The sequence below is a fragment of the Coturnix japonica genome, chromosome 2 (assembly GCF_054131305.1).
Source record: "Coturnix japonica strain WE chromosome 2, WE-NBRP24, whole genome shotgun sequence".
NCBI classification, from domain to species: domain Eukaryota; kingdom Metazoa; phylum Chordata; class Aves; order Galliformes; family Phasianidae; genus Coturnix; species Coturnix japonica.
This window is the reverse complement of record NC_140664.1, coordinates 51,561,111-51,633,199: the sequence shown is the minus strand read 5'-3', so window position 1 is coordinate 51,633,199 and position 72,089 is coordinate 51,561,111.

Here is a 72,089-nt window from a genome sequence, read left to right as displayed (position 1 = left end):
GTAGTATGATTTCAGTATTTTAAAAGCCCTCCTTCCCTGTTCTCCTCCCCCAGCCAGTTAGCACTTAATGCAGTTTTCATGGATAAACAACAAAAAAATTTATTAACTCAGTGGATTAACATTAAATCCATTCTGGAATCAGGATTATCAGGATTTTATGTTCTCTCTTGTTTTGTGGTTGTTTGTGTTTTGTTGTTGTTTGTTTGTTTATTTGTTTAATTTGTTTTGTTTTTGTTTTTTTTCTCCCTTTGGACAATGAGTAGATGCTGACCATAGGTAGACAAACTCTCTGGAGAGGGCAGATGAGAATTGTGATGGTTTCTAGTTTTAAATCACCATATTTTCTTTGTAAGGACTCCCATGGACTCTCCTGACGTGGAGGCTCTCAAGGCCTAGAGTCCACAAGAATCTAGGCCAGGAAACAGGGCAGGCTTCCTGTAACTTCTGTGCTTCATGTTAGACCTTATTTAAATGTGACTTCTCTAGTAGGGAAAACCTACTGGTTTTGCTTGGTAAACTGTCCAGGACAGAGGGACTAACCAGAGAATCAGAAATCCTGGTACAACACCAGTTGTTCAACCTGGCTATTTGGAGATGAATTTAGTAGGCTACTCTTAGAGTAATGTCTCCTATTTAATTCCTTGAAGACTGCAATAGATAGAAATAGCAGAGTAACACTGTTTGATAGAGCAAATTCTCAGCTATGGTCACCAACATTAGCGAAGATTTTTTGTGAGCTTCTTTACTAGGAGAGTGGTGAGGTACTGGAATAGTCTGCCCAAGGGTGCTGTGGATGCCCTATCCCTGGAGGTGTTCAGTGTTGGATGGGGCCCTGGGCAACCTGATCTAGTAAACATGGATGTTTGGTGGCCCTGCCAGGCAGAGAGGGTTGGAGCTTTATGATCCTTGAGGTCCCTTCCAACTCGGGTCATTCTATGATTCTGTGATTCAGTGAACAAGAGTTTGAGTGTTGTGGCATACAAGCCACAATCATCAAAATCTTTACCAGTTTACCAGTTTTATCAGACTGCCCCTCTGCTGTCACCTGTTCCATGACAACAAAGTGTAATGGAAGCTTGATTGGAAGGTTCAGTCTATATTGCTGTACCACTAACATCTACCTCTGACATAGTGGGCCAACATAATGAAATAAGAGGCATTACTTTTAGAGCAGCCCTTATGTTTCCTTCTTATGATTTTCAAGAATGAGGTGTGGAACAATGGTCAAGTAATCTAGGAATTTTAAGAGTGCAGGAAGGACGATCAAACTGAAAGACAAGTCCTGAAAAAGGTTTCATATTTTGTCCCTCTCCGTGACTGACAGAGAAAATGAGACGGTTTTTAAATCAAGTGTCTTTCATTTACTGTTTACAGACCCTTCTTTATACAGTTTATTCCTTATTAAGAAATACAGAGCTTTATTCAGATAGTAAATAATGTATCTTTTATTTCACATAGCTATCCATACAAGTCTTTTTTTAAAGTACTACAACATTTATTAGTATCATTAGAGGCCAAAAACAAATTTGCCTTTTATTTGAGTACCTTTTTCTTTCTAAGAAGCTTTTCTTTCTTCAAAGAGAACAGTAAAATAATTTAAAACTTTAAAACACTGTAAGACGTATTTCACTCCTTTACTGATGCTAGAGTCAAACCAAACAGCATCAGCCTACACTGAATTCCAATAAAATCTTAATTTACATAACAGAAGCGTTTCTCTTGTGTACATCATAAATACATAAACACTTTCATTGCTGAAGTTTATGCATGCTATTTTTTCTTGTAATAAATCAATCACATTTTTCTTTCCTTATTCAAGTTATTTCAAATGTTTCATTTTTCTACACCACTGTGATTTTGGATTTTTAAAGTGAATTCCTCTGGAATACTTATTTTCTATACTTCTAACCTTTTAATAAAATAAACATGCAGCTAGATGTCTAACTCAGCTAGCAAATAATGCAGATAATTGCATTATCCTTTGAATGTGGCATAGCTTTATTAATTCCTTACCTGTAAAATCATTTTGAAGTATTCTTTTCCATCTAAGGATATTAAAATGCATCCAAACCTTTTCTGGTATCTTTTGTAGATGTTTTATAAACTGAAAATGGTCAGTGGCTTTTCCAGGAGATTGAAATGAGCAGCATTCAGAAATAGAATAGAGGAAATTAAAAACATTAAAATGCCCACCTTTTAGTATATTGTACAAGCTCTTTATGAAGGTTACATGACAGGACTCATAATTTTGATTTCCAGCACAGCTTCATAGATAATATCTTCCTGTTAATTAGCTTTAAAGTACTCTGGTCATAGGGAAGAAATGCGGTGCTTCTTATTTTGCCCTAATGGAATCAGGACTGGAATCAGCCAGTTAGCACCCCAGACTGGAGAGAGATGTTGGTAATGAGAAGTCATGTTACAAGACTACTATGTCATAGAGATGAATTCCCTCTGCAGATGTCTTAAGAAAAAATAAAAAAGTAGTGCTGTTCTGAATGGTAGTTATATTTTATGCTGGTAATAAATTGCTTTCTTTCTTTATCTTTTTTTTTTTTTTTTTTTTTTTTTCTTTTCCTATTGCTGTGGTCAAACATCTGTCTTGTAGCCATTTATATAACAAGATCTTAGGTAGTGAAGTCTGCAAAAATATCATCTCCATTCAAGTATGTTTAGAAATTTGCAAAAGCATTTTGCAACTCAGTTTTTCCTTATCTGTTATTTTATTCATGTCACTTGTTATTTTCAAACCAAGATTTTTACTGGATGTAGAAGAGCTGCTCTGAAAATAATGGCTCCTATTTTATTACACTGTCCTACAATGTCAGGGGAAGATGTTGGTTATATGTCAGTAGAGGCTGAACCTTCCCACTGATATTCCATTACATTTTGTGCCATGCAACAGATGGCAGCAGAGGGGCAATCTGACAAAATGGTATCTGACATGAAAGTGCGTATGAAGCAAAGGGCTGTAACTGATGTAACTGACTTCCCTCACAAAGAGAAAATGGTACACATAGGCATTCATCAAAGCTTATTGAATGTTTATGGAGTCCAAACAGTGGATGAGAGCAGAGTGAGGCAGTGGGTGGTATATTTCAGCGGTATATTTCAGCGGTGACAATAACAGCAGTGAATCACCTCTGCAGATGCAGATTGTTACAAGTGCAGAATGCAGGCTCTTGTCCATCACTGAAAATGCAGAGCTGCTGGTGGTGACAATGTTGGAAAGCAGCATTATGTAGCTGAGGATTTGCTCTATCAGGTAATGTTATTGTGCTCTTTGTATCTTGCAGGCATTGCTTTCAGAGCAAACTTCATATTATTTAAGTTTAGCTGCAACAATACTTATCCAGTAACAGTACTTTGAGCACTGGAACAGGCTGCCCAGGGAGGTGGTGGAGTCTTCATCTCTGGAGATATTCAAGACCTGCCTGGACTCCTACCTGTGTGACGTGGTGTAGGGAGTCTGCTTTGGCAGGGGGGTTGGACTCGGTGATCTCTAGAGGTCCCTTCCAACACCTACAATTCTGTGATTCTGCGTTCCCCTTCTAATTCTGCATAAGTATATTGCTACATTTTAAGTACTTTCCTCTAATTCTATCCTGAAATTAGAAGAAAAATAGATTTTTTTTTTCCTTATATTGGTGAATCTGTTTATGTCTCTTAAAATTTCACTGAAATTAAGTTTGTTACAGGTAAAAATGTAATTGCATACTATCAGCTTATTTAATCAATATTTTTTTTGTTTTGTTTTTGTTGTTGCTTCAGTATAATGAAAATCACTGTATCAGAATACACAAGTGAATAGTTCTGATGCAGAAAACAACTAATAGTAAGCAAAAGGAGAAGCAAGCATCCTGTTCCTTTCCTTCCCATGCTTTTAATAGTTTCATTCAGTATCTATAATGTTGGGCATGTGTGAGGAGGTTATGCATCCTTCACTTCTGTAGATAAAGGAGTATCCTTTTGACTCTAAAATTGTGCATTTCCAATTAGCTGATGCTTTTGGATGAGAGCTGAGTGGCTCTTGATTCCATTCAAGCACGAGATGAAGAATTAAATGAACAGTTTAATGTTGTCTTAACCAAAAATTTTTAAATAAAGAAAGTCTTCAAGAAGATTCTAAATAATTATGCAGCCAATTATAAAATAAGCAGAGCTTTTGACTGCTTCGCTATAGATTTCATTGTCCTCTTTTTTATTTCCAATCTTATACTCTCATATTTTTCAAGAATGCTGATAACAGTTCTTCCCTATAGGGTAATCTTGCTTTATAGGTGATAACCTATTTTACAAGAATACTTCTTTCCCAGTCCCTGTTCTACATGTGTGGGTTGGGTTAACTGCTATGTCTGGGAACACGCTGTGGTATATTTAACACTGTTTCCTTGCGTTTAATTGAACTCATTTTTGTTGATGTGTGCACATTTCACCCTCATCCCAAAACTACCCTGTGTTATCTATAACAAATTTTACCTGTTCTGTTATGGAAATATATCTTGAATCATCACAGGGTTCTGATGGAAGCAACAACTCTGTATCCTTGGCAAACATTTCATAGACTGAATTTCTAATTCTTGTTGGAGTTCTCTGCCTGTGGTAAGGCAGCTTTAAACTAAGACAGTGCAGGTGTTATTTATGGAATTTAAAGAAGTTGTCTTCTCATATATATCTATAAATATAGACTCATACATCTGTTCTTGCAAAACAATTATTGAGCAAAAAATCATCACAGAAACAATAGCCTGGGTGGGCCTGTGTTTCGAACTTGTGATGAGAGCAGTGTTGACATACTGATTTGTTGAACAAAGTCATCCTGGTTTCATCTGGGAAAGAGCTGATTCCTATCACGGTGTCTGGTATGACGTGTTTTGTGTTTAGGAGGAAAACTGTCAATAAAAGACCAATGTCTCAGCTGCTGAACATTGCTTTATGGAGTGAAAGGCATTTCAGCTCCTCCTGTCTAACTAGTGAGGCAACTAAGGAATCACAAGGAGCTGGGAAGGAATACAACCAGGATAGATAACCTAAACTGACCGTATAACATAGTGTTCAGCAACAAAAACTGAGTGAGAGAAATTCAGAATTACGTCATGTCTTCCCAAATAACTGTTATGCTTGGTGGAACTTTGCTTTCCTGGAAATAACTGAACATCTGCTAGCTAATGGAAAGCAGTGAATTAATTCCTTATTTTGCTTTGCTTGTGTAGGCACCTTTTGCTTTATCAACTGCCTTTAACTAAAGCCATGAATTTTCTCACTTTTGCCATTCAAATTCTCTTCCCTCATCCAACTGCACAGTGGGAACAGTAAATAAGTAGGTGAGTGCTGGTCAACTGCCTACTGGAGTTAACCCATAGTGTAAGGAAAAAGGGAGGATTGTACAGCGAGTTATTGATAAATGAGAAGTTACATAGAATGGAGAGTTTCTACTCATACATCTAGGCAGTAATAATGTGATATGCATTAAACATTTAGAAATAAGTTAACCCCCTTGTGCCAGTTCTCTGAAGCATCTCTCAGTAGTATATTTTTAAAAAGATTATATAAATCACAGTGGTGCGCATTGTGTGTAATTTTGTCACTTTAAACAAATATGACAAAAGTGGTGTGTGACAAGGAGATTCCCAACTGAGTCTGCTCTACTCTGATTATGTCTAAGAGTTTGATGAACTCTTCTTCTCAAATGTGTTTGTTAAGAGAAAACAGAATATTTGAAGGAATACATAAAGATATGTATTGCCTCCACTCTGTATCCCTGTGCATTGTTCAGGCCTAAAAGATAAATCCATCAGTTCTGTTAGAAGAGTGACAGTCTTGTAAGTAAGTCTATAAACCAGCAGAGCAGAGGAATGACATCCCTGGAGAAGTCTTTGTAGTTTTGCTTATTCCATCTTCCTCTGAGACACTGTTTCTTTTCCCATGTCTTGGATATGTATCAGGGGTAGGAAGCAGGCAGAGGACAAACAAAAATGAGATTATTTACTTTAAGGTCTGCTTCTAGGTTTTCATGTTCCCGAGGCTTAAAAAATCACCCAGAAACTGAAAAACAAGAAAATAAATAAATAAATAAATAAATAAATAAATAAATAAAATAAAAATGGTAGCACCACAGCTGGTGTTTTTGGAAACAGTTTAATTCACAGTGCAATGAGTGCTGACCAGAGACTATTTGCTAATACATTTATAATTTTGATCATAAATAAATGCTTTTAGTAAAAAGATAAAAGCAGATTTTCAACACAACAAAACATTGTGCTCTGCGACTAAGATGACTCAAAATGAAGAGGAAGCTGTTGTAGTGGGAACAAAATTGCACTGTCCATTTTGAGTAATGAGAGTAATGATACTTTTTTTTTTTTCTCTGGACAGTAATGCTAGTAGTTTACTCTTCTTGTTTAAGTGCCATGACTTCATACAGCAGTTTTACAGTAGCCTCTCTCTGTTATGTCATCTTGTTTCATGCAAACAATAGTTTTTTTGTTGTTTTTTTTTTTTTTTGGGGGGGGGGGGGGGGGGGGGGGGGCGGGGTTGTTATTTTTTGCATCCACTGAGGGGAAAAATAAATGTGTCAAACAAATATCAGTTGTTTGATGCCAAGCTTGCAATAGTGAGCTCATATATGAAGCAAAAACTCCACAATGGGAGATCTCTCCTGCCTTCCCCTCAACTAAAATTCTTAAGTATCTGTGTGATCTTTCTAATGGCCCATTAAAATCTAGGAACACTGAAAAACTTAAAGCAGACAAAACTATACCCTGAAATTCCAAGGAAGCTGGTGTCCATCTAAGATTATTGTCAGAGTTTTAAGCACACATGGAGGTGTGCTCTGCCTTCAGGTGTCTGAAGGATATATAGCAGGATAGGTTGCAAAGATGGAAAAATATATTACAGAGTCTTGAAAATTTGGGATAGTTCTGTCTTAAAATGAAGTTTCTGACTCTGTGGTTGATCCAGTGCTGGATGAAAATAATTTTGTATCTGCTTTACAGACATTTGTTAGTATGAAAACTACCCCAGTCTCAAATATCTTAAGTGTGCACATTAACATGTGGATGTAACGTATTGTTTGATGAATGATTTCTGTCTTTGATCTCATTTCTTATTTTTCTTTCCTTTTCAGCTGTATGCACATACCCTTGTAATAATAGCTGAAGTGGAGCTTTTGAACCTGTGACTGACTGGCTTAACATTCCTTCTCTCAGAGAGCAGGAAGAGTATTTACTGGGATAAGTATTAAGCTTGAGCTCATGTCTGCAGTGTTTGAGTCAGCTCAGCTGAAGAGCTGTGATATTACCTTGCCCTTAGAACAGATAACATGCTAATGTTAATTAGAGCTGTTGGTCTGTTTGATCAATTGAGGCAATGAAGTTATACAAAGTATTGAGCTCTGAGTTTATTTAACGTGCAGTGCAAATGTGCATTAAGAAAGAAGATGTAGTTTAACACTGACAAGTTTGTCCTCAAAATCAATGTAATTGATCAGATTTTCTTGAGGGAAAAAAAATGCACACATGCTTTAGATGTTTAGGTTATCTGTGTGCAAAATTAAATGATAATGACTGATAATTTAAGCTATATTATTTTATGGACTTTCCAGGGAAGTCCACAAAAACCATATATGAAGCCTGTCATTTCCAGTACAGCGGCAATAAACCTCTCTTAATTGCTCTAAATATTATCTACAGCAGTAAATGCTTCCTTTCCTTCATCTGTGGCCTTCTTATCCTTTGTTTATTCCCCCACAAAACTGCTTCCTACAGTAAAGACTAGACATCAAGTTTTTCCATGTTTCCTGTTACTGATATGAACTGCATTCTTGCTACTAAACTTCTGCATGAAAATATTTTAGCTGCTGGTGAAGAAATTGTATAAAAGGTGAGTAGAGAGTGTTATCATAGAGCTTTGTTCGTGCTTTACAATAATATATTGAATTTGAAAAAAAAAAAAAAACAAAATTGGTTGAGATTCAACATTTAATGATAATAGATCCTTCAGTTCAAAAATTTTTATGCAAAATTACATTTTAAATAAGGTAATTTTTTCATTAATTAATCTCTCCCACCATCTCACCAAGTGATTCAGTCCAATGCCTTCCTCACAAATGTGTATTCTGTATGACATGATTAGCGTTAAATACTTCAGTTTTTGAAAAGTGGAACAAGAAGCATCCAGACAGAGTCCAAAAACAGGAGGGGCCTTAAGAATGTGCAGTTTATTGGTGGAGGTTAGCAGTAGCAGCTTTGCAGTGTTGTGGTTGTTTGTTTGCTGACGGGGAGCATATATTTGGTGAACAGAGAACCATCAATGTCAGTCTGAAGGTTTACAAGAACAGAAATTTACTTATATAGGAAAGCTCCTTGGTTGAGTATTTTCTTTCTTTTATTTCCTTGCAATGAATTCTGTGTTTGAATTCCTTTGCTATTTACTAAAAATATTTAGAACCTCAGGGCTAAACAAATAACATGCATCCAGAATGCCCAACTTCTCAGATAAAATACATGAGAAATACTTTTCTGGCATCAGAAGTGGTAATACGTTTTCTATGGAATTAGTGTACACATAAATACACAGCAAGTCAGAAAGGATGATTATTGCAATCTTCCTCTCCTTTAGTATTCTGAATAAGTCCATAAATTCTATAAAAGACAGCTGACATTGCTTGCAAATAATGAAAGTGAGCAGTGCGTTTCCATCCTGGAGATAACACAAAAATGGCAATTTAGCTCTGTTTTTTCTTTTTTTTTTTTCTTCCTTCCTTCCTTCCTTCCTTCCTTCCTTCCTTCCTTCCTTCCTTCCTTCCTTCCTTCCTTCCTTCCTTCCTTCCTTCCTTCCTTCCTTCCTTCCTTCCTTCCTTCCTTCCTTCCTTCCTTCCTTCCTTCCTTCCTTCCTTCCTTCCTTCCTTCCTTCCTTCCTTCCTTCCTTCCTTCCTTCCTTCCTTCCTTCCTTCCTTCCTTCCTTCCTTCCTTCCTTCCTTCCTTCCTTCCTTCCTTCCTTCCTTCCTTCCTTCCTTCCTTCCTTCCTTCCTTCCTTCCTTCCTTCCTTCCTTCCTTCCTTCCTTCCTTCCTTCCTTCCTTCCTTCCTTCCTTCCTTCCTTCCTTCCTTCCTTCCTTCCTTTCCTTCCTTCCTTCCTTCCTTCCTTTCCTTCCTTCCTTCCTTCCTTCCTTCCTTCCTTCCTTCCTTCCTTCCTTCCTTTTCTTTTTCTTTTTCTTTTTCTTTTTCTTTTTCTTTTTCTTTTACTTTTTCTTTTTCTTTTTCTTTTTCTTTTTCTTTTTCTTTTTCTTTTTCTTTTTCTTTTTCTTTTTTTTCTTTTTTTAACATGGCTACAGAAAGGAAAGTAGTTATATCAACCTTATGACACGGATGATCTTCATAAATCCTGAGTATTTGCATCTCCCACTGATATTAAAAGCAATTTAGCTTGAGTAGGAAATAAATGGAAACAGACATAAGAAAGAGATCTAACTTTCTAACAGCAGACAGAACAAAGAAGTCCCATGTGATCCAAACTTTAAGATACTTTTCTGTGTCAATAATAAGGTTATTGAAAGGCATTCTCTATACTTACTGGTGCTGGGACAGGGAAATCTGGGAGTAAGATTTATACCCACTAGATTTTTTTTGTTTGTTCTGTAGATAATGCCTCTACACAATTTCTCGTGGATGGCTTCCTGATACTCAATAATCCTTTGCAATCAACTTATAGGCATATTATATTTGATTCAGTAAGCATTTTTTTCTGCACTGAAGTGTGTATCATCATATGAACATACTGCATACGATAATGTTGATATAACTGCATAAAATTTCCTTAGGTGCAGTTTTTTTTAACTTGGCCTATCTCTCTTCATGATCAAGGCAGGTAGCTCTGAAGGCAGCAGACTCCTGGGGAGAGTAAAGTGGCCTTGGTCCTGCTGCCTGTTTTTCTTACATCAGAGGACCAGGAAAAACCAAAAGACTTGATGCAGACAGGCAGGTGTCGCTGGGACTGGTAAGGGATCCAACCTCAGTATCACCACTCCTTTCCCTCATAATCCTAGTAGATGCAGAGGGACTTACTCTCTGGAGACTTCCACATCTGGCTGCCTTCCTTCTTTCTTTTCAGGTCTTGAGATCTCCTTCACTTCTACTCATTGTTTCCTTGCAGCAACAGCCAACCATTTCCTCAGCATACAATTCAAATGTGCATCTTCTGCAACAGTTGTTGAATGAGCAGTGTGGTGGACTCTACAGTAATGCTGTCAGACCTGCCTACATTGAACAATCAGATCTGATGCTTCTTGATAGCTTTCCTCTTAATCATTATGGTGGATAGCCCCTGCGATAACCAGTTAAACACTGGATGGAGACTCGGGTGCTTTCATTCCTTTCCTGGCTCTGGCACAGGTCTCCTTCACAGTTTTGGTTGTGTTGATTACCTCTGCTGTACTTAAGTTCTGCCAGTAGAATGGTGATTTCTACTTTCCAGCTCTGCTCGGTCTGTCAGACCTGCCTACATTGAACAATCAGATCTGATGCTTCTTGATAGCTTTCCTCTTAATCATTATGGTGGATAGCCCCTGCGATAACCAGTTAAACACTGGATGGAGACTCGGGTGCTTTCATTCCTTTCCTGGCTCTGGCACAGGTCTCCTTCACAGTTTTGGTTGTGTTGATTACCTCTGCTGTACTTAAGTTCTGCCAGTAGAATGGTGATTTCTACTTTCCAGCTCTGCTCGGTCATTGAAAATATGGCGGATATACTCCTTGATATATGCAAAGTAAAATAATGTAGAAATCTAGACTCTAAAAATCCTAAGCACTGAAGAAACACAGTTTCTCATTAGATATCTCTGTTTACTTAGATAACGCATATGGTAGTGAAAAAAAATGGTGGTAGAATGGAGTATAAAAGTGTAACACAATAAAGATACTCAATACTCAAACTAACAATAGCTTACACAGCACCTCTGGTTGCATGAATTTAAATCATTTTTCAAAAATAATTAGCTCAGCTTCTTAAGCTGCTAAAAAGTACATCTTATGAGTCCTTAATTTGTATTTTATATTGGAAACAAATGAGGTTCTGAGGTTTTTTGTTGTTGTTTGTTTGTTTGTTTGTTTTTCCTTAGGTTCATGAAGTATTTGGTAATTCAGGACAGGACTCCTACAAAACCTGGATTCTTCTCTTCCATTCTTAACTACTCCTGTTTCTATACATGCTGAAAAGCTACTACATAGAGAAAATACCCAGAGAGGAAAAAATCCTGTTTTCCCTTCCTATCCCAATGATAAAAGGAAATCATACCCATGGACTGAATATGAAGTGAGATTTACAGAATTATTTACTCTGCAGTAGAGCAAGAATTAGTTTCCGTGGCAACCACTGCACCTTCTGAAATACAGAACACCTAAATATAAACACTTTAATAGACCCAAAAAAACCTTTTACATATAGTGCATTGTTTTCAATAAGAAAGAGTTTATATTGCATATATACATATATTAAGTGATATTTAACGACATTTTTCATTGCTAAATTCTGAAATGTTCAAATTTTTACAATGGAAACAACATTTGGACCTGACATGTTGTCCCTGAGAGGATACTGAAGGACATCAGTGGCTTGAGAATCATGTTGATATATAAGACATACAAAGCTAGCAGGCCATAGTAGCTATCTCATTTATGTTTTATGATCTGTATAGCTTACAGTTCTAACAAGGTGGAAAGATTTAAATGAAGAATAATGTTTTTAGTATTGATCAAAGTTTAATGATAGTTTTGTTTTAAGTGGAATATTGGACTCAAGCAGGATCCAAAGATCCATTTCTGTATGAATGAATTAACACTACTTTTCATGTCTTATGTCTTGTAAAGGTTGTTTTTCCTTAAACTATGTAAATTTACATTTAAAAGATTATGAAATTTGCCAAGCAAATGACCAGATACATTGTACTTGACAAAGGGCTGACGGAAGAAGTGAAAACAATGTATTCCAGTAAAAACTCCTTTAGAAACAGGGAAGATTTGCTTTACCTCCACCTTATCTACTTTGCAAAGTGAAAAGTACTTTCTGTTCTAATTAAAGCTTTCTAACAGCATGCACTCAAGTATCCATGATTTCACAATAGTCAGGGAGAAGTCTGTCAGGAGAGGAATTCTTAGGGTTTTGGAGATCTGTGATTTCAGAAAAGCCATGGGGCTACACCAGTATTAATGTTCCATGGATTTTCCTGTACAGAGAATTTCAATGAGATTATTTTTCATCCTGGTCCCAAGTATATTTGAATTTTGTGTTATCCATGGGGTTGAATTAATGCCTCAATGGAGACTGAGTGCTCACACAGTTGTGCTACAAGTAGCAGAAACCTCTGTAATAATCCACAGCTATACAAAACTTTTTATTTTTTCAAGTGCTGTGCAGAAGATGCACCTCAATTTTCTTTTTTTATTCTTTTTCTTTTTTTTTTTTAAATTAAGAATGCTCATTGAACTGCTGTTGAACTTGCTCAACTTGCATCCCTTAAATAATTTCATTCTATTTTATCATTTTATTCATCTGTATCAAAATGCAAAGATATTTTTTGATATGTCACAGAAGTGAGTAAAAGTGGCTCCATCAGTCCATTTGGGGGATTCATTCAGAAAAAAAACAACTTTTCCAAACTTGACTGTGGTGTTTGATTTGAAGTAAGGAATGAAAATAACAAGAAAAGGCCATAGAAAGAAAGAAAGAGGCACAGGTGGATTTAGTAGACAAAATGTGACTAATTCTTTCCTACTATACTATCCTGAAAAGTTATCTTTCATAATGTAAGAGGAAAATTTCATGAGAGTTATGTCTTGTGTCTATTCTGTGTTTACTGTTTTTTGAAGCATAAATAAGGGTTAATGTATTGCAGTAGGTTTCAGTAGGAATGTGTGGTAATTTAACATGGTATTTAAGTGCTCTTTTAGTAGCTGTCATGTACTTCTAGTAATTTGCCATCTAAAGTCTTCCTTAAAGTCAGTTATTAGTACTTTACACCTGAGACAGTGCACAGAGATCTCTGAAGTTTACCTACTTATAAGCAGTGATGAGTGAAAAAAAGATATTTTATTTTGCAGATTCCATTTCTTGTAGCAGGATTGGGAAAAACCTGGAAGATTAATATTTTATTGGAAAATTATAGTGCTGTTTGTCAAAACAAGACATTTAGGACAGGATTAAGCTGATCCTCAAAATTTCAGTCTAAACTAATAACATTTTATGGCCAAGGATAAGTGGACCCTTCTAGGTTGCAATCATAAATGAAGTATCCAAAATTAAAGAATTCAATTGTTCTCTAGAGTTGTCTGCTCCTAGTCTGCATTCTAGAGATTTGGTCTGATTTGCTCAGGTAGCATGCACTGTATTTAACTAAAGCTGTTAAGATAAATTCTATTCTTAATTTGAAAATCTGACTCAAACTAAAACATGCATCATGTTATTGTATTGTGGAATAATCTGCTTGGTATGGGCAAAACTGACTGAGTTCAAGTTGGCTTAATGGTAAGGTATTTGTGTATTTTTAGTATTTTAGCCAATATTGTATCTTAATTTAGGAGAGATGAAGATATAGAGAACTGATTTTCATATTAAAATGTAATTTACAGGATGCTCTGAGTCATGTTGGGCCTTGTCAGTGGAGGAAATCATGACGATAAAAAGTCCTTCCTGTGAAATAACTGATATTATGAAAACATCAGGGCTGAAACGAAACACTTACAAGAAAGTGAGGAAAAAATATATTAAGTTTTAATGTTCTATTGAAGTGTTGTGAAACAAATAAAACTTTTTCCATTTAACAAAAGGAGATTCTCAGATATATGTCAAAGCAAAAATACCTTGCTTGATTTTTCTCAATGATGAATGTGGATTCTGATGAAAAATAGTATTTCTTTCATGTATTCCAAAAAATAACAGTTTTCCTCTGAAAATCATAATCCACCTTAAATTCTGAGCAGTTAGACTGCAGATCTGTGTTGGCTAACTGGTGACCTGACAGCATTAATTGAATCCACACACAAAACTATAAGAGGATTTAACAGGGAATAGAAATTGTTCTTGTGCATATTCTACAGAGCTATGATGATATTTCATCATAAAACTTTGTGATGAAGTTTTACCGAGTTCTTCCTAAAAACTCAATTATTGGTAACTATTACTATGCTGAGTATTTTATTGCATTTTGATACTGCCTTTCATGCCTGTAACAAAGAAATAATGTATCACAACGAAAGGTACTTCAGATAATACAAAAACTCTGCTAGAGGTTCAGCCTACTTACTGCTAACAGCTGAATGATTTTACCAGTAGATATATACCAATGCAAACGCATGAAGATATTTTAATAGCAAGTTTGACTTAACATATTTAATGATGTTTCTTTCAAATTTCTGTATCTACAATAAAAGCTTTACCATGAAATATCTGGTCTTGCAGGGTATGTTACTTAAGCTCCAGCCTTTGATTGAGTCTCCTTTTGGATATGAGACCCAGGCTATATTAAAGCAAATATAGAATGAAGTTGTGTGGATACTGAAGGATCTCTGAAAATGGAGATGAACATTACCCAGAGACAAAAGAGTCTAGTTATAACCTTTGAAAATAGGACTGTGGATCCAAGGTCATTTTTGCCCCCTGTTGATTTTTTAGGTCATAACTAAGTTTCTTTTATGTACATTAGATACATTATTAGGTACTAACACTCTTCAATAACACATTATTAGACAATTATTTTATGTAAGATTGTATGTTCTGTTGAAAAGTTCCATTGAATTTTGAGAATATCAATAGTGTTCATCAATATAGATAAAAACTTCGTGGTGTCTACCTATAGAAGCAGCTCAGGTTTCTGATAAACCATACATTTCCTTTAATGTCTGAAGATGGGTCAAGATAAGTTTAATGAAAAAGCATCAGTAGAATGTGTCTAGGAAGATTCTGTTGGGATCTTTTTTATACCTCTTCCCTTGATGTTTAAAGGGAGTTATACTGCTGAGGTTATTTTGTCAGGTTTCTGTCAGACTTCCTTTCCCACATTTTACAGCTCATTGCTGCACTCTGTGATAATCTTACTACACTGACTGGCTGCGGTTATTACCCTTTATATGAAGGATCTATGTTGAAAGCCAGTTATGAGTTTCTGTCCCAGTGGATTGTATGATGAAGTTGAAGCAGACTGTCATCCAAAGCTGTATAATAGCCTCAGCTGGGAAATACAAAAGTGCCACGGATTATTGATAGAGTCATATCTGCAGTTCTGCTGATAAATTTGATGCCTCTTGCTAGGTTTCTGTTATTAAGAAATACCTCTGTTTGTATGTCTCCCCTTTTCTCTCCTTGTGTTCCATTTTAGTTGGCTTGTAACTTGGCGTAATACTATATTTTCCAGTGAAAAGTGATGTCATTTTCAATAATCCTAACATTACAAGGCAAATGATGAATTTAACAAAGAGTTAATGATCTTCATTAGAAGATCTATACTGAAGCATCCACAGAAACAAAAAGGGATAAATTTTTTATTTTATACTCTTGTAAAAGCATTACTTCTTGTGTTGCAGATCAGATTTTGACTAGCTGGAATATAAATCTTTTTAATGGAAAAATGAGTTAAATTATGTTGACAATAGAGATTTTTTTATCTCCTCCTCATCTTGTATTCAATGAAAGTGAGACTCAGTGATATGGTTGAAGTATGTGTCTAAGCTGGAAATGTTATACTGTGGGCAGCAGAGGAAGTCAAGAAGATATATAAGACCTCCTTGATCTTTCCAAATATACAAAATTAAGAGACAGCTAGTTATAAAACTTTTTGTCTAATCATTTTCAGAGCAATAAACACTGCTGCACTCTGTTGTGAAGATTTTGTTAAACCTGTCTCGGACAATAAAAAGCTTCAGAGAGCACCCATTGAAGATTCAGTTTTTCATCATTCAGTTCTTCCTCCACCACAGGGGATCTGTCTGGCACTGGAATTTGTCAGCCTCTTAAAGCATAATAAGCTTATATCACTTTCTTTTAATTCTTGCAGGAACTAGTTGAGATCTACTAGAATGTCTTAAAACAAGTTTTCAGTAATGACTTCTGAGCTGACCCTTTCACTAACTTCATTTTAAAATTCCAGAATAAGTGAAGAACTCAGCTAATTTTAACAAACTGCTTGCTGAGATTGGTGGTACTTCATTATTCTGCACTGCATGCAATTATGTTCTTTCTGATAAGCGAGAAAGCAGCAGATGAGCCTGTTGGCTCAGCCCAACCAAGCTGATAACCTCTGGGGTAGGTGAGCTACATGTGGGAGAGAGGAAGTTCTTCCTTTCTTGAGAGCTTCTGGAAGACTTAGAAGGGAAAGACTCCAGAACATGTGGTGGAGCAGGGAGCTGGAGTCATAAACAGCCTGGAAGCCTGGAGTCTCATATCCTAGCCTTGACAGGCTGCAAACACTATTTTCTAGACATCTCAAGTTATTGTGGAGTTTCCAGCACCTAAAGAAACAAGTCTTCTTTTACTTGGGTGAGCAAAACTAAAATTAAGGTACCACCACTGAAGATGAGAATTTCCATTCTGAATTTTCCTTAAATAAAAATAATTTTGAAAATAAGTCAGTAACTATTGTAATCAGCTTCTGATCACTTCTGGGGCTTCTTTCTCCAACTAGCTGGAATCATTGCTTTGGCAGGATTAAGGACCAATAACATTAACAGTGTGGTGAAGATGCTTATGTGACAGTGTGTATGTGGGGATGTATTTCTTTCCATGACAAGCATAAGCAGAACAAAACTATTAAAAAAACTGTAAGTTTGCATGTCTAACTTATTTTTTTTTTCCAACACAAGTATTCTGAAGAAGTGAGCACACACAAGCAATTTGGTGTCCTTTTGGTCTGATGCAAATTTCAAGCAAAGAGTACACTCTCCAAGACACTTAAACTGAACATCCTCTTGGAATGTTTCTTGCTGGCGAGATTCATTTGGATTTTTATCAGAGATAAAAGTTATCAGAAACTTTCTGTGGGTGTAGTTTCAGAAATGGAAAAAAAAGTACTAGAAAAAGTGTCACGTGCATATGATTTTTACACTAGTTAGACAGCTGCTAAAAAAGTGTACTCTTTCTTGGAAAAAAAATTACATTTCCTATATTCTGATACTTATATTTTGATTACATATTCGGAACTAAAGTTTTTTGTTTTGTTTATTCATTTGTGTATAATGGTAAAATGAAATTGCAAATATAAAGAAAACTATTAAGTTGTCTGAATAGAACAGTTGTGCTCCAAAATCCAAATGTTATCAGTAATGGTATCCACTTTAAAATTTTATGATGATTTTATGATCTTTTTATGTTTTTATGCTTTATAACAGGAGAGATTTAAATTTTTTTCCCAAGGTGTTATGTTGTTTTAAAAACTTATTCCATTTTTCACACAAGTTTGCTGTTATTACTGATTCTTTTGTTTGTTTGTTTGCTTATTTTCCAAAAGATTCTGGAAAATTTTCTCTACAAAACAAGAAGGAAAAAGACTATTATTATCATTTAAAAAACAAACAAACAAAAAAAGATGAAGTACAAAACATGAATATTCCCTTTACTTCACCTACTAGCAGTGAACATATATTTGGAACTAGAAAATCAAAAATAATAAAACAAAAAAGATTGTTTAAGTACAAGTGTACAGTTATTTCATGAAACTGCAGGTTGGTCTGCCATAAAATTAGCAAAAAAGGCAAAAACAGAGTACCTTCTTTTAAGTCAATGCTCACTTAAGTCAATAGGTGCAATTAGAAGAAGTGATTGTGCACTAAGTCTTCCATTTCAATTTAAGTGTCTACAGTTCGTGAAAATGCATTTGATGTACATTTTATTAAGGCTGATAAATATGGGCTTAATAATGTTTGTACTTGTGTATGTAAAGAAGATGAGATATATATAAGTATCAAGTTTGTACAAGCTCTTCTTGTAGCAAGAGATTACCATACCTTAGCTGCCTTCTCGAATCAATACAGTGGAGTTCCTTATTAATTCTCTTGATAAAATAATATGGTATTTTTTCCTCTCTCTCCTGTGATACAGTAGAGCATTAAGGAAGCAGTATAAGTACATTTACAGCCTTCTTAGTGCTGCCCACAGGGTGCTATAAATGCACAAACTGGATATAATTGAAGCACATATTAACTTACCTTCTGTTGTACAGGAAGAACATAAGCAGGCTGTTAATGGGCACAGTGTTGAAACTCTTAACTTGGGGGATGAGAATTAGCTTGCAGTAGTAATTTGGTAAGCACCTGGGAAAATTGCAAGCTTCATTTCCTACAACGTGGAATATGATTAAAAACAGAATATATTATTATCAAGGGTGCCATTAAAAAATGTGTAGACAGCATTCTATGATGTTAAAACGGAAATTGGAAGTTGTATTCAAATATGTTGAAGATGCTGCATGTTAATTATTGTCTACCACAGTGCACTGAAAGTGCAATTCAATTATTTGCTTTGTCAAGCAATATTTTGATTAACTTGAACTTTAATTTCGTACATCTGGTGTTTTTCACACTGTGATAAAAACAGTGTTGAGGTATGCTACTCTGCCAACAGTATCTTGAAATAACAGAAAGAACATATGCAAAGCAACAGTAAGCCATATTAGATACAGGAAAGACAGCCTTATTTTTTTCTCACTTTTTTTTTTCCTTTCCCCCCCCCCCCCTCTATTTATAGAGGAAAGAAAAGAAACATTTAGTAAGGGGAATACAATAAAAACTTTAACTTAAGTGCATATCCATTAATATCTCTTGGACTTACTCATGTATTGTCTTTAATTGGTATGATCACATTAATATGATTACTGTACTAAATTATATTTCACCCTTAGATTTTGATGCACTATTCAAAATACTTTTGCATATCCTGGGCAGTGGGAAACTGATATGTTAATTTCTAGTCATAACAAGAAAACTTGACAGTAAGCTTTTTTTGATGCCTGTTCTCAGTTCCATAGAAAATGAGGGCTTTAAATTCTATTATGTAGACAGTAATTCTGTGAGAGACCAAGTAAGAAAGAATGAATTTCAAAATATTCTCCTAGAGTCCCTTTTCTGGATACTCTTATTCACAGTTCCAGTTGACATATGAGTGTGGGTTGTGGCCGGTTCCTTTACAAGCTAGCTTGTAAAGGGTTGGGAGCCTCGTGAAGGAGCTACAGTACAGGTGTGGACTTGTGTTAGTGTTACAGATAGTGTTGACTTCCCCAAGGGAATTAGCAGCTGTAGAACAAATATACATTGCATTAATCTACCCAAAGACAGCCTTCTGCTGCAGAACGTGCTTCCTCAGAGCTAGAGGAAGATTTATAGCTGGATCATTCTGTATTGCTTTTAAGACTGGTACTGCAGAAACTCCCCTCCCTGTAGGCAATACTCTGTCAAAAAGTCTGCTTAGCTCTCAGCATTTCTTTCCCATTAAGTTACTGATTTTTATGTAGTATATTCATGAAGAAATTGTTTAATTGTCTGAAAGCAAGTGTCAATTGATACAGAAAGAACTATTTTGTTACCAACTAAAAACACTGAATATTCAGTTGTATAGAAGGGAGCTTTTATGGGAAGTGTGAAATTCCTGAAAGCTAAAATTGTGTAAATGAATGTTCTGCTATTTTTTGAAGTGTTTGTTCTGAGTGTTTTACAACTGTTAATTCAAAATATTAACAAGTAATATAAACCATACGGAAGCTTTATGAGTAAATTATTTTTGTCCTTCAAGACATTTTTTCTTCATTTAAATATGGCATGAAGAGAACTTAAACTATTCAGTAAAATAATGTGTTTAAGAGATTGCAAGATGGTGTGAGAAAACTTTGATTCAATTTACTTTGCTTAATGTCTTCTGTAGCATCACGAACAAATCACGTATTATCTCCCTGGCCTATTTTTCTTTGCTACAGGGCCAACACTGGAGGACAAGTTAAAAACCATTAGAGAGGAGATGGTATGGTAATGAGCAGAATTGAGTTACAATGTTTCAGAACTGTTTTCCAGAGGAAAATACAAGATTGAAGATATATAAAAGCCACATTTTTTAGGAAACAGGTCAAAAAGTAAACTTGTTTCTTTGTGAATATTGAAAGAATAAGAGTCTAAAAGTCAAATATTTTACTTCTACTGGATACTTCAGTTTTATACATACAGAATGTATGAAAAGGATGGAGAGTTTGGATTCAGTTGTATAAGAGGGCAGTGAATCTCACTGTAAACCTCAAGAAAAGATGATGTTTCTGGTGTTATGTTCAGTTTCTATGTTAGAATTAACTTACAGAAGGGAAGTTTATTTACTCTCATCTCCTAAATATTGAATTTATTTAGAAATAATTGCAGATTTACATAATGAAAGTTGGGAAAGTGGAATTTTCCATTGTTATGTGGTTGATTAGTTCATTTACCATGTAGTATCACAGTGTCTGGAGGACACTATTTCCATCACTTTTAAGTTTTGAAAGGTGAGAATTTATGTGTCCCTTGAATGCATACAGATATTAGGAAACATAATTATTTTTTACTTATATATATATAAGTATATATATAGTAAAAAATATATACTTATATAAATATGTATATATATATATATATATATATAATTTTTTTTTTCTTCCCTAAAAATAAAATAACTGGACACCTCCAAGCTTTTCCTATCCAGGGCTCTCATACTTTTTATGTAAAAGATGATATAGTTTTGTAATCAGTTTTAGAATCATAGTGCTCGTACTCATCAAACCAATCAAAATTTCAGTTAAATACAGTTTTATGCCAGTGGTGTTAGGAAGAGTGAAAAGAAAGTGTTGTCTGCAGGAAGACCATTACTCAATAATTTTGTTGTGTGCACGTCTGTTGTTGTTGTTGTTTGTTTGTTTGTTTGTTTGTTTTTATGCAATAGTTCTTATCACCATAGATCTCCCAGTTATGGAGCTCTCAACTCATCTTCTGTCTCAACTGTTAGTAAAGACATACTGTGCCGAGATACCTCTGTGGTGGACTTTCCCTTATTTTCTGAGGATTATAGAAATTATCTAGGTTGTTTATGAAACTGGTCAAGCTGTTGATGTACCTAGACTTCAGCAAAGCCTTTGACACGGTCTCCCACAGTATTCTCATGAAGAAGGTGGCAGCCTGTGGCTTGGACAGGTAAACTCTTGTCTGGGTAAGGAACTGGCTGGAGGGCCAGGCCCAGAGAGCGGTGGTGAATGGAGCTAAATCCAACTGGTGACTGGTCATGAGTGGTGTTCCCCAGGGGTCATGCTGGGGCCTGTCCTCTTCAGTATCCTTATTGGTGACTTGGATGAGGGCATTGAGTGCAATTTGCAGATGACAACAAGTTGGCTGGAAGTGTTGATCTGCCTGGGGGTAGCAAGTCCCTACAGAGGGATCTGGGCAGCACGGATAGCTGGGCTGAAGCCAGTGGGATGAGGTTCAACAAGACCAAATGCTGGGTCCTGCACTTTGGGCACAACAACACCATGCAGTGCTACAGGCTTGGGGCAGAGTGGCTGGAAGACTGTGTAGAGGAAATGGACCTGGGGGTACTGGGTATTGATAGATGCTTGGATGAAAATGAGCCAAGTTACCCAGGTGGCCAAGAAGGCCAATGGCATCCTGGCTTGCATCAGAAACAGTGCTGCCAGCAGGAACAGGGAAGTGATTTTCCCCCTGTACTCAGTTATGATGCAGCCACACCTCAAGTACTGCGTCCAGTTTTGGGTCCCTGTCTGTAAGAAAGAATTTGAGGTCCTGGAACATGTTCAAAGAAGGACAACAAAGCTGGTGAGGGGTCTGGAGCCTTATGAGGAGTGGCTGAAGGAGCAGGGATTGTTCGGTCTGGATCCTTATGAGGAGTGGCTGAAGGAGCAGGGATTGTTCAGTCTGGAGAAGAGGAGGCTCAGGGGAGGCCTTATTGCTCCCTATAACTACCTGAAAGAAGGTTGTAGTGAGCTGGGGGTCAACCTCTTCTCTTGTGTAACTGGTGATAGAACGAGAGGGAATGGCTTCAAGATGAGCCAGAGGAGGTTCAGGCTGGATGTTAGGAAATACTATTTATCTGAAAGAGTGGTCAAGCAGTGGGATGAGATGACCATGGAGGTAGTGGAGTCACCGACCCTGGAGATGTTCAAGGAATGCTTGGATGTTGTGCTGAGAGACATGTTTTAGTGAGAACTATTGGTGATAAGTCGATGGTTGGACTGGATGATCTCATAGGTCTTCTCCAACCTTGGTGATTCTGTGATTCTCTGAAGTGTTTTTCATCTCAGTGTTTCGTAACAGTGAATGCTCTTCTCTTCTAGGCTTGCTCTTCAACAAAGATTTTTATTTATTCTTTTTGAAGATTTCTATTAATCTAGACATTCTTAGAACTTTTCATTACAAGCAATAGCAGTGTTACTAGCAATATAATTTTCTAATACTTCTGTGTATAGAACTTACTGAATTTCAAACATGGATAGTATTTTTAATTATTTTTTGTGGAAAACTGTTTATGGAAATATATTGAATATAGGTAAAACAGTGCTTAACTCAATCCAACAAATTGTATGTGGATAAATTATAATAGTTAAAATATTTAATTTTTTCTGTTTTTTAATAAATAAAGAAATTTTGTGGGTATTCTGAATTTAATTCTATACCACCCTTATTCATTTAAGTAATTTTGAAATTTATCATAAATGATGTATTCACAAAGCTATTTTAGAGGCTGAGAATACAATCTGAATCTTCAAGTAAGGTGGGTGCTATTCTGTTTCAGATGATTTAAAAACTGGTCGTAAAATCAAAATAGTAGCCTCTTGTCACATCCTTAAATGTTAGCTCTTTTGATTTTTTTCTGTATATTAGTTCTTTGTATTTTTATAGCAAATAATATGACTGATAATCCTGTCTCTTGGAATAAAGTAAAGCCTCGAGGTTAAAGCTGTCTAGACTCTTTTTTCAGTTTGCTTTCTGACCTTTTCTTGTATTACAGCAAGTGAACTAACATCTGACAAACCTTTAATTTTGGCAGGTTAGGCTGCATGTTCTCTCAGAGAGAAATATAGAAAAATGTCTTCAAACTTTAATTTAACTTGAACATTTTGCTGTTCAGCTGAACTTGACTATTTCTGTATGTAAGGGTATTTTTCTTTTCTTTAAGTAAATATTTTAAATTATTTTGTAGACTAGATTTTTAAACTGGAAAGGAAATCCTCTCAGTTTGGAGCATAGGCAGCAGAAAGGAAAAATTTTGCTGATTCTTTCTGATATCTGTCCTTTGAATAACTTGACCTATTTTCAGTACCTATTTTCTTTTTTCTTTTTCTTTTTCTTTTTTTTTTTTTTTTAAACAGCAGTCTACAAATGATATATGATTGTACTTATCTTACATTTTTAAGTGTGGGAGTAAGTGAACATCTCTTATATCATCCTTAGTCACAGGGACATAGCAATTATTCCAAGAGTTTTTGTTTTCTGAAAATTTATGGATAGTGAAATGTTTGATAAATCTTTCATGTTTGAGAATCAATATATGAATAATTTCGTGTTTCATTTGGAAATTTCCCCGAGTGGAAATTGATTGTCTCATTCTGTTTGTGTCTTAATGCAGCAAAACCCAAACACGGGATCACTTGTTGACTGGTGCCAGTATACATGTGTCAAGATGCAATTAAGAGAGATCTTCTGTCTCTGGGCTTCCTTAGCAGGCCAAGTCCTGGGATTCCTTTCTCAGACTGGAGATGGCAATTAGCTTACCTTTAGGTTGGCTTCTTGATCTTTGGCAGGTAAACTTGGAGAATAGTTGCATAAAAAGTTTATGCTATACATGGCATAAAACTTACGGATGACATTGTTATCAAGATTATTTTTGTCTCTTCAGTAAACATTTGAGAAGTCTGGGGAGAAAAAAGGAACTGATCCAATTATTTTATATTTAGGAGGTGTGTTGTCATCTGTAGGTTTTCTGCAGACCCTCCTGGAGTTCTCCAGTGTTGTGAAAAACACACACACAGTCTTAATTTATACTTAATGTTTTGGGATCTTAATTAACATGACAGAAATTTTATGTATGCAAATAAATACATTATGTGTGTAAACATAGAGTTCTATGATAATACATAAGAAGTTATGATGATATGCACAATTCGAGGATTTTAACGTGTTTCTCCATTTCTTTTTCTTTGTTTTGTGATAGAAATTAAAGGAAAAACCACTTATGGAATTCTCCTTCATGCAACAGTATCTTTTTCTCAGCCTGTTCCCTGTTAACATCACTGATTTATGATGCTAACAATTTTTTTTTTATCAGTTTATGGAAACAGATGGAAGTCCTTTTCCTGCTGGATGGCTCAAAGATCAGATGTTTATTGAATTTCTGAGAAGGATATTTAGTTCATTATCAAAATACTACTTTTTTTTTTTCTATAGATAAAATGTTTCATGTGGATTATTTTCAATAGAAGACAGTCTTGGTACGGTTTTCTCTACATGTATCCCTAATTTATATATTACTTATCTTTTCGTTTTGCTTTGTTTTTCAGGCTTTTTTTTTGGTTTCATGCAGGCTTTGCCTCATCCTGAACAAGCAACAAATTGTGGTTTAGAGAATGAAAATGTCTCATAATGTTTTGTGGTGTAGTCTGTAAATATACCATATTTTCAGAGATAAGGGTTTCTCATAGTAATTCAACCATGTATACACATCTGCTTTTGAAGAGTTTGACAACTCACCTGGGAATTCTCGGTGTTCTTTTTGGTACATTTTGTTTCTTGATATCTTCTCTGAATAATTACTATTGGACTTTGAAAAGCTAGAACTAGACTAGCTTTCCTTTTTTTTTTTTTTTTTTTCTTCTTTAAATTTATTTATACTTTTTATTTTTATTTTTTTATTTTTATAAGATTAGAGATATTTAGCATTGATATTTGTAACATTTAGTTTCATGCTCCTGATCCAAATTTTAATGTTAGTAGAATTCAAGAGCATGTTTTTTACTCATCTTGATCTATATGAGGAAACTTCCTAAGTAATTTTTTGGTGTTTAGTGATTACCTCAAGTAAAGCCTATCTTGACTTTATCTCATTCAAGAAGGATTCCACCAAAGACAGGGAAAAATGAAACTAAGCATTATGCATTTGCATATATTTTAATTTTTATTTTGGCCATCTGGCTACTGGAATGCAATGAAAACTAATATATTTGAGAATATCTCTTGTATATATCTTGCATCAGCAAATGAGGAAATCAGAGAACAGTCTAGAAAACTGACAAAACCCATTCAAAGTTGTGGCTCATAGTGCAAGACATACTGTTTCATCTAAACAGCCTATTTGGCTGGTAAAATAACTTGGCATTTTTTTCTGGTTTTGTCCAATTCTATTGAGAATAATTGAGAACAAAGTCTGTGCCAAGGAAATTTACACTGAGAAAATCCCAGTTAATGACAGTTAATTATTGTTTCTCAAACAGTTAATTGTTGTTTCTCATAGGTGCTCATAATGTTCAAAGAAATGTAATGAGGTGAATAAGCTAAAAGCCAAAGACTTGTCTTACTCAATGCAGCAACATCTCCACTTTCAGTGGAAAACATGCTTGGAAGAGTGCAGGTTGCTGACACCATTATTGTTTGGGTATTTTTCTTTTTTACATATTTTGGCAATCAAATATACAGTGAAGTAGCTGAAGCTTAAATAATGCCAGGAAATATATACTGGAAGTGCTGATTCCTATCTGAAAAATATTCATTTCAGAAAATGCCATGTACCTTGGTTAACTAAATGAGATATATCATTAAGATGTTTGGAGTAATCATCATGAACAGTTTTACATGCAATCTTAAATACTTTATTTCTAATTTATTTATATATGGAAAATTTTATGTGTGAGCCCCTCACATGTAATGAAAAATCATTCCAATTATTTTAATGATGAATGAAATGGTGTGGTAATTTCAACTGTTTTGTAAATTGCAATCTTTTGTTGGAGAAAAAACATACCTGGTTTACTGGTCCAAGACATCCAGCAGAAATCTTTTCACTGCTATACTGGGAAGTATTTTTGAAGTTCAATTGAGTAAACTGAGTAAAATGGGATTCTGAACACTGATTTCACACATCAAAACAGTGTACACTATACAACACAGGAGTCTATTTAACTTTGTGACCATAAGTCACTGAGCTACTGTGGGGAAATTTTGAATTTTCCCGAATTCTAGGTTTTTTTAAATTTTCCAAATTTTTAAATTTAATTTTTTTGTTTGTTTTTGTCAGTTCTCAGTATGTTTCAGTGTTTACTTTGTTCCTGAAACACATTCTTGAAAATATTTCCCAAAGTTCATTGTGTTAAAATGCTACAGGATTCCATCCTCAACATTCACACAAATTTTAGAAGACCATGTCTTTACACAACAGACAATTCTTGGAAAGCACTGGAATGTTATTAACAAATGATGCATATTAAACTAAAGGTTAAATGGAAACAACAGTCTAGTCAAACTAAGCAATTGTCAGGATGGTGAGTTTAGGCTATTAGATCTAATTCCATATCAAATTAACAATTGAACTTTTTGGATGTAATGTTGAGAAATAATCCCAACCCATTTCAGAGTTTCTTCGTATTTGCTATGTCTCCGTTTTCCTAGTGTAACCACTGTTATAACTGGTACATGAATGCAAACTCTGAAAAAAGCAAAGCATTGCACTTTAGTCAGAGCAAACCAAGATATGTGTACAGACTGGGAGAAGAACAAATTGAGAGCAGTGCTGTGGAAAAGGACTTGGGGAACTTGGTGGATGAAAACCTGGACATGAGCCAGCAGTGTGCTCTTGCAGCCTGGAAGGACAACTGCACCTTGGGCTGCATCAAAAGAGGGGTATTCAACAAAACAAGGCAGGTGAATGTGTGTCCTTCAATTCTGCCCTTGCGAAGCTCCATCTGGAATACTGTGTCCAGGCCTGGAGGCTTCCAGCACAAGAAAAATGGGAGCAGGTCCAGAGGAGAGTCATGAGATTGTTCAGAAGGCTGGAGCACCTATCCTATGAACAAAAGCTGAGTGAGTTGGGTTTGTCCAGTCTGGAGATGAGAAGGCTTGGAGGAGACCTCATTGCTGCCTTCCAGTATGTAAAGGCAGCTATAAGCAGGAGGGAGATTGACTTTTTACATGGTCTGAAAGCAACAGGAATTTTTTTTTACTTAGGGAGTGGTTAAGCACTGGCACAGGCTGCCCAGAGAAGCTGTGAATGTCCCATTACTGGAGGCACTCATGGCCAGGTTGGATGGGGCCCTGATTTGGCAAGTGTCAGCCTTATTCAGGGTAGGGGTTGGAATTAGATGATCTTTAAAGTCACTTTCAACCCAAGCTATTTATGATTAAATTTGATTAAATTGAATCTGAACTCAGTTCTATTGGCTATTAATATGAGCTGGTAACGAAATTAAATCGGTACAGCTATTGAAGAGCTTTAAGTGCTCTCCTGATATTAAACATTAATAAGATAGGAAGTAAGAACAAGAAAAGCTACATACTGCTGTGGCAGATGCATATATCAATGTTTTGGTAGTGGAGAATTTGAGATGGTCTCTGTGTGAAAGAGCAGGTTCTGCTTGATAGACAGATAGACAGTTCCAGCTGGTTCCAAAATGGACACAAAGCTGGCCAAAAAATAAGTTTGTCAGCCAAGCTGGTGGTATCTCCTGGAAAATGTATTTTAAACAGTGTAATTTTTAAACAGTAACAAAACTAAGAGAAATGCACCCTGTGATCAGCAATGTCAGTGAAGAGGGAGGGGAAGGATGTGCTCCAGGTGCTGAAGCAGCCTGTGTAGAAGAGCATGACACATCAGTTTCTCCTCCTGCAGCCCAAGAAGGACTCCTGCTGTGGCAGGTACTTGTGGGTTGAAGGATCCCATGGAGAACTCTTGCTGGTGCAAGTGTTCTGGCATGAGCTTTAGCCTGTGGACTGGAGTCCATGCTGGAACAGGATTTCTGGCCGGAACTGCAACCCAAAAGGTGTCCATGCTGGAACAATACATTCCTGAAGGTCTGAACTGTATGCATAGAACCTGTGCTGGGGCAGTTTGGTAAGACGAGGGATCCATGCTCAATCAGGGGAAAAGCATGAGGAGAAAGAAGCAGCAGAGAAGAGTTATGAGGTAATTGTAAACTTTTGCAGAGGGAGAAAGTAGAGGAGTCAGGGATGAAGGAGTGAAGATGAACCTGAGAAGAAGGAAAGGGTAGGAGAAAGTGTTACAGCTTTTATCTTTGTTTCTCACCATCATGCCCTTGCTCTTAAGAAATTATTTTTCCCCAAGACAAGTTTGTTCTGCACGTGGTGGTAATTGGTGAGCAACTTCCCTGTTTTTATCTTGGCCCACAAACATTCTTTTCTTCCCCTGTGCTGTAGAATAAGGTGAATGAGAGAGTGGCTGGGTGGTTGTCTGGCATCTGGTTAATGTCAGGCTACCACAACTGGGGACATTGGTACTCAGCTACTTATGTCATCAGGCTTAGTGTTTCATGCAGGTTCTGCCTGTCTGGTTAACAGCAGCTTTCTGCACCACATAGTGATTGGAAAAGCATTTTATTATTTTATTTTATTTTATGTTATTTTATTATATATATATATATATATATATATATATATATTTGGATGGTGGGGTATAATAATAAAGTTAATGAATAAATAGATGAAACAATATAGTTCTGCACATAATATTTCAGTTCTAGGGATTTCATATTTAGCCATGCCAAATAAGTCCTGAAGGTCTTTGATGTGTTCTGCCTTAGAGACAAATGTGTCCACTGTCTTGACAAGTAGCTTTTTAAGTTGAAAAGGGTTATAAAAGAGGGATCCTCAAAGGCATGGAGAAATATATACCAAATCTGACCTTTAAACTTGTATCCCAGTGAAAGTGGGTCAAATAAGCAATGAAACTGAGGGTAAAAGAAAACCAAAAACTTTTGGGAGCTCTTTATTTTCTTTCTTAATACTTGCCAGAGTGGAAACAAGAAAATTCATCAAATTAAGGACTATGACCAAAATTCCTCCTAAGTTATTATCAATTGAGAGAAACACAGAATTCCTTATATCCACATTTGCTCTAAGTACTTATTACTTATTTTATTATTATAATTATTATTATAATAATTATTATTATTATTGTACAGTATATGGCTAAAATAAGTGATAAAGCATGAGTACTTTAAAAAACAATGGATAGTAAAAGAATTTCAAGGAACTAAATCAAGGTACATTTTAAATTAATACAAACTTGTTACATCATCTAAATTTGATGTTTGACCATTTATTCTCTGTTCACCACTTGTTAGGAGCCGCGTACTTTTCCTTAAGAAAGTTCCTATTGATTAGTGAATTATCTTATCACTTAATATCAATTATTTTAAAATTTGAGCACAAATATTATTCTTCAAACAGATAGTACAACTTCAGTCCTCTAATGACAGACAGGTTAACAAACCTGCTTCTTGACTGTCTTTCAATAAATAATGAGTTATGTTTTAAGTTCAGACTTCATTAACACCCTTGTTTATTTTTGCTTCTGTGGATCTATCACTGATTTGAAATTTGTATTAAATATTTAATCAATTGTCTGATTTTATATTTTCCTAAGCAGTTTGCATATTTAAGCTGTTTATATCTTTCTCTAGACTACTCTGTTTATAGTTAATCAGCAGAAGTACTGATAATGTGAGAGCTGTTTTATCATAAAATTTTTAGTATCAATCCTATATGAAAGAGGAAAAAAAAGAGCATAAATGTTAATTTACTTATCAAATACTACATTTTCTACAAGCTTGATTATTGAAAAGATAATAATATATCTTTTATTATGGCCCATTTTCTCCCCATTCGTACATTCCCATTTATACAGCTGGCAACCTCTTGGTCTTTTTTCTGTACATGGTAGGATGAGCCTATATGTTTGTGGTTTGTGTCATCCCATCAGAACATCAAAGCTTCTGGCTGTGATGTGTTCGCTGGTGACAAACAAGCCAGTTTTGTAGACTGTCAAGCTGTTACAGAGTATGACCCTTGAATTCCAGTTAATTTGAGATATGAAAATACAAAAATAAGACTTATTTTAGCTTTTTCATTAAAATCACCATGGAAATCATGCTCATCAGTGTATTTATTCAGTTTGATAAAAAGTCTTTGAGAAATGGTTTGGAATTCAGGTCTGAATTTCTGTTTGTAAAGCTTTTCTTGAGGGAAAGAGTAAGGATGTTAAACTTGAGATTGTAATTTAACAGAGATGTGTTATTTTCTTTCATTTCCCCTTCTGCTTATAGTCAGTTTGAAGAATTCACATAGTAACATTAGTAATGAAAAATCTGAAAAAAATATTCAGTTCTAGAAACACAAAACTATAAATACATAGTGCTTATTTCCTTTTAACTGCATCTGTTTTCTTGCATTAGAAGATAATGTGCACAGAGAATAGCCATATTGGCACAACTTGTCTGTAATCACTCTAAAGATACATAAATAGATCATAAAAGGCTTTTAAAGAAACCATTATGATCTACTGGTTCAATGATTCGTGTTTGAGAAAATACCTTCTGACCCAACAGAATGTAAATCCTATTTGTGTGAACCAATAAAAGTCATTATTTAATCGGATAGTTTCTGTGTATGGTACTAATCTGTTAGCACCTAGAAATTAAATTCTGTGTCCTTTGGTCCCTCTTTTTATCCTCTCTTTGGCATCATTCTGTTCTTTCAAACACGTCAAAAGCTTGTAGTTATGATAAAGTTTAGTGTTCACCAGCTGACTCATTGGTTTAGCCAATACTATCAATAGCTTGTCTAAAAACTACCTCCATATTTTAAATTGAAAATTAAAAGCTCATCAGCTAATTGTTGTGAAACTACACAATAATCTTTTTACCTATGTGCCTTCAAAGGCATGTTTTCAGTATATAGCTGAAATCCATTATTTATAAAGGGTATATGGGAGGAAGAGCAAGGATTTGTGAAGAATTTTGACGAGATTTTTAATGGTATATCTTGGTATAAAATTTTACTACAGAATGATGATGCTTGTCACTGATTTTTCTTTTAACCACCCTCAGCAGTGCTGATTCAAAAAACATTTATATTCCATGCATGAATTTTCTTGCTCTGTTCTCAAGCAGCTTATTATGAGAAACACATGTGATTTATCAGTGTTTGGAATCTGTCTTTATATAACCTTGCGGAGTTCCTGAACATATGAAGTTCTTAATAGAAAAAGTGAATTATTTCTGATCCAAATGCCACATAGAAATGAATTTCTCTAAGTATCTCATAGTTTTACTCAATGCTAGCACCCTGAAGTGTCAGGAAAGAAATGAAAGTGAGATTGTGGCTGTGGAGTAAATGTAAATGATGTGCATTGTACATTTGGCAGCTTGTTTCTTCTTATTCTAAATTGGTTATACATGAAGTTTATTACTGCAGTCTCTCAATGACCTGTCAAAAATTTTGTAGTGTGAATCACAAGATGAATCAATTAATAGTATATAATGTATATTTTATGTATTTTTATATAGTTTTTATTTTAGTTTATTAAAAAGGAGAAACTAAGTTATGACAGCTAGAAAAAACCTGCTACAGTATAGTAGTTTAACAAGTATCCCTTTAGGGATACCATAGTATTATAAATATGAACCCATATGCAAGGGCTGTACCAAAAAGAAGCTAAAGAATCTTGAATTTTTTAGTAATATTGTATTGATTTTTGCCAATGAGCTATTTGTTTACTTTTAAATGTGTATTCAAAAAATTAAATGGAAGAGGTAAATATGTAGATATCATAGAGAGTGGTTTTATCCAAGTTCTTTCCAACAGATCATAGAATCATAGACTGACCTGCGTTGAAAAGGACTGTAAGGATCATCTAGTTTCTATCCCCCTGCTGTGTGCAGGATCGTCAGCCACTAGACCAGGCTGCCCAGAGCCACATCCAGCCTGGTCTTGAGTGCCTCCAAGGGTGGGTCATCCACAACCTTCTTGGGCAACCAAGGAGATATGAAATACCTGCTTGTTTACGCGGACAGAATCTGACTACCTCTGATTATCTGCAAAATAATCAAGTGCTGTACTAATGTACAATGTCAAGAAATATAATTAATCATTGCATTATTTTGCATCACTGGATGCAGTGAGTATCAGTTTGGGGATTTTCTTAATGCCCCAGTATTCAAGAAGTTGGGAATTAGAAATGTATACAAACATGCAGAGAGGAAATCAATCCAAAGTATTTTAAATAACTCCTTGTTCATTTCCTGCTCTACAGAAGATGAACAAAATGGATAGGTCAAGCAAGTTGCAGACATTCTTTTCCTAGTATCATTTTCATGTCAAAAAGCCATGTATCAGCTAAGATGTATTGAAGTAGGCTTTGGATAATATTTTACAAGGTACTTAAAGCACAAGAAACTACATGTCATTTTAATGCCTTAAAAAATCTATTTTGCAATTAAAAAGTTGTTTTAGAAAGGAAAGGTGAGTGAGAGATATTTATTAATTCTAATTTATCAGTATTATGCAAAATGCATAGTGACATTCTAAGTAGTTAAGAAAGCCATGCAAGATGACTAGTTGTCTGGAGGAAAAAGTGATATTTAGGCTTTTTTGAAGCGTCAGTTGTTGGCACTAGCCATCAACTATGTGTTAGCAATAATTATTTCTCTTTGCTTAGATGTTAGATGTCACCATGGGGTATAAGAAGAACAAGAATCTCTCAAAAATCTATTGATAGATTTTTCTTTTCTTTTTCTCTTGCATTTATGTGGAATGAATTTCACATTTAGGTAATAACATTTACTATTAATTTCTGAGCAGGCCAAAAAATCTGTGGTCACCAAGCTTAATTCTGGTACCACAACATATCTGAGGAGCAGTAAAGAGATATGTGTGGTTGTGCAGTGTGTCAAACACAACAAATACTCTGCAGAGTGAATTATTATTAAAAAATAAACAAACAAACAAATAAGTATGTTAGTAAGAATAATGTTCATGATATTTGAAAATATACTTGCAATAAATAATTATTAATTATCAAATATTACTGTTTATTTTGGAGTTTAATCATTTGCGAGTGCCCTTTTACATAACAGTATTATTTTTACATAATTTATTAAAGATTTTTCAAATTTGTAAATATGATTTCAAAGCCCTGTACTTGTAGACAACTTTATCAGTGAAGAGATTATACATTCAGAAGAGCAATAATCAGTCACTAATCAGTCAGTCATGTGAATAGAAAAAGTGGGCTGAAAATTTGATATGAATTTGTTCAGTTAACTAAAACAGCATTCTTCTACTTGTGGCAGAAAAGAACTGACCTTAATGAAATGAGTAGAATGAAGCTGGTTTAACCCAGATGAGTGTCAGAATTTAACACTTGGAGTATACATTCCTTAGTAGATTGAAAATATTACATTTCTGCTTGCCATTAAATGCTATCTCATTTTCAACGTACTGGTTATGGGGTGATTTAGCAGCTGTTGATTTCTCTCAAGAAAATGAGACTAGGAAACATATTTAAAAATTCTTTGTCTCTAACAAATAGAAAGCTAATTGAACAATCCTGGGAAGGCTGGAAAATAAAAGAAAAAAAAAACCAAAACAAACAAAAAACCAACAACAACGCAGAAACAGTTTTATGATGATATTAATAGTTTTAATAGTGGGATTATTATATTGCTATACATCAGCATGTTTAGTATTTCAGATACTGTAGTAAACAATACACGCTTGCAGGCGTAACTTGTAATACAGAAAATGAACTGACAATGGGATACCAAGTTAATATAATCTCTTGTTTTGGTACTAAGAAGGTCTGGCAGCATTTGTGCTTGACAAGAATTCTCTGTTTCATGCAAATTTATGATCATTGTTTTGTTTTGAACCTTCCGTGCTTGTGTGAAGCTCATTACAAATACTGACCACTAAGATGAATATCTGATTACAGATTAATGTTAATATGGAACTGAACTGCAATTGGTAGAATGACTACTGACATTGTGAAGATGTAGGTATAATTTCAGGTGTAGCACTTTTGGGTGTATTCCTGAGCAGTTCACCTCATTACTTTATTTATAATTCCTGGACATGTCAAAAAATGTTGCACATTTCCAAAGTGGTACACAAAGGTCTCTCCTTTGGAAAAAGCAGATTGATTATTCAAATTGGATATTATAACACTTCACTTCAGACACTGATTATCTTTCTTCTGTTGAAAGCGGTCGAAAAATAATTTATGATTTAGTTTCTAACAGATGATAAAAAATTCATTTGAGGTAATGGCAAAATCAGATTATATTTTATTGCTCAATGTCTATTGGTTTTGATGCTGGTACAGCGGATTAATTATACTTCTCTTTTACCATCTCCGTAACATGAAGAAATACCATTAGTGTGAGGTGAACGACTTCATTCAGAGAAGAGCCTTTTCTATTTTAATTACATAAATACAGGTAATAAAAGAAACAGCCATGACTATTTTTCATCTCATATAATTCACTTAGAAACTGCATCTAAAACGGCTTTGGAAATTCTCAGTTACCAGATATTTAAAGGCTAACTGTGCTATTGCTTCTTCATCTCCTCAGGAATTATAACAGAAGCGGGAATTTACATTCTTTGTAAAGTCACTGACAGTTTGGTGCTCAATGAGTTTTCAGATGTAAATAAGATTATTTCATTCTGCAAGTTTTATTTTTCCTCCTTTCTTTCCTTTCTCATCTTCCCTCTTAACAAAGTAAAACACAAGGATCAAGTGAATGTTGGTGCTGATGGAAGATGTCAGACTGACAGTCTTAGAAAATGAGGGCCTTAATTATCTCTAGAAAATGGGCAGCACGGATAGCACCAGTGCAAATTCCCTTCACTGAACCGTTTATTCCCAGAACTCAGTTGAGCACTTCTAGGGATTAGAAAATAATTTAATCTCAGAATCTCAGTGGCACTGAGGTCTGCAGCTTCAGTGCTGAAACTGAGAAGGGAGCCAATTAGCAGCAGCTGCGAGGGCTTTTATTCCAAATCATAACTGTCCACTAGGAACTAGTCTGAGATCATCATCCCACATGCTATCCAGCAGTTGTTAGGGCAGGTACAGGCCTGAGTCATGCACAGCCCTGTTACATTGTGCTGGTGACCTACATGTGGAAAATGTTGTACTTGCTGAAGCAATGTGATTTCCACTTTGTAGGATGGATTCTTGAACCTTAATCGGGGAAGAAGCTGTGGTCACTTAACTTGAAAAATATCTGAGAGTTCAGAGGATCAGAAAATGAGGTCAGGATTTACCAGGATGTTAAAATTGGAATTCTTATGGTGATATTAACTAGAGCAATTACATTTGTAACTGGGCAGAGATCCAAACTCTGTCTTGGTTAGCTCTTTGTAATCTTGTATGTGTTCCTGGAAACCTAGAAATGCACTAAACACAGTAAAACCAAAACACCTTCCAAGCCATTGAGCTGGCAGCTAACATGCTGGCTTTTGAGTTAACCTGCATAAAATAGAATTGGAAGATACTACTTAGTGCTTTACAGGATTGCTTTCTTAAAATGTATGTTCCACTGTCTCATACCACTAATTATGGTGGAGCAGGTGATAGTTCCCACCATGAGCAGATATGAGCTGAGGTGGAGCACTGACACTGAGAAGGGACTGGAGGCAGAAACAGGGCTTGCATTTATGAATGAGCAAAACATATACTTTTCCTCATTGGGTACACTGTTTGTAGGCTGTGAGACTGCTTTCGGTTTCCAGATGTCTTATTAAGTGCATACAGGAGAAAGCGCCCTGAAGCAAGGGACCGTGACTGAGTGGTGGAAGTAGCTTAGATAATGAAAACTGGTTAACATAATTTCATTGCTGATTTTTTTTACTACCAAAGGAAAAAGTATACTATGACTAAAAAGAGTATACTATGGCAATTATTTTTATTGTGGTTTTTATTTTATTTTGTTGTTTATTTATTTATTCCTTTTTCTTAACTCTGTACTGCATTAGGACCCATGAGCTCCACAGAGAAATTATTTCAGTCATAATGCTTGAAGTTTTCTTCCTATTTCTGTTTCTGTTACAGGTCATTAAAACTTGTGTGTGGGTAGTAGAGTCTAGAGGTCGTTTATGAGCTGGAGGGCCTAAATCAGCTTTCCTACTCTTGACTGTATGCTATTTGATATTTCTCACCTAGGGCACGTGATGGAGAGGAAGAAGAGGAAGGAGAATGTAATAAGACTTGTTTAGATTATCCATGATACTACTCTTAAGACAAACAAGGTCAAATTATGAAGGCTAAACCACACAGCAAAGAGCCTGTAGCCGAGAACAGACGGGGAAAACATGAACTGAACTACAGGTAAACTAATGGAGAAGATAGCAGTAGAGACTGGAAAAGCAGATATGCAAATATACTGGGTATACTGATATGTACTGATATACTGGGTCTGGGAGAAAGCACTTCATTCTCTAAGAAATAATTTCTGGACAATATGAAAAATCAAGAAAAAAGGAAACGATTCTTTGGAGAAAAGAAATGTCAAAAGCATTTTTTTGTTTTTGTTTTTGCTCTTTATGATAAGAGGGATTCATTTTACTGCTTTTTAAGACATTTTGAAAATTCTGGGTGATATAATGTAAACTTAAAAAACTTGTAAAATGTCATCATTCACAATTATTTTAACTTTATTTGTTTCAACTGGAAAATGATACATAGTTGTGCCATTTTATTTTTTTCTGTTTTATGATACAGGTCTTATTTTTATCTTTGTCTACCCATCTGTCACTGATGCATCACTGAAAGAAGCTTTTATCAGGAGTAGAGTGGCCTGAAAACAGAATTTTGAGGAAACAGCAGTAGGAGTCTTGTGGAGAACATCTTAGGGTTTATTCATCAGTGTCAAACAAAAAATGGATAGCACCATACAGAAACCTGCCTGAAATACTGGTGATTTAGAGAGTCTGACAGACCAAGTCTCTTGTTTCTGCTTTATTTGTTTCTTTTATTTTTCTTTTGCTGTTTGCTTTTTTTACTTTCTTGCTTCAACAAAACAAACTTAGTTGTTTCTCCTCTGTCATTCTTAAGGGCTTTGGAATTACTTATGTTTTAGATAATACATTTGATTTCACTGTCACTGTGCTTCAGTTGTTTGTATAAATGCCAATCAGTTTTAGAACCCCAGGAAGAAACACTGACTTCAGTGTTAAGTTTTAGAAATGGATACTTCAGTGGAATTTGTCACAGGAAATATCTGAACTGTACTTGAGTAGTCAATGAGGTCTGTCTCAGAAGGATTATGCACAGGAAATTTGTTACTGCTGTCATATAGACTGTGTTAATGGGGGTTCATGAAATATATACTGGAAAATATGCTGGAATATATATTGGAAATACACTAAAAAATAATTTGTCAGAGACAGTTATTAGTTTACTCGGTAGACTGGAAGAATTAACTGTAATGATGGAAATCAAGCTGGCAGCATTGTTCTTAAATACATATACAGAATGTGAAGCTTCTGTTTGTAAAATACTGCTTTGTTGTGACATTTATTTATTTATCTATTTATTTATTTATTTATTTTGATACAGGACCATGTGATTTTAAAGGATTAAGTGAGTCTTGTTCTGTAATTTCTATAAGAAAGGATCTGTACATTATTTACTATGATATCAACAAATGAACTTCAAAATACCTTAGGCAGATTAGATGGGATATCTGATTCTACCTGATTAAAAACAACAATCAGTAGCCAGAATGGAAAAAGAAGGAAGATTTTAAAGGTTATTAAATTTTCATAATCAGAATTTTTTTTTATTTAATTCTTTTTTGCACCATTTTCTTATGTTTCTGAGTCACCTTCTTTTGAATCAAACCCTCTTTTAAAAATCTTTCATGTATTTTAAGGAGAAACATAGAATTTCCTGAACTTGTGAAAATTATGAAAAAGAAGGCCAAATATTTCTTGCTCCACTAGGTTTGTCACAAGAATGAAGGTTCAACATAGTTTAGGAGCCACGTATATCAAGTTTACAAACATATGGTAGGAGTTTAAATGTACTACATCAACTCAGCAACCTCAAGAAAATCTCTGAATAATGAAATGAAATGAAAATTCAAAAGTCAAAAGAAGTTCAAATGCTTTCTTCCATTTCTCATGTATAGGTAAAAATTTGGTCTTGCTTGACCAATGGCATCCTGGCTTGTATCAAGAATGGTGTGGTGAGCAGGACTAGGAAAGTCATCCTGCCCCTGTACTCAGCATTGGTTATGCCTCACCTTGAGTACTGTGTTCAGTTTTGGGCACCTCAGCACAGAAAAGACATGGAGGTACTGGAGCAGGTCCAGAGAAGGGCAACGAGGCTTGTGAAGGGCTTGGAGAATCAACCCTCCGAGGAGAGGCTAAGGAAGCTGGGGTTGTTTAGTGTGGGGAAGAGGAGGCTGAGGGGAGACCTTATCACCCTCTTCCAGTACCTGAAAGGTTCTTACAGTGAGAGCAGGGCAGGTCACTCCTCACTAGTGACAAGTGACAGGACGAGGGGAAATGGCCTCAAGTTGCGCCAGGGCAAGTTTAGGTTGGATATTAGGAAGAACTTCTTTACAGAAAGGGTAGTTAGGTACTGGAATAGGCTCACCAGGGAGGTGGTTGAATCACCATCCCTGGTTGTGTTTAAGAGCCATTTGGATGTAGTACTCAGGGATATGATTTAGTGTAGGGTTTTTAGAGTTAGGGTACTGGTTAGGCTGCAGTTGGACTTGATGATCTTCGAGGTCTTATCCAACCTGGGTAATTCTACGATTCTATGAAAATAATGAGTATGTTTTTTGAGATGTTATGTTTTCCTTTCTGAGTTTATTTTAAACCCTAAAACTTATTCATTATCATCACTTAATAAATTTTTTGTACTTCACATGTAGTTACTATGTTTTATGTGCTCAAAAGCTCTGTATAACTGGGATGTAGCATTACTGTGAGCTTTCTTGATTAAAGTAAATTTTGTATACAGAGAGAGAGAATGCTATATAAAAAGTATTTTAAATTAAACTGTATAAAGGCAAGAGTGGTGTTTCATTACATCTTTGAAATTTCAGAGTTTATTTTCATTCTACATTGGAAGTGACCAGACTATCTCTTTTCTCAATGTGAAGATGTCTTCAATGGAATAAAATGAAAGACTTTTGAATACCTGTGGAATTAATTTTTATTGTACATTTTCTAACATAATGGTCTCAAAATTTGAATTACAGCTGTGTCAAAGAAAGTCACCTGCAGTGGCTTGTGCGATTAATTTCTCAATTCTAAGTTGGTGAGACCTACTGTCTGTAGGTGAGATTTTTGTTGTTGTTGTTGTTTATTTCTTTGTTTGCTTGTGTGTGTGCTCTTAGTCCTCTTTTTTTGTCAAAAAAGTACCCATGTTTGTGGAAATGTCGAATTTTTGACCGGTGCTGAGTAGCAAAAATTTCTCGAGAGTGAATTTCCAATAGCAGTCTCGTGACACTGAAGGAATGACTGTATCAAATTTTATTTTTCTAATACTTATAATTCGAATAATCTCAATAAATAAATAAATAAATAAATAAGTGGGAGAAGAACAAAGAGAAACAGAGAAACTTGGGTGGTGATTTATTAAAATGTCCTTTATATTAGGAAATGCTTTCCCTGAAAACATTTTACTCATTAATCTGAGTTGTGAATTTTTGGTATTTCCTTTCAGGATGTGCAAAGTTATGGTAATATGGACCACAATGGTAACTTGTGGTTGCAAATTTTAATATTTTCTTCATATGAGGAAAAGTAGATGTCCATAATGCTTTTGTTATGGGAGCAAACAGTGAGAAAAACTCATAGTTAAGAAAGTGGAAATATTTTACAATGTGTAGAATAGAGGAAAGCAGTATAGACAGGCAAGGTTGAATTTCCTTTCTTGTCAGCATGGTATGTAACAGGATGTAAGTTCTCCGGATAGTGCCCTTACATAGGTAGCTATTTCTGTTGCTATAGTGATAGGATATATATTGGGGTTTTTTTTTTTGTTTGTTTGTTTGTTTTTGTGTGGTTTTTGTTTTTGTTTTTTTGTTTGTTTTTTTTTGTGCTGCATTATTAGAAGACCACAATTTGTACTAATACATAGTTGGATGAACATGTTTTCTGCTTGATGATCTTCAAGAAGACAACTGGTTGAGGTTAAAGAGGTTTCAGAGTGTGAATAGATAATTAAGACAATTTGCCATCTGCCAAGCAAGAAAAAGAACAATCAAAATAGAATCATACACTCCAATGGAGTAGCACAGTTATAGCAGGCAGCAATTATACCTGTTGTCCCAGTGATTATTATTTCATTAGGCTCAAGAATGAAATGATACCTTTGCTGATGGAGAAAATTGTGGCTTCTAAGTAAAGCAGTCTCACAGTGCGTATGGACAGCTGCTGTCTATTTATCACACACAAGAGAAAGGGTATTGCATGGAAGAAAAAATGCATTTTTAATTAGTTTTTCTTATGAAATCAGGTCTATTTCTCTACCTCTAGTTAGTCTTTATGTTTCTGTAAAGATATTCCTAGATAATTTCAAATGCAGGCACAACTAGTAACACATTTAGAATTGAGGTCAACTTGATTAGTATTCAAACCTGATCAATTTGCAGCTTGACCCAGAACCATGTATAATATCCAGAATATTAAATCACTGAGCCCTTACGGAGCTGAGACGTTTACATGAGATATGAGCCAGAAAGACCCTACTGTTAATCATTAACAAAGGCAGATATTATTGAATCACAATTTCAGTTTTAGACTTGGATATTCAGAGACTGGACAGTGCAGTCATGAATACTGTAATAAGAGTTTTATGCTTCTGAGAGGAGGGGCTTTACAAATAATTGTTCGGTTGCCTCAGTGCACAGCAACCATTGATGAAATTAAACAACAAAATATGAGTCATCTCTACAGATGATAGATGTGTAACCATCAAGCAGCAGGTATGCTTGAATGTTGGGAGAAGGATAGCAACTCTTCTTGTTCTTGCACACTCGCTCAGGTTGGAAGGTCTTCCTTTTTCAGATAAAGCAGAAGGGAAATAAACATCACATCTGTGCACTGTTTGTGCACTGTGTTTAAAATGCAGCACTATATTTATATTGTGAAAGTTATCATCTGTCTGGACATGCTTGAATATACTAGAACATATGAAAGGCACATAATATATTATAAGGTATAATATAACATGGTATATCATTAATCTCTTATCCCAAGCTGAAATTTTTAAAATAGAGATAAACATCTACCTTCACCAAATAAATGATCTTTGGAAAATAATTAAGCAGATTTTCCACAAATTTACCACCTGTATGTCTCTAATGAAAAAAATTAATGCCTGTGGCATTTGACCATCTGTTTTACAAATATTCTGGCAGGTGTAAGTAACCAACCCTAAAGAGGGATTCTGGAACACAAACATTTTAGTCTAGTTGTCTATACCTTAAGTATACCTTAAGTAAAAGTTTATGAAAGATTGAACTCTATTTTTATATGTGTACATACAGTGTAGCAGTAACGTCTAAATATTCACCAAGATACCTTCCATAAAAATATTCAGTCAGTGCTAATTAAGACAGTACAGAAACTGTTAAAATTGCTACCTGCATTTCATACTTTGTTCTTATGGCTTTCAGATTCCAGTTCAGAATCTTGGTTGATAGTCTATGGTAATGGGAATTTTAGGTTGTCATTAAGAAAATGCAATGGACCATCTTCTACACTGTGGTAAATGCAAAAGCTCCTTCAGACTTCAAGAAACAGAATTTGAATCAGTAGTACAACAGTTTCTGTTTTGTTTGGAAAGATTTTGTGATTGCATTAGATTTTATTTTCAGCCTTTCTTTTTAAGAAACTCAGATTAGAATGCAGAAGTGGAACTACTCTTTTGTTCTTTCTCTCTCTCTTTTTTATTTTTTTTTTCTTTTTTCTTATTTCTTTTTTCTTTTTTTTTTTTTTTTTTTTCCAGAAAGAACAAAGTGAAGGTAACTTTACTTCTAAGTAACAACTTTAAAAAAAGTCCTCCAAAAAAAAAATAAAATAAAATTTTGCAGCACAGAGAGTACTAGTCTGTTTTTCTTTATTTAACTTAAGACTGTTCATTTTCCATGTGATATTTGTTTTTGTTATTTCACACAGATAAATTACCACCGCTAACCAAATTTCAGACATCATTCTCTCAGTCATCAAGTAAGTGTGTGGGGAATTTGTGGAAATGTTTACAGGTAAAGACAGACTGTTTCTCATTATTAAAAGTAGGTAAATAGCCTATTATTTATTTATTTATTTTATTATTTACTAGGTGAATCTTATTACACTGAAAATCAGTGAGGCTGATCTCACAAAAATGGACCAGGTTTAGTGAGCTATAAGATGAGAAGAATAATTTTTACTCTGGGATGTCTACAAGGCTATGCTTTTTCTTTAGTGTGATACCCTTCTTTATGTCTTTCACTTCTCTCAACTTCCATATGTTTTATATCTATATTTTTTACAGTAGCTAGGACTGAATAATTTTCCATGGGAACCAATAAGAACATCATGAACACAGAGAACCTTTTTAAGAGCTTGCCTCAAGACTGTCATTAGCCACCAAAAAGTACAGACATAAAAACTTTGTGAGAGTTATTAAAGATCCATCTTATCCATATAACTCTTCATTTCACTTATTCTCATTCTTGCTTCCATCTCATCTATATGATATTATTCCAATTTGGTTTGATAACTGGCTTGTACCTACCTTGCACTGGTTTCCTGATATGGATTTCAATTTTGGTAGTGCACTCATCTGACTACCTTCAAGTAGGCCTGAAAAATCTGTACCTTCTGGATCCTGGCCTAGTATGTGGCTGAGTTCTTATCCTTTCTCATCTTTATCTTTCTCTGGTTTCTAGACTCAGAGATGCTTAATGCTAAGTTTCAGTTTCAATCTTGTGAAGTCCTGAGGACTGCTTCCTCTTCTGTTTACAAGGTAGGTTTTATGTTATGATTCTTCTTGCTTGGACAGTTTGTCTGAAGAAAGTAGTCTTTGACTACAGAAGGAAATTAACTCTGCCAAGGTCAGTGAAATGGAAGGAGCAAATACCCATTAAAAGAAGTGAACGCACATAGTTTCAGCAAACAGCATTATTCATTACTGAGTTATGACCTCAGAAGGCTGCATTTCACGTTCCTTGTTGTTATTACTAGTAGGTTTGATTCTTCTTCTTGCATGAGGTGGAATTCCTACAGGAAAACTCCTGATTGTGTTTATTTGACATCACAAAGTTTTTAAAGCTCATAAACTTTCAATAATTTAATCATCTAAAACATCTCTAAAGTTTCATGAATGGTATTATCTTCACTTAACAGAACAGAAATTGAGACACATAAAACAACTTAGGAGTTTGTGAGAATATTAGGAACAAAACTGACATCTCCTTAGACACAGCAAGAAGCTGTGACACAGCTGCCAGCTTCCTCTTTCTAAGTTAGATTAGTTGGAGCAATTGGTTTTTGCAGTCTTTCACGTATCTAGATACTGATGATGTAGAAAAGCTTGCTGTGAGCATACCTTTTTCTTTAGTCTTCTCACCAATTTTATGTGAGACGTGAGTGGGTCAGGTGCATTCTTATGAGGGAAAGACGGCTGTTTTCAGAACAGTGTTTTCATAGTTCTCTGTTTCTATAACTAAAACTTTATTTCTTACAGCAATGAAAGAGAGCTGATCAGTAGAGACAGATGAAAGGAAAATCCCCTAATCAGGATGAACTAACTTTATGGTTTATGAGATGGGCATACTGAAAAAAAAAAAAAAAAAAAAAAAAAGTGTGTGTGGGGGGAGGGGTAGGTGGGGAGAAAGAAGATGAATAAAGAAACAAAGCAGTAGCAAGACAGAGTTACTGAAGAAGTTGGCAAGGTTCAAACTTGAAGAAATGTGCTATCTCCATGGGAGGAATAAACATGTAAATTGAACACTTTTTGACTATTAAGGTATATGAAGTTGGAATCAAAATAAGTACTTTGCATGAAGCCTCAGCTTTTAGGCAGTTCAGAAATTCTCCTGAAACTCATTTGACTTTTTTTTTTCTCCTTATTTCAAAGCATATTCTTTCTAATGTAGATTTTTCTGTGACTTTAGTCTAAATATCTAGGCATGATTCACTTTTGCCTTGGCGTATGCTTAGCTTAACAATATAACAGTTGACAGTTTGCCTTTCTGTGATTTATACCTGTGTTGAGGCTTTTTATTACACCATAGTGTGGGATCGGTGATAAAGACAAGCTAAAAGAGTTTCACAAAACTTCCATATCTGGCAGCATATTGTATTTTCCATGCTTTTTTTTTTTTTTTTGTTGTTGTTGTTGTCAAGGCCAAGACTTCTTTATTTCTTTTTGTAAATAACACAATGAACATCTCCAGCATCAGCACTATCATTTCCTTGTCTTTCAACTTATCAGCCTCTTCTCCCACCTTCAGTCATATACTTACAACTAGAAAAAAAAGGAAACAAAATGCTTATTTTACCATAATCAATTCACTCATTTTATTTTCCATTTTGTGTATGCGTATGTAATTTCCTCAGTGGAAACAAAAAGATTGTGTGAGACTAGAAAGCCTATACTGTGTCAGAGTAGACTACTTTTACTGAATAGACTGCCATGGTGAATGAAAACAGTCATGGTGGCAGCTGTGACCTCTAAGTCCTTGCCTAGCACAAATTTTGACACACTTATGAGTAAGTCTGGTCTGCTTTCAGGTTTGTGGAAGACTTCATAAATAGGAAACATTACCTGGTTTTCTCATGAAATTGACGTGCTAATTTGGGAAATTTAACCAGTGGAGTTAATGTCCCTTCATTTTATTACAAACTTGAAGTCAACTTTAATTTTCACAAAGGTAGGCCTGTCAACCTGACCTTGGTACCAGAGAAAGTTATGGAGCAAATAATCTTGGGAGAGATCACAGCACATGTGTGGCATCTATGAGATAAGGCCCAGCCAGCTCAGGCTCATGAAGGGCAGGTTGTGTTTGACCAACCTCATCTTATATGATTGGGTGACCAGACTGGTAGACGACAGAAAGGTTGTTGATGTAGTCTACCTAGAACTCAGCAAAGCCTTTGACATGGTCACTCACAGTATTCTCCTGGGGAAATTGGCTGCCCATGGCCTGTACAGCTATATCCTCCTTTGGGTGGATAGCTGGACTGAAGTGAGTGGGATGAGGTTCAAAAAGGCCAAGTGCTGGGTCCTGCACTTTGGACACAATAACCCCATGTAGCACTACAGGGTTGTGGATGAGTGGCTGGATGACTGTGAAGAGGAAAGGGACCTGGGGGTGTTGGTTGATGTTTGGCTGAACATGAGCTGACAGTGTGCTCAGGTGGCCAAGAGGGCCAACAGCATCCTGGCCTGCATTAGAAATAGTGTGGCCAGCAGGAGCAGGGAGGTAATCATCCCCCTGTACTAAGCATCGGTGAGGCTGCACCTCAAGTACTGTGTTCAGTTTTAGGCCCCTCACTACAAAAAACATATTGATGCCCTGGAACATGTCCAGAGAAAGGCAACAAAACTTGCGAGGGGTGTGGAGCACAAGTCTTATGAGGAGTGGCTCAGGCAGCAGGGATTGTTTAGTATGGAGAAGGCTCAGGACAGACCTCATTGAGCTCAACAGCTTTCTGAAAGGAGACTGTGATGAGGAGGGGTTTGGCCTCTTCTCCCGGGCAACAGGATCCAAGGAAATGACTGCAAGTTGTACCAGAGGAGGTTTAGATCAGACATAAGGAAAAACTTTTTCTCTCAGAGAGTGGTCAGGCACTGGAGTGGCCTGCCCAGGGAAGTGATGGAGTTGCTATTTATGGCAGCGTTCAAGAGGCATCTGTATGAGGAGCTATGAGATATGGTTTAGTGGCTTATGGTAGTAATGTTAATCGGAGGACGGTTGGACTAGGTGATCTTGTAGGTATTTTCCAACCTTATGATTCTATGACTTCATTCTCCAGATCTCCTGCTGTGGGACTGGGATCATATACAAGATTCAAATTTGGCTGACTGGGTTATCCTTTACATTTAGCTTTAAACTAGACTGCACAGATTTATATTTAAGCAGTATGACAGAACCATTGTTTAAATAGATGTGGTCATACCATTTTACACAGTTTCAAATACAGTAGAGTGTGCCAGTCAATTCCACTGAGATTGAGCAATGACTACATTCTACTCTGTACAGTACATTCACGTTTCTTCATTTTATATTGCAAGGAACTTTCACTTTGTGGGTATAGTCAGTGTAAATCTATTAATTCCAGTAGTTAATCTGGTCAGAGACAATATATTTTGTAGACAGCCCATGTTAGAACTTAATTCTCTTAATTATTTAATGTGGTATAACTCATTTCAGGAAGTGTGTGCAAGGCATGTAGTTAATCTGGTTACGGCTCTCAGTGCAGTCTATACAAATCACACATCACAACATCTTAATTACATTGTCACTTTGCATTGCGTAGAGTTTGTGAATGTCTCAAGGTCATTTAACTTTTAGTTAATGATTGCAGAAATCTGTGTGTTTTATGCCCGGACACAAGAAACCCAGTCTCACTTAATGAGTTAGGAAGTGTACTGATTATTATTATTATTATTATTATTATTATTATTATTATTATTATTATTATTATTTGTGTTCATGTGTGTTTGTGTATTTGTTTCATTCACAGGGGAAAACAAAATAGGACATTGTAAATCAGTGTTCTAAGTTTATGAATATTAAATTCACAGCTACAAAACCAAAAATCCATATATATTTCCTTTCAGTATTTTTAAGTAAAAGAAAGTGACTGTTGTGCAGGGTCTATTGTGATACAAGGGGAAATGGTCTCAAGCTAAAAGGGGAGATTTAGTCTATATATGTGGAAATTTTTAAGAATAAGGAAGATGAAACACTGGCACAGGCTGTCCTGAGAGGTGGTGGGTGCCCTGTCCCTGCAGACATTAAAGATCAGGGCTCTGAACAACCTGATCTAGCTGTGGGTGTCCCTGTGCATTGCAGGGGAGTTGGACTACCTGGCCTTTAAAGGTTTCCTCAGACTCAAATTATTCTATTAATGTAGGGTATTCCATAAAATGTAGTTTATAGACAAGTGCAGTTTTTCTTGTTCGGGGCAAGTAGTAATGCAATTCATGTCTCAGAATCCAGCACCGGATACACATTACAACACCTTGAAGGTAGCTGAGCTCACTAAATGAAGTAGTTAGATTAATAAAGCCCCACATTTCAGAAGTAATTAATTTAGGTACTATGCTATGTGGTGCAGCCATACAGCCTTAGGTTCCACAAGAAGCTTGCATGCTCTGAATGTGGCATCCCACTCTCAAACACTAGGTGCGCTGAGATTGTGTGCTCTGTAGCCCTGTGCATCAGCTTTGAAACTGAAGAGCCAAGGCTCCTGCTCAGTGGCTGCTAGCTTCTCTGCACAACAGATATTTTAAGTAGCCTCTTTCTGAAAAGCATGTTTCACTAAGTTATTGGAGTGTCTGCATTTGCTAAAAAATAGACATTATTGCATTTGTCCCCTACTTACCCTAACAAAGCAATTGTTACAGTTTTGTTCACTCTTTAAAAATCTCTAGGAAAATAAGCTTTCCTTATTGCATCTCTGTCTATAATGACTACCACAAGAGTAAAAACAGCTTCTGTGTTGATTTTCTGCGGTAGAAATTTAGACAAGTGAATGTTACACAAAAGAGACCTTGACCTGAACTTCTGTGTGTGCTCCAAGGTATCATATTACACAATATATGTAGAAACATACCTATCATGACTGTCCCAAATAATCCAGCAGGTATCAGAGGAGACTCAGTAACTAGGCCTCATCCAGCAACTTGGTGTTTTTTTATCACTAACTTTTGTGGTTTATTTTTCTTAAAAAGTGAAATTTTGTTAATTGTGAGTTTTATTTTTATTTCTTTTATTATTTATTTATTTATTTATTTACTTTAGAAGATACAGTAAGCATAAACTCATGCTTAAAATGACAGCGGAAAAATATGCAATTTTTTTTTCTTCTCTGCTTCTTCTTTTACCATTTCTTTTGTTGAATTCACCTGTGAATATTCATTATTAGCAAGATAAACGTAAGAGGAAGTTCATGCTAAAGCTTTAAGTAGTACTTAAAGGATAAGAAAGAGTAAATTAATTCAACAGATCCTTCATGAGGTAAGTACACTGATATGTTTCTATAATTAGTTCAATATGTAAAGTAAACTAGAGACTCAGTCTTTTAACTTTACTGTACCATTTCATACACTATTTGTATTTCATTTTTTAATATAATTCTGTATTATCAACTTTTTAAAAAACAAACAAACAAACAAACAAAAACTTCTGTAGGATTTTTCTTTGCCAGCTCTCACAGTGCTTCATTCTCAGCAAGCCTTACTGCACACAAAGAGACAAATCTGTCAGTTCAGTGTTGCAAGACTTCCCTGTTGAACCACAGATTTTTATTTAATTTATTGCTTCTATTCTATGTAAGTAAGAAGCATTTTTAGAAGTATTTTATAAGTATTCCTTTACAGAAAGGCTGTTTCAGGTCAATCTGGAAACGAGATCCTAGACATGATCTCAGTCCAGATGACAGGTGTAGCTGTATGTGTGAATAAGGTTGCCACTCAAGTGTACAAGAAAGAGAGCCCTCCACAGAACGTTGAGAAGAATATGTTTCAAAAAAAAGTATTGTGAAAGGAGAAGAGATATTAGAATATGAAACTTATGACAGAAGTTGCAGACCTGAATTTGAAGGAAGGGCCATGTTCAAAGCAATTCCAGAGTTGAGAAGGTACGAGGAAGCTTTGCCAAGACAATTGAAAGCCCCAGAGGCTGGATGATTTGATCATTTGAAGATGATTTGGTGAATTTTTTGGACACACCATACAAAATGAGGATCTCCAAATCAAAAATAGGCAGAGGTATTAGATTAGAATAGCTAAGGGGTTTATATCACATGCAGCTGTCTCTATTTTCTAATGGTTTCAAGTTATTCATGTGCATCTGGAGAAACAAGTTATAGCAGCATGTGAAAACCCTGAAGATGAAAGACAGTGAAATATACGGTACTTATGAAGATGTAGGCCGTTCTTTGCTTTATGGTTGCACAAACTGTATCACGGAAGAGCTTTTCCTAGAACTGAATGGTGGCTCTATGGGAACAGTGGCTGTCATTCTTTTTGGCAGGATTTTACCACACAAATGGCTGGTTAGTTTTACAGGTACCTAGGCACGTGTAGTTCCTTGTAAAGACAGAATGTTTCTCGAAGGAGCAATATTGTTATTCTGATGTCTGGTTAACTTCCACTTTACATTTTCCTGTATTAAATAATCAAAGATTCCTACTCTGAAGAGTGAGGGATAAAGGTAAGCTTACATTATGTAAAACAAGAATTGATCCTTTCATACTCATCTACTGTTGCATAGAGATATATTTTTAGCTTTTTACAGAAAAATTACATGCTGCCTGTTACTACTCCTCACAATATTGTTTGGAAGAACTGAGTGTTTTACACCATTGGTACCTCAGATTTACCTGTATCATCATTTCTGTGACAACTGTTTAGTGTTCTGTTCATGATCAGATGCTTTTTGTGTGTGACTTTCAGAATGATCCCTTTCTTTTCTGAAGGATGCATTGTGGGACAGAACAATTCCCTTATATTGTGGATCACTGCCTGAACAGACACCCATTTAGTGAATAGCATTTTTCAGGAGATATTGCAATTTATATTTCTGTATGGCTTGAAACTCCAAACATAGATCAGAATAATGCTATTTTGATGCTAGAAAAACAAACCAAACATACCACCATTTTTCTCCCATAAAACTTACAAATATAACATAAAAGGAAGGAGATGATATCAACAAGAGCAGTGAAAGGAGAAGGTGAAAATATATTGATCAGCATGAGTGATCTGAACACATCAAAAGCTACGTTAGCTTTTTCTTAGCTATCGTAGGAAAGCAGTCTAGTAAAAGAGGATTTAAGAAATGAAGGTAAGTTACTTTAGTGGATATTTATAGGCAGTGGTCTGAAACCACAGGGGGTTTTATAGCAAAGCATGCAGGGGTCTGGATTTAGTGATGAGTAGAACTAATAGGTTGATTTAGAGAAAGCAGAAGGAAAAAAAAGAATGAAGAGTAAGTAAAACTAGGAAGTAGGTAGGAAATCCTGTATCCAGCAGAGTCTTTGTCCCCAATCTGGTATTACTTTACTTGGAAGTTAGGTGTCAATAGGCTTGAGCACTACCTTGAATTTATTTAGAAATTTATGAGAATGGAAAGTGTCATCTTAAAAAGGGGCTACAATATATATGAAAATTTGCAAGTGTAGGAAGATAATTTGCAGTGTGAAGGTAGAGTTGCAGATTCGTCAGGTTGGGCAAATGTTGTCAAATGTATGGTTGTAAAGTGATATGTTTGGTAGTGTATCTGTAACATTTTAAAATGTTTTATATATTTATTTTTGAATGTACAGTATATGACCCAAAATTAGATTACATTAAAAACTATCTCCAATCCAGTTGTACTTGCTGGGGCCCAAATGCCAAATTCAGCACCCAAGTCTGGGGCCCCCAACCCAGGAAAGACATGGAGCTTTTGGTCAAGAATCAGAGGAAAGATGATCTAAATGCTGGAGCAGGGTTCTCATGGGCATAAGCTGAAGGAACTGGGCTATTTCAGCCTGGAAAAGAGGAAGCTGAAGTGAAATCTAATTGTGGCCCATTAGTATTTAAAGGGTGATTATTAACTTTTTAAATGGGTAGAAAATGATAGGACAAGAGAGAATGGTACTAAACTAAAGGAACAAAGATTTACGTTAGATGTCATAAGGAAGCTTTTTACTGAGAGGGATGAGGTGTTGAAACAGGCTGCGCAGAGAGGTGTACAAACCCAGGTTGGATGGGACCCTGGGCAATTTGATCTAGTACTCAACTTAGCAGCTGACAACCCTGCCTGATGATCCTTGAGATCCCTATCAACACAAGCCATTCCATGACTCTAAGAAGAGTTAAAGACTTGATGGTGCGAGACCTTGAGATGCAAAGGCATGCTTGCATTTTGAAAAATGAAAGGGACATTAGACTGAAAAGCAAAGAATAATAATACTAAAGCAGCTGAGAGATGATGTGAAGGAATTTAGGGATTTCTGGGGCAGGTGGGTGGTTTTTTAAACAAACAAACAAACAAAACACAAGAAGATAAATAGATTGTGCCTTTGAAATAACTTAGAGGGGGAAAACTGATAAGAGAAGTGAAAGAGAACCAAGTGAAGAATAAATCAGGGATATTTTTCTTTTTATCTGTCATTAACCAGTAGAAATTCAGAGGATGTCATGGTAACAAGAAATTTAAAAAAAAAAACAAAAAAACAAATCAGAACAAAGTTGATACAAATGAAATTTTGTAACTCAGAATTCAAATTTAGTAGTTACACTGGAGAAGTGTGCATATGTGAAGACTAGTCAGAAAGACATATATTTGAAATTCAGAATAAAAGTAGAATTTCTGAGGTATAAAATCATTTTTAAAAGTTTCACTGTATTTATTTTGGTTTTTAGTTTTCTAAAATTCAGTACCATATAACTTAGTCTTCTTTCCAAAAAAGGCACTAGGGCATTTTTTTCCTAAATATGTAAACATAGTGGTTCCAGGCCCTTTTGTGAGTCAAGAGGACAGTCCATTATGTTTTTTGAGCATCCTTCAGAAATAATCATCACATTTTTAATTTGTTTTTAGTGTGCTTTATACGAAGAAACACATTTCTATTTATTTTATCTTAAAAGTTTTATGTGAATAGTTTATTTATGCCTTCTTCGTGTAAGGTATGGCACCAGAATAGAAATATATAACTGCTGTCGTATGCTAATTATCAGCTGCAAAAGAAGTCCAGAAAACATGTGTTTTTATGAATCTCACCCCAGAAAATCCAGGTATTTAACAAAAACAGGGATTTAAAAGTTTATAAAGATGACAGTTATAGACCATATCTTTTTTGAACACTGACTCCATGGAAAGTTAAACTAATGACTTTAATGTGCCTTTGAGCCATGTAGCAAAGATTCACTGTATTCTGAGAACTATATTTTTCATTGTTTGCTTGTCAGTTTTCCATGCTTAACCCATACAATTTTTGAAATCTCTGTACACAGTGTTTATTAATTTACAGATATTTTTCAAGATTTATGTTAAATTTACATTATATAAAAGACATCTTATTGATAATTGTACTTATATTACAAACTCTTAATTTGTAAACAGCGTTAAAAATACGTTGAAATTTCAGTGGGTAGAAGAAAAGATGAAAAAATTAAACATAGCTTTTTTTTTTCCCTCAAAAATAATAACAAAAAATCTGTCAATTTACTGAGCTTTAATGTGAAAAAATGAGAAAATTCATTTCTTTGCTATATGGGAGACTTTGTGAAATGGAAATATTTTGCTCAGTATTGTTAGCAATTAAGCAGCACTAAAAATAAAATGGTTTACTTATCTCCTTTAAGAACAACCACTATGAAAAAGGCACAATCTATAAGTATTTTGATTAGGGAAGTGGAAGACTGTAGCAGTAGAATCGATTAAGTATTCTTGAAATACTGACAAGAATTAGTATGTGTTCGAAGGGAAGGCATATATGTCTTGGTTTAAAGTAAATGTTCTGTTAAGTATTTCATGCATCATAACTCCAGCAATATTTTCAGTAGAGTCCACTAGAGACATTAAGATTGTTTCTGTCTAGTGTCAGTAAAAGCACCTCTTCTCTATTAATTGTGTTTCTCTGAATGGAGTCCTAGAAAAGCACTGTTAATAAGTCATACATGCATAGAAGAATACATTTCTGTACATACAAACTGTACTTACTGGTAGAAATATATTTCTTTTAAAAAATGGTCTTTTTTTCTTTTTTTTTTTTTTTTGTTTGTTTCTTTGTTTTGTTTTCCTCCCAAATTTGCCCTCATTTTTGTATTCTATATGTTAAGAAATCCAAATGCTTTACAGGGTGATTATCAAAGCACATACAGTGTTTTAACTTGAAATGTTTTAGCATTGGAATTTCTAAAATATACCTATAAAGGAAAAATATAAAAACAGTCAAAAACTAAAGGTCACAGTGAGAAATTTGACTTCAGAATGATTTTTAACTTTAACAATAGTAATGCATCTGTACTTATGTTTACCTCTTAATATCTTTAAAAACAAATCCTGTCTCTTCTGCTCTCCATCTCCAAAAGTTACCTTCTCAAAAGGCACAGCAGCTGTGGCTTTAAAACAGAAAGATCTTCATAACATGAAGTTGTCAGGTGACATCTACTTGAGAATACCATACAACTTCATAAATCTTAGATTCAAACATCGTAAATGTTGAGCTGTGTGACTGGTAAATTTTATGACTGCACATTTCCAGCTCATGAATTCATAACAAGACATTTTCAACTTGCAAATCTTATTTAAGAACTGTGACCTTAATGTGTAAAAACTGCATGCACAATAGTGACAGCAGGAAAATTTACCTGATTACCATGGAGTCTAGCCTTTTGCATTTGGATCTAAAAGCCAACAAAGGCTTAATATTTATAATGGCTACCTGGTAAAAATTGCCTAATGATTTGATAACAATGTCATTTGCATAAGGTTTATCGAGCACTGTGTATTTAATCAAGACTTGAATCAGGATGTTTTTTTTTCTTTGGTTGATTTGCTGACATGTTAATTTTGCATGTTCATTCAGAACATTTTATATTCAAATTGTTGCAACAAAAGATTGGTGACAGTGTCAGGAAATGAGATACTTCTGAAGAAATACTGAGATAACTACTAGTAGTAAACAACTGACATAAGTATCAGTTTCGACAGACTTCGTACTTTCCATCTTAAGTAAGTAAATATAATATCTGAGTAAAACAGCTCCCTCAGAGTGGTTCCTAAACAAAGTACATATGCTATCAGTATGCATAGATCTCTGAATATGGAAGAATCAAGTAATAAGTTCAAAATTGGTCTTTGTTTTTGCCAAAGAATTACTTTGTCCTTGGAAGATTTTCCCCTTGCATTAAAGTTTATCCAAGAATGGTCTGGAAGCACTTTAACCACTGGATCTAGGCCAATCATGAATGCCTATTCCATTTTTTTTCCCCACTGAGCATAATTTTTCCCGCTCTTCAATGAATGAATCACTGAAGAATTATGGGAAGTAGTTCTAAGAGGTACTATTGCTATAAACAAACAAATACATATATAGAGGGGGAAAATGTAGATGTGTTCATGTAGACTGATATATTTAAGAGTGAATCACTATGTCAAATCTCTGATAATTTGTCAGAGAAACTTTTTAACTTTGGATTTCTGGATACAGCAGAAGATAAGAAAACCAAACTTGATAAACACAACCTGAATCAAAATGATAATAAAAGGAGCTATAACCTGAACCCTTACTTGTATATATATTATATATATTAAGTTGAATATTTATCCAGTTTAGCAAACTCTAAAAAGAGAATGTATGATAACTTTTGTCTGTAGAGATAATTGCTTCTAATTCTTGCCTGTAACCCTTTAGATTGACAGGATTTCAGATGCATAATATTAATAAGAATAATATTGTAAGTGTCAGAAAATATTTAGCAGATAATAATATCACATTTTGATATGATAATAATTTATTTGAGAAATAATTTCAAAGGATAACAGTTTCAAGATAACTGTTACTATGGTTGGGTAATACTGAAAATTTTGAATAATCCCTTTCTTCTCTTGGACAAAAAAATAAAATTATGGACTATGTACCAAAGTGAATTTCAATGCATTTTTAGCTGGGTTATTTACTGCTATAGATTTTCTTTCGCCAGTATAGCTCTCGGCAAAAACTGAAGCAATTGTGCTGTATTGTAATCCCCGTCAGACCTCCCTCAGTCTCTCAGTAGAAACTGGTTTTAGACATGAAAATAATCTTTAAACAAAGATAATTCTGCTTAGACAATTAAAAATAAAATAAAATAAAAAAAAATAAAATAGTTCTGATTGTCTTTTTGTGTTAATACAGTATTGCTTATTCTTGAATGACTTTAAAAAAAAAAAACATTTCATATTTATAGATCTGGATTCTAAAACTTTGTTGCCATCTAACTCACTTAAAAGAATATCTGAGAAATAAACGTCTTAAAAGAATGCATTTTCTCTGGGCTACCCTAAAACATACTGAATAATTCATAGGAACCACTGAAATAAACACAATAAAGAATGAAGCAGTTAAACAAATACACTTCTCTGAGTTCTGAGTTTATATATTTAACTATTTGTTCTATACACTAGGTTTGGTCAACTCAGTCAGGGAAGTAATGCTTGGGGAAAAGTACTAAACTTTGAAAGTTCAGTGAAAAGTGTGAAAATTATCATGTTGATTGGAATCATTTTAAGTTCATCACAGAACAATTTCATCAGTCTTCCTTTTGGTCCTGTTTCTCAAGGTATTCTTATTGTATGTGGTTTCCTGTTCTGCAGGACCAATTAGCTGAGATAAAGGCTGGGAAATGCAGAGAACAAATTATGTTTTAAGTATTTATGTATCAATAGTCACTGTTGTAGCTGTGGTCCTCACTGACTTTTAGGAACCTAACTGAACAGAGACCTACAAAAGGCTAGTTTAAAAATAAAGCAAATTGTTCACTATTTTTTTTTTTTTAATGTGAAACATACATAGACATAACTTATCATGAATGTCCATCCTCCCCTGTTTCAGCTATGACAAAAACAGAGAGAAAATTTGATTAAGTTTGTTAAGCAGTTTGCAAGAAAAAAATAACTTGCAGCTAACTTTGAACAAAATTTGAATAAAAACTAAAGTCATTTAAAGCAAAAATAATTTTTGGATTGAATTCTAGGGTAGCAATTACTGCAGTGTAATAGTAACAATATATTATACATTTATTGGCCTAATTGAGAATATATATGATTCCCAACAGCTGTTAAAGTGTTGAAGATTTCTAATAGCATCTCAATATTTGTTGCATGTTTAAAAGCAAAACAAACAACAACAAAACAAGTAAAAGAATCGTTGGAGTTGGAAGGGACCTCTGGATCTCACTTAGTCCGTCACCCTGCTAATGCAGGTACCCTACAGTAGGTTGCATGGGAAAACATCCAGGTGGATTCTCAGAAGAAGACTCCACAGCCTCTCTGGGCAGCCTGTTCTAGTGCTGTCATTCTTATAAATAAGATATATTATAAATAAGTTCTTATGTTTGAATGGAACTTTGTGTGTTCCAGACTTTATGGTTATCTAATACCAGCTATGGACACAGGGACACCTCCCACTAGACTAGGCTGCTCAAAGACTCATCCAGCCTGGCCCTGAATGCTTCCAGGGTGGGGACATTTACAGCCTCGCTGAGCAACCTGTTCCAATGTCTTACTACACTCACAGCAAAGAATTTCTTCCTAATATTTAGTTGAAATCTACTATTTTCCAGTTTAAAGCCCTTTTGCTTCATCCTGTCACTATGTGCCCATGTAAAAAGTCCCTCCCCAGCTTTCCTGTAGGCCCCATTCAGGTACAAGAAGCCTGTTATGAAGTCTCCCTGCAGCCTTCTCTAGGCTGAAAAGCCCCAGCTCTCTCAGCCTGTCCCTGTAGAGGAGGTGCTCTGATCATTTTCTGGCTCTCCTGTGGACTTGCTCCAACAGCTTGATGTCCTTTTGTTGGGTGCCTGGATGCAGTATTCCAGGGAGAGTCTCGTGAGAGCAGAGTAGATGAGCAGAATCACCTTCCTTGTTCTATTGGTCACGCTTCTCTTGATGTAACCCAGGATATGGTTGGCTTTCTTGGCTGCAAGTGTACGTTACCAACTTGTGTTGAGTCTTTCATCAGTCAACACCCCCAAAACCTTATTTTCAGAGATGTTCTCAAGCTGTTCTCTACCCTACATGTGTGTGGGTGTGCTCTGACCCAGGTGCAGGACCTTGCACTCGGCCTTGTTTAACTTCATGAGGTTGATGTGGGCCCACCTCCCAAGAATGTCATGTCCTTCTTGATGGCATCCCTTCCCTCTTGTATGTCAACTGCACCACTCAGTTGAATGTGCACTTGATCCCACTGTCCATGTTGCCTACAAAGATGTTAAATAATACCAGACTCAGCATGAATCCCTGAGGAACACCACTTGTCACCAGTATCCACTTGGATTTCGAGCCACTGACAGAAAGTATTACCATCCAGCCAATTCCCTATCCAGCAAGTGGTCCATTCGTCAAATCCATTTTTCTCCAAGGATACCCCAGGATACCATTGGTCTTCTTGGCCACAAAGGCACACTGCTTGCTCAACCTGATGTCCACCAGGACACTGAGGTCTTCTTTCCATCAGGTCAGAACCTAACCTGTATTGATACATGCAGTTATTCCTTCCTTGGGGTGGGGCTTTGCACAAAAATAGTGACAAAATAACAAAACATGAAAATTCCACTATGCATAATAACACTTTAAACATTTTTCAATCCTCCCATTTGGAAGGTGACTTGTTTTGAGTGTATTTCAGTGTTCAAGCTTGCTTGTTTACCAGCATCAATGTCAAATTTCAAAAACAAACAAAAAATAAAAAAGCAACAAATGTTTTTTCCTTCTAGTATTAGGAACTTACTACTGGAACAACAAATTAAGCAAACATGATGTGTATTAATGGGCTAAACTTGCACAGAATACATGATTTTCAAATTCAGTTAGAAACAGAACGCATGCTAGTTTTAAAATTAAACATAATTTTCCTGCTTAAGATATGCTGAATGTTTTATATGCCAGAGATATCTGTTGGAAGCTCAGCTACTCAATGGAACTGGATTTTAACTCATAGCATTCTTGCTTTTTTTCTTAACCCACTGTAAAATAAAATGTTGTTCAAAGGTGGAAGTACCCGAATAAGAATGGGTACACTAGAGCACATTCCTCCCCTCAATACATGCAGAAACAGACATTGTAGGAAAACGTTCAGCAGAAATATGCAAAGCCTGTAGATACTTTCTTTTGAGTATATTGCTTCTGATCCATTTTCAGTGAAAAGAAGGCTTGATGCTATACATAAGTGCAGTGATGTATCTTACTTGACCCTGATAAACCTGGAAACAATTTCTCTCTCACAAGATCTTACATTTGAAAATACTTAGAAATTTACAGTGGTAAATACAGACAACTAATTAGTTTAATGCAAATAATGCCATAATTGATCTTCAGTATAGGAGGATTAACGTAGTCCTTGAAAGCATGAAGACTGGGGTTGGTGATCTAAATAAAACATAAAGCAAAACAATAAGACCAAGAGTTTTTCAGATGATGTGGAAATAATTAAAGTGCTGCTATGATTTCTGTGATAATCAAAATCTTCCACTGGCTGAAAATTTTTATATGGAGTAGTAAAGAGAGATGATCCATAATAATATTATAATATACTGTTTCTGGATAATTTCTTCTTTCATTTCCTTAGAGAAAAATGCCTATTTGGATGTCAGGGTTCATGCTACTAGTTTTGTTGCTTGTTGACTGAATGATAGCCTAACTAAAAATACTGTAGGCAAATAAAACATCCAGGAAGTGTGAAGTTTCCAAAGCACATTTAGCATATCTGTGAGTGTGACTGCTTGAGTTTCATGATTGTGCCTTATTCAAAATATCCAAAATAAGTCAGGCTTTGCTGCATCTCTTCTTCCTGGAATTTCTATGTCGTATTTGAGAAATGTGAATTTGGACTGGAAGAGACAATTTGATAATGTGCTTTATGTTCTGTGCTTGCAAATCAACAGTAGAAAGGTAGACATAAATTCATATAGAGAGAGCCAATGCTACATACCTTTGTAAAAATTGTTATTAATAAGTAGAATTTTCTTCTTTCATTCAAATTTTTGCCACAAACCCCAATTTACTGTGGATTAGATTATTATTTGAGTAAGTGTAAATAAATAGCTTCTGGCACTATTTTTCATGGCATGAAATTTTCTATGGGAAGTACCACATCAAAAACTCCAATATAAATTCTAACCTCAATGGAAACAAATTTTTTCTATGGTTTGGCAACATCTATTTGTTCATTTTTTAAAAAACATCAAAGTTAAGAAACTATTACCTCCTTAGAAAAAAAAGAAAATTTCAATATCATATTATTTTTCTGCTGTTTCATTTCAAAAAGGCAAGAAACTAGGTTCCAAGAAACGATATAGAGATGTTAAGTACTTTGTCTACTTTGTCAATAATTTGGGTTGTTTGTTATTTTCCACAGAAAGAGTACTGTGAAAATTATTTAGTTATTTAGAATAACAAAGACTGTGAAGCTTGAAGAAAGCTTGACAGAAGTTGTTGGCTTGGAAACACTATGGTACTTGACCAGAAACTGGCATTTTCTTGTTTTCTGAATTGAATTTGATTTCAGAGACTCTTCATTGATTTTGATGGTTTTATCTTATAATTCTTGTTCCTACTCCTGGGATTTTGTTCTATTTTCTTGTGACCTGATTCTACTGCTTTTAAATGCTCTTTATTAAAACAGAAATGCAGCCAGAAATGCAAGGAAGTCATACCTTGGTTTAAAAATAATATTCACCCTTTCCCTCATTTAAACTTTGAGAAAAGCTTGGTGGTGCATACTTTTTGAATACAATTAACCTGTAAACCAATATTGCGATCAGAGTTTTTGAATTAAATTCATTTCTTCTTTTCCTCTCTTTCAATTCTGCTCATATATATACATTTGTTGAAAGTTCAGCATCAGAAACATTTTAATATTTCAGTTTTCATAAGGAAAATTTCAGACTATGATATTTATAAATATTAATTTCTCAAACAACTCAAAATTCATATGAAATATGTATTATGCTACCCAGATGCTGCTGGCTTTATATAGTTATGTCATAAAACTCTTGCAGAAAATCCTCATAGAAACAAACACGAGAGTTTAGTAGTGCATTATAGAGTTAGGAATGAAGAGTTATTTAGGAAAGGAAATAGTTTTGATTCTAGTAGCTATTGTAACCTATAACTAAAAGCTCTATTTCCTGTGTGGGAATACGAGATGGGAAGTGATAGCAATTTATAGCACATTTGTAGCTATTACAGAAAAAGACCCATCATTTCCTAACTATAAACATACTGTTGGCCAGATCAGCTATCAAAATAAAATGCATAGATGAAAGTCCATGTTAACAAAAAATCATTAATGTCAACAGATAAATTAAAAGACAGTGTGGTATAACATGCTCCCCAGAGTCCTGTAGCAAATCCATGATGAAAACGAAGTGTGAAATAGAACAGGGATCATGTAAAAGTAAGTTTTTTTTTATCCAGAAGCTTGGGAATTCTGAAATAGCCACAGGTTTCCTCATCTTATTGCCTTTGAGTCTTCTAATTACTAGTGTTTCTATCAGGTTTTCAAAGCAAAGCTGATATAAATCAGCATTTTAAAGAAAATCTGATACACAAAGGCCTACAAGGTATTTCTGTTTCCTTTCTTTTTGTTTTATAGACCTATATGTTGTGTAGTGGCCAACTCAAAATTTTAATGTCTATTTGACAATAGCCACAGCAAATGCTACCAGTTTATTTGTGATGGTATAATGATGTGGGTCTCAAATACTTGTGATGCATTGTTGAAAGGTATAACAATACATTTATTTCCTAGAAGCTCTGGACTCTACTGATTGATTTATCTGTATATATGCACATAAATAAATAAATTAATAAATAAAATATTTTAACTCATGTATTGGGAACTCAAAAATTGGAGAAGTCATACTTGGAACTACTGTTGCATCCCTGGTTCAAATTTAATGGGAGGCATGGGTCTTCAGCTACAACTGTGAACTACACTTGAAAAGAAACCATTAGCTTTATATTTTTGGAGGGTGGAAAGGGGAGGGAAAAAGAGATAGAAGAAAAAAAAAAAAACATTAACAAGAAATTTATTAAATAACAACATTAGTTGTAAGAGCCTACAGAAAGAGATAAGCAGTATCTAGAATCTTATTTCTAAAGATGCAAATTGATAGTGGGGTTATAACTTTGAAAAGCACTGAAAGGTAAATGAGTTATTTGTAGGTATGAATGTACTAATTTGGCCCCAAATATACCATTATTCTTAAGGATTCTTTATGGGGATCTTTATGAGGACCTGCTTCAGCTTAATTCACTTGTTCATTTTCCTGACAAAGGAGTTAGTATCAAATGACTGCAGGATCATATTGTAGGACAGCCCAGTTGGAGAAGAAACAGTAAATCTGTGGTGTTTTTTTTTGTTTTTTGGTTTTTCTTCTTTGTATTTTTGTTGTTATTTGGTTGGCTGTTTTTAGGCTTCTAGGAGAAAGTGTTTTATATGCTGTCTGTCAGCATTAGGAAGGGTAAAGACTTATGAAATATATGTGAAAATTCAGTCAGCTCCACTGACTTCAAATGAACATCTGATTCTTTGGTGAGAGTATAAAAAATTGTGTGAGACTTCTGTCAAGGGAGGATTGTAAATGATTTTGCATGCAAAATCTTACGTTTTAGTGATTTAAGTAAAGAAAACAAATAACTCTTAATTACTATAAACAGAGACTCTTTTATTCCAATATGTATCTGGCTACCTATTTTACACAAGCATGTAGACAAAATCATTTTGTTGTTTCCATCAGTAAAATTCTGCTTCCTCAGAGTTGAGAGTTGTGTTTATATGCTTTCTTCATAATTATACTTTACTATTAAGATGCTTCACTCTTAATAACTTATTCTGTTGTAATTAGATTATCACTTGGATTACACTGGAGTTTTCCCATGAGGATTTATTTTTACATAATTTCTTTGTATAATTAAAGATGTCTATGTTGTATTACAGAGCTCCAGGCTTTAATGGAAGTAGCTGAAGCCTGAGATATTCTGATTTGGGACTTGGACTCTGGAGATATAGAAAGAGAAGTGAAATTTGCCAGATGATCAAGGAAGAAATAAAAGATAACACTTTACTATTCCTTGCTCCTGCTTTATGTCTAGTGGTACATAGCTAAGTAACATGGCTGCCCAGTCTTTTTGCAATGTTGTCATGTCATTCTATTTTAAAGTTTTGGGGTTATTTACTTAAAAAAGTTTCAGAATTTGAATTCATTAAAAAAATTGCCAGTATGATTTGATTAGGTAGACTTGTGGTATCTTTGATTGGTGAATTTTTATTTTTTAAGAAAGAATATTGACATTTAAATCCATTGACTTCATTGGAGTTGAATAATGGAAATTAAGACTACAGTATATTTGTATATACTGCACTTTAAATATTCCCTATATGCATACTTATGTAGAGATTACTTTTTTTTTTTTTTTTTTTTTAATGTCTGTTATTTCTGTTTTTCCTTTCTCCATCTCTTCACAGCCTAATTGGTCCAATACTGTTAGGAATCATGTATTCATCTATGCCTAGCTTCAGTAAACATAGTGGTGTTTTGAAACATTTGCGTTATCTTATCCTAGTGATAAAATATGCATTCAGATATATAAGATGCTTTCATAAGACACAGATCAAAAAAGAAAATAAGACAATAATTTTAATAATTTGAGAATATCATTTTAAAGTTCATGAAGGACAAGTGTGACATTTCTTCGTTGCATAACACTAAATAGAAAAGTGTCTTTCTTTGTTCTCTACAGTGTGCAAGACTTCAGCACTGAAAGAGTAAGATTTGAGAAAATTTTGGTAACATTTTTGATTTGCATCAATTTTAATATTCAGTTCAAATACATTCAACTCATTAAATGTTTATTATCACATCAGAATTATATCCATACATATTTACATATTTTATAAGCTAATATTCCTACTGCTAATGCTGTTTATTTACAGACAGGAAGGCATTTAGTGGGAAAGCTAGTTTTTTACATGAAATAAAGTCACTAATTCATCTTTGTAAATTTGATAGGCAACTACATATTCTACAGCTATGGCTTTGAACTAAAAATTAAAAAAAAAAAAAAAGTAAGGTTAGGATCTGATTTTTTTTGCTTAAATCAGTATACTGAGGCAATCTTAGCCTGATCTGTATGATGAAGATATATGTCTGGAGTGTTTCCAGAGATGGATCCTCAAGTTTTTGGTAGAGAGGTGGGGGAAATTCCCCCAGAGCTAACAACCTTGTCCTACCTTGTATTCTGTTATAGTTAAGGTTTTAGTAAGAGTTTTTTGTAAATTGCAGGGCAAAGGTCTCAGCAATGTAACAGAAACATTTGATAATATTTTTAAGTTTCATCCTGCCAAAAGTTGTTTATTTATTAGTTATTGTTTGCATCAAATACAACACTTGTCCTAAAATCTGTGCCACCACTCTTCCTTTATCTGTCTTTTGTACCAGATGCAGGCCTATGGGTTCTTAAGAGGAGTTTGTGCCCCATGTAGGAAGTCCATCTGCATAAAACATAGTCTAACTGTATCAATTAGCTCTTGCAGAAGACTGTCTACATCATGCTTTATGAAAAGCTTTTACAAATCACCCTCCTTCAGTAGGGGACTGGACCAGACATCCTCCAGAGTCCCATTTCAACCTCAGTCATTCTTTGATTCTGGAAACGAACAAGGAAGAAAATGTGGTATGCAAGTATGTTTCTATAGCACCAATGAATATGTGAAAAAAACTATGACATGCATTAAATAAGTAGTCTCTGTAAACTCCAAAGACAAGTTCACACCTTTTGGTCTACAACGATACTGCTGCTCCAGCTTAAAGCAGCACAGCTTAGGTGAAACACGCTAGAAAAAAATGTTATTGTGCAATTCAGGATTTATTGTGGCACATCTCTAATTTTATTAATAAATTAAGCAAATTAAAATTGTTGGGGTTGATGAAAGAATGTTAATTAAATTTTGCACTTTTCCTGTGTACAGTGATAACAAGGACATGGAGAATCTGAAATAATGGATGGAGATATTAATTTCTGAAGTAAGCAAGGACATATTTCTGTGGATTAATGACCAGAAACACTGAACTAACACTTAACAGAGAAAAGGTGTATGAGGTTAGAAAATTATATAGGAACTAGAAATACATTACTACCCTTTTGTGGTGAAAAACCCTCATACTCTGCTCTCTACACACACTTCTTGAAGAGACTCTATACAATACCAATTACAGGTGAATGTCTGAATAATATGAAGGATGTTAATTATTTGCACTTCTTGCCCTCAACTTGGATGTGCACTTTCTTCTGCATGTGCTTCTGCATGGAATTTTTCTAAGCTCATATCCCTCCCCATATTTCATATGAACGAAATCACATGCCTTGCTGCTTGCAGAAAAAAAGTGAGACTCTTAACCTTCATATTAAATACTTCCCTTTTTATCTGTGCTAATGGTATACAGTTTTGGCCTCATTCATGCTTTGTTTTTCCCATACTAGTGTATCCCCAGTTTTTCTCAATATTTCTTCTACATTTCTGACATCTCTCCTAAAAATAAAAGTGTGAGTTTTGTATCTTGCAACAGGTACAATAGCATTTTCCTTTTCAGTACGACTTAGGGCAGTTACAGGCATTTTCCTTGTTTGCTTATGCAATCCAAACAAATAGGGTTAATGAATCTGAAATACATTAAAACAAAACATGTGCCTACTGCTCAACTCTTTTGATCAGAATGAAATACAAGGACTGATTTTCTACCTATGAAGTTCTGGTTCAGCTTCAGCTTTCATGGTTCTCAACATCAGAACCACATTTTGAGTGAAGTGCTCCGGTAATCTACTTTTCGCTCTTGAGTAAACTATCCAGTTGACTTCTAGCTACTTCTAAAGAATTGTGTTTGACTAATATATTTCAGGAAAAGAATTGGTCTGCATTTGAAACTGTCAAGAAATCTAGCATCCACCAGTTTTTCTTGGTAATTTATTCAAGTAGATTTTTTAAAAATTCATTTTACTTTTTTCTGCCAGTCAAATGGAAGATGTATATGATTGTAGCCTAGTGGAATATCTGATTAACAAAAAACCAAACAAAAACAACAACAAAAACCAAAACAACAAATAAAACAACAAAAAACAATATATATTTTTATCTTCAGTAGTTATGTTTCACTTTCTATACTACAATTTTTATAAATTGTTATCCATTTTTATTGTTCTGTACTACTGTAGATCAATGGAGCATACTCTAGTGGCATACAAATACATGCTTGTACCGCATAGCTGTGGCACTGAAGGAATCTCCTCAAGCTTAGTTACAAAAAGTCTCCACAGACAACTTATCTGGACATGTGGCCAGTAAAGCACCATGCTTGCTGACCACTATAAGGCACTTATACACTTGATTGCAAATATATTTAGGTAGATGCTTTGGTTTGATGTTTGTTTGCTTGTTTGCTTTTGTCAAAAAAAAAAGAAAAAGGAAAAAAAAAAAAAGGATTGAATGTTCTTTAAGACTGAAATTTCAAAGATTCTGGCAGTTGTACTTCCTGCTCTCTCTCTCTCTCTCTCTCTCTCTCTCTATTTTTTTTTAATTATTTTTTTTTCTTTTACTACATTTTCTAGAGTTTTTCATTTTATGTCATTACATTATTACTTTAGGGACACCTCAGTAGTAGTGCTTTTCGAAGTAAAGATGCATAGGGAAGTATAATCATTTCATTACTCATACAAAAAAAATTACTTGTAATGAATGCAAATCTGTCAAGATTCCCAGGTAATCCAGTTTCACCAGATTGCATAGGCACTTGGGTGCCACAATTTCTTCAGTGACCCATTACGGTACCAGCTTCCTCTGCAGTTCTACAGTCTGTTCTGAAAAGGAGTACATTAGGATGCCTACTGAGGTTTGTCCCACTTGAACCTGTAGATACCTCTATGTTATTACTCATTTATAATCTTTTCCCTGCCATATCATATGCTCTCTTGACTTACATTATACTAACTGACATTTTATTCTCTTTTTCAGCAACTATACCTTAAAATATTAGAGCAGTGCTTTAATGCTCAAAACATTAATTCAGCATTAAAGAAGTTTCATTTTTTTCTTACTGATATTTGAGTGAAGTTGAAAATCTGATTCACAGAATCACAGCATCACCAAGGTTGGAAAAGACCTACAAGATCATCCAGTCCAACCATCCGCCAATCACCGGTAGTTCTCAGATTATTGAAGAGTCCCTGGGCCCAAATTACCCATCTGAAGTCACAAGGAAAACTGACAACAGTTTCCATTCTCTGCTATTTAGCTAGCAAAGTTCTTCAGGAAAAGATAAAATCTAGTTTGTGCTTCAGTCCATCAGTATGCTTGTCAGTACTGAAGTTTACACGAAGAATGACCTCTGACTTAGAAGTGGTTTGATTTTCTTACCACAGTAACAATTAATTTATGGCTAATTTTCTTGGACACTTGATTTTTGTCTTCCTGTCTCCTTGAATGTTTCCCAAAACTTACACTTGAGGAGTTCCAAAACCCAGTATGCTACTGAGGTACAAATATAATTATATCATAATTACATATATATGTATGTATGTGTGTGTATACATATATATATATATATACACACACATATATATATGTAATCATGAAGCCATAGAGAGAATAGGGAATGTTTTAAAACAGTGGCCTGGTGAGGCCATATCTGGAGTCCTGTATGAGGAAGGGCTGAGCAAACTGGGTTTGTTCGGACAGGAGAAAATATGACTGAGAGGAGATTAGATTAATATTTATAAATACCACAGGAGAGGTGGCAGGCAAATGGATGAGGCCAGGCTCTTCTTCATGGTGCTTAGCAATTGGACAAGGAGTAATGGCGCCTAGCTACAGAACACAGGAAGTTCTGTACTAACATGTGGAAGAATTTCTTTAAGGTAAGGGTGATGGAGCTCTGGAACAGGTTACACAGAGAGGTGGTGGAGTTTCCTTCTATGGAGATATTCAAGACCTGTCTGGTCACCTACCTGCATGACCTACTGTAAGGTATCTGCTTTAGCAAGGGAATTGTACTTGATGATCTCTTGAGGTTCCCTCCAATCCCCGTGATTCTGAAAACCTATTTGTTCAGTGCTTGGATTCCCTCCTTAGATAGTCTAATATTACTGTTCTTCACACGGGGTCTACAAACAGAATTGTAAGATTTTTTGTAGCCAGAAAGAGTAACATCCTCTTTTGCTGAAGAAATAGCTTTTCTTCTACTCCATTCCTCTCCCCAGAAACTGCTGTGAGACAGCCGCCTTTGCATCCTTGCCTGCTGAAAGGTATTTTATTTGTTTGTTTGTTTGTTTAGTGAAGGTAAAAAGATCAAGCCCAAAGTGAATGAAAATCCTCAAACACCTCTGGAGATAGAAAACAAGAATGTAGCAATTTTGAAGACTTAATTTTTAGATCAGGTGCCTATATTTCACCTAAGTCAATGAATGTTACTATTTAATCTGTAAGACAGTATCACTAAAATCATTGAGCATTATGAAATGCTTAGACGTAATGAAAAGCCATAAAGGTACATAAGATAATTGGATAAAGAAATGAAGTTTTGAGTTTTCATTTTATTAATTGGAGTATTTCATATTTCCTCTTGAATTTTCAGCTTAACACTTAAATTAATCAGGGCCTGAATATCTCAGTATTTTTAAAAAAGGGAATAATTGTCCCCTGTTTAGGACAGTAATATTTTTATGCTTTGAGAACTGCATTCATAACCTTGAACGGTAAATAATTACCTGTTTAAATATCTTCATGAGGTATATATATACGTGGTTGATGTTCCAGAGGATTACGTAGTTTGTGTTTTCTGGATTCAGTGAACTGAACTCCTGTGCTATAGATAACAGGATGGACCAAATTACTTGTCAAGGAAATAAGGTTCCCTGTAGATATAAGAACAAGAAAATGTGAAAAAGCTATGAATTTGGAGTATTACTAGGTCAAAGGTCTGATCTAAATAAGGATTTTATTTAAATCCACCCATTTTGCTTCGTAGACAATTACCTGCCCTTACTGTCTTTTTTTATTTATTTATTTTAAATAAGTATATCTTTTTGGAAGGAGAACTGCAGAGCACCAGAGAAAATAACAGGAAATATATAACTCCTCATATTCTGCAACATATATGAAAAAAGAAGAAAAATCTTGTCATAAGGAAGTTTGCAAAACACCGTGGGTGGAAATTAAATATAAAAAGAGTAATCCCCCAGCATTATAAATATTTTATAAGAAATATAATTTGTATTCTGGTACATAAAGCTATATCATCAGAGCAAAACTACACACCACATAAATGTTTATTAAAAAAATCATATCAGAAAACAGCATGATTATTCATAACAGGATGCAATATATCCAGTTTTCTCATTATATAGGAAAAGCTTCCACTTTGTCAACCATAGAAAAATCTTTTTTCTTAGAATAAAACAATGAAAAGCTATCACATCATCATCACCACCACCACCAGCAAGTCCTTTACTAACTTTAATTTTGCAGAAAACAAAAATAAACCACTAAAAAACAGAAAAGGTTGTAGGCATGCTAAGCAAAGCCCAGGTTCACATAATCTTCTTTCTGCAAAGTATTCCACTCATGGGACTTGGATCTTAACAGAAAATTTCCTGGAGCCTCTGTGCATTACAGTGTGTGGTGGACAGACCATTAAATGTCACTCGTCCTTCAAAGAGATTAAGTGGTTTTTCTACTTGCATATTTTTGCCATTACTGCATGGAATTAAGTTACTTATTTAAATAGAGTTGAATTCTAGAACTCATGAGGGGTCAATAAATGAATCTTGAACCTTGTACTGGTCACTTAGACAGATGCTAGCAAAGGGAGTGCTGATTAATGGAGAATATTTTGTGCTCCTATTTCAAAATCCGTCTCATTACCAAAACTACTTTGATGTGAGCAATAATGAAAATTTGAGTTTGGTGTTTAAATCTATTTGCTTGTCATTGTCTTGTGGTAAACCATTCAACCTTTTGTCAATAAATTCATATTTGAATTTGAAGTAGTCTATCACTGTAATTATTGCAATGTTTGTATATCTCTCAGCGTGGCTAAAGCCCAGTTCTCAGCAAGATGAAGCAGTTAGCAAAATATAAATAATAAATGTATATCAGAAAGATCATAGAGCTAAGGTCAAGGGGAAAAAAAAAAAAAAAAAAAAAAAAAAAAAGCACCTCTTTCCTATGAATAGTTTTCCATTTCCTGTTTGTTCAGAAAAGATACTAAGCTCATATTTTAGTCTAGCTGAAGGATTCAAACTGATTTAGAAGAGATTTGCTTTAAAGAAGGCAGACAGTGTCTATATTATGAGTTCTGTATTTTTTTTCCCTGCTCCTATCCTGCACAGCACATACTCATCAATCATATTGGGAAGCTGACTTATATTCTCCACACTTTACCACTAACTGGATTATGGAGCTGAAAATCTTACTCAAAGTTTAAAATGTGATAAAAGTAATCAGATTGTTCTAGTCAAATTCTAACTGTGGTGAATAGATGGCACTAATTACCTTTTCTTATTATGCTACAAATGTAGTTTACTCCATCTTTATTCATGAAGTAGTATCATATAGCCCACCAAGGGGACTGCAGCAGTATGTAATATTGGCATATTTGTTTTCTTGTTCTTATTTTTCCTCTTCATCAGTATTCTGGAGGTGTGATTTTAGACTTCAATGTATTGCTATGCGGGACTCTTATGTCTTGGTGTAATTACTACAGATTTCTGAAGCTGAACTTTCAGAAAAGAAATCCAGTAAGAAAAACGAGTAGTAGACAATGGGGGTGATATTTTACCTATTTTAATTTTTTTTCCTGAAACTACCATTTTTGAAGATGCACAAATGTACACAAGCAACTTTTATAACATGGAAATTATTGATATAAATTTGGTCTAAAAGATGCACTCATGACATGATACTAAAAACTTAATAAAGTTAACCTTGCTTTACATAGGTATTATCAAACTAGTAACAATAAAATCCCCTAGTTTACAGCTCATATTGGCTCAGATGCCATTTTGTGAAGAAATCCACTTGATAGTTATTGTCTGTGTTTTAAAGCTGATGAGAAATTCTGACTATTTTGTTCCTTCTTTCTTTTGGAAAATCTGAATGAGCTTACAAATAGGAATGTCTTGAAAAATCACAGTCTGTGTGTGACCAAAGTATTTGTTAAAGAATCTGACAAGATATGAGGCTTCTGTGCCGTTTCAGTACCAGCTTTCTTTCCAGAAATCTGATCTTTATGCAACATTCAGAGTGCCTATATTCTGAAGGTACTATAGCAACAGTTTTTCTAAACGTTTAGGGAAAGAATGGGAGAGGATGACAGACAGGATTGTGTCACCTCTGCTCCCTGCAGAAAAGAAGACAGAATTCCTGCTTATTGGTCCCTGAGCACACTGCTGTAGGACAATCTCATAGGTAGAAAGGGTATGAAAGAAAACTTTATGTAAAAGAGATTTCTTCCAAGCATATTATCCTTATAATTTCAGTGTCACTGAGGCACAATCAATGAATGATTTTTTGAATTTTCACTGTCACCTCTATTCTCCCATCATCATATAGAAAGCAGACAACTATACCAGGCAAAATCATAAAGTTTGCAGTGGGATTCCTTCAAATTTTGGTTTTCAGGTAATAAGTAACAAATAGTAAATTTCAAAAATTCAATTTTTTGAATTAACAAAATTAACAAATTTCTCTAGAAAAAATTTTGGAGTGCTTGGTTGCTTACAGGCAAAATTCCAGCCACTGGCAAGTTGTACTGTTTTTAAGACTGTGTAATCATTAAATATATAGATCTTTAGTTGGAAAAAAAAAAAAAAAAAAAAAAAAAAAAAAGAAGTAACAAAAGTCCTCACAACTTTTGACATTACCAAAATATGTTTGTTTCTCTCGAGGCTATGATTTAAGATCAAGTTAAGATTGCATATCCTTTTCTGTGGCTTGCGGCCTCCATGGGAATATCAGCAAAGCTAATAGATGTTGACTCCTATGCAACAATAGTCAACTGAATGTTTGATTACCGTTAAGACAAGAATGAATCTGTGTTAGGATTATATGTATTTATATAAATTATTTAAAACATACTGCAATAACATCTTTTGTACAGTGGTGATGAATCATCACTTGTACTTGATAGTATTAATCTTCACTTTAGAGAAATATCACTGAATCTAAAACCTTCTGGGAAAAAAACGAAACAAAGCAACAGTGCTTCCTAGATTCTAGTTATTTGTTCATCTCTTACATTAGAGAATATACCACAGTAAAAAAATGACTTAGCACCACCTGAACTTGAAGTTTTGTTAGTGAAAGAACTCTATAACTTTTTCACATATTTGTAATAATTTTAATATTATAGGATGTACTTCATTTTTTTTTTAAATAAAATATGCAGCAATAGTGAGGATGACAGAATGTTTATCTTTGTATTATTGTTTGAGAAAAATGAAATATAGTTTGAAAATCTTGAAATATTTTCTATTTATTGAAAGTTAGGTATATATATTTTCTGAAAGCTGTCATAAAAATCAGACATATCTGGTCTTGTACATAATGAATTAGTTGAAAGAAGCTGCAACTAAAACAAAGAACGGATGTTATTTGTGGGTCATAAATAAAAGTTCATCTAAACGCACACCAAGACAGAAAAAAAATGGGCACTTGTTACTCAGTGGTAAACAGCAGTTTTAAAATGTGTTTTCCTGCTTTGTTGCGCACAAACCTAATTACTAGTGTCAGACTGAACTCCTTACTCTTAAAAAAGAGACTTTATAGAAAACCATGAGGATTGCTAGTTGAAAACCTGATAAAAAACTAGATGGGAAATGCTTGTATGAAATTCTGTACATATAAATTAAAGATAGAACATCTACAAGTTCCATAGACTCAGACTGTAGGCTGGAAGACATTTTGAATCATACTTTTAGCAGTTCCTTAAAGCATTTAAGATTCCTTCCATTCATGTCTTTCTAAATGCATCAGGAAAAACAGTATTTTTTCCTAGTGTAAACATAGGTGCAGAGATTTGACATATAGTTTCCATCATG